This window comes from Musca domestica, unplaced genomic scaffold (genome assembly GCF_030504385.1).
Source record: "Musca domestica strain aabys unplaced genomic scaffold, Musca_domestica.polishedcontigs.V.1.1 148, whole genome shotgun sequence".
NCBI classification, from domain to species: domain Eukaryota; kingdom Metazoa; phylum Arthropoda; class Insecta; order Diptera; family Muscidae; genus Musca; species Musca domestica.
The window spans coordinates 38974-111062 of NW_026712204.1; the positions used below are offsets into that span (position 1 = coordinate 38974).

General features: G+C 34.8%; 4 protein-coding genes across 4 annotated transcripts; 1 reads left to right on the forward strand and 3 right to left on the reverse strand.

Moving 5' to 3' along the window:
- Positions 1 to 19382: 19382 nt before the first annotated feature.
- On the reverse strand, positions 19383 to 26963 carry LOC131801195 (membrane-bound alkaline phosphatase-like). Its single transcript, XM_059119427.1, has 2 exons — positions 25693 to 26963; positions 19383 to 19767 (listed from the first exon to the last, which is right to left on the reverse strand). The coding sequence occupies exons 1-2, from the start codon at positions 26911 to 26913 to the stop codon at positions 19432 to 19434; spliced, it is 1557 nt and encodes a 518-aa protein (XP_058975410.1). The 5' UTR covers positions 26914 to 26963; the 3' UTR covers positions 19383 to 19431.
- A 6286-nt stretch (positions 26964 to 33249) lies between these two features.
- LOC101888868 (membrane-bound alkaline phosphatase) lies at positions 33250 to 34957 on the forward strand. The gene has a single exon (XM_005176649.4). It carries the CDS (start codon positions 33300 to 33302, stop codon positions 34869 to 34871), a length of 1572 nt encoding a protein of 523 aa, XP_005176706.3. The 5' UTR covers positions 33250 to 33299; the 3' UTR covers positions 34872 to 34957.
- A 2253-nt stretch (positions 34958 to 37210) lies between these two features.
- On the reverse strand, positions 37211 to 37761 carry LOC101889396 (complement C1q subcomponent subunit B-like). The gene is made up of 2 exons (XM_005176652.1): positions 37728 to 37761; positions 37211 to 37659 (listed from the first exon to the last, which is right to left on the reverse strand). The coding sequence occupies exons 1-2, from the start codon at positions 37759 to 37761 to the stop codon at positions 37211 to 37213; spliced, it is 483 nt and encodes a 160-aa protein (XP_005176709.1).
- An 8200-nt stretch (positions 37762 to 45961) lies between these two features.
- LOC101889569 (collagen alpha-1(X) chain-like) lies at positions 45962 to 46767 on the reverse strand. Its single transcript, XM_005176653.1, has 2 exons — positions 46761 to 46767; positions 45962 to 46407 (listed from the first exon to the last, which is right to left on the reverse strand). The coding sequence occupies exons 1-2, from the start codon at positions 46765 to 46767 to the stop codon at positions 45962 to 45964; spliced, it is 453 nt and encodes a 150-aa protein (XP_005176710.1).
- Positions 46768 to 72089: the final 25322 nt, after the last annotated feature.

Below are 72089 nucleotides of genomic sequence, written 5' to 3' on the forward strand. Positions count from 1 at the left end.
ACTTAAAAGTGAATTTTCGGAAAAAAATATTTCGAGGTCCTTAAACGTGTATTTTTGGTAAATATTTGAAGGTCCTTAAATGTGGATATTTTATAAATGTTTCAAGGCCTTCAAACGTGGATTTTTTTTAAATAAATATTTAGAGGCCCTTAAACATAGATTTTTTATAAATATTTCGAAGCGTCTTAAAAGTGGATTTTCAAAAAATATTTCGAGGCCGCTTAAACGTGGATTTTCAGACAAATATTTCGGGCCCTTGAACGTTGATTTTCCGACAAATATTTCGGGGCCTTTGAACGTGGTTTCTCTAAAAAAATATTTCGAGGCCCATAAACGTGGATGTTTTACAAAAATATGTCGAGTACCTTAAACATGGATTTTTAATAAATATTCCGAGACCGCTTAAACGTGAATTTTCAAAAAAAAAAAAAAAATATTTCAAGGCTCTTAAACGTGGATATTTTATAAATATTTCGAGGACCTCAAACGTGGATTTTTTTTATAAATGTTTCAAGGCCCTTTAACGTGGATTTTTTTTAAATAAATATTTAGAGGCCTTTAAACATGAAATTTTTTATAAATATTTCGGGCCCTTGAACGTGGATTTTCAGATAAATATTTCGGGCCCTTGAACGTGGATTTTCAGATAAATATTTCGGGAACTTGAACGTGGATTTTCAGACAAATATTTCGGGGCCTTTAAACGTGGATTTTTTACAAAAAATATTTCAAGGCCCTTAAAAATGGATTTTTTATAAAATATTTAAGACCTTTAAATGTGATTTTTTTAATAAATATTTCGAGGCCCTTATACGTGTATTTTGTAAAAAAATATTTCGAGGCCCTTAAACGTGGATATTTCACAAGGATATTTCGAGGACCCTAAACGTGGATTTTTTAAAAAAATATTTCGAGGACTCTAACTTGGATTTTCAAGGCCTTTAAACGTGGATTTTTAATAGATATTCGGAGACGTGAATTGGGATTTTTTACAAATATTTTGAGGCGTCTTAAACGTGGATTTTCAGACAAATATTTCGGGGCCTTTAAACGTGGATTTTTTACAAAAATATTTCCAGGCCCTTAAACATGGATTTTTTATAAAAAATTTAAGACCTTTAAATGTGATTTTTTTTAATAAATATTTCGAGGCCCTTAAACGTGGATATTTTACAAAAATATTTCGAGGACCCTAAACGTGGATTTTTAAAAAAAAATATTTCGAGGACCATAAAAGTGGATTTTTTAAAGAAATATTTCGAGGCCCTTAAACGTGGATATTTTACAAAAATATTTCAAGGACCCTAAACGTGGATTTTTATAAGAATTCCAAGGCCCTTAAATGTGGATTTTTTTTAAGTATTCCAAGGCCCTTAAACGTGGATTTTTTTAAGTATTCCAAGGCCCTTAAACGTGAATTTTTTTTAAGTATTCCAAGGCCCTTAAACGTGGATTTTTTTAAGTATTTCAAGGCCCTTAAACGTGGATTTTTTAAGTATTCCAAGGCCCTTAAACGTGGATTTTCAAAAGAAAAATATTTCGAGGAAATATATTTTTGTAAATATTTCGAGGCGTCTTAAAAATGGATTTTCATCAAATTTTTTGAGGCCGCTTAAACGAGGATTTTCAGACAAATATTTCGTTCCCTTAAACGTGGATTTTTTTGATAAATATTCGAAGATCCCTAAACGAAGACTTCTTAAAAATATTTCTTGAATTTTTTATAAATATTTCAAGGCCCTTAAACGTGGATTTTTTTTTAATTTTTCGTTGATTGCTTATAAATGTTTCGAGACTCTTAAACGTGGATTTTTTAAAAATATTTCTTGAATTTTTATAGATATTTTAAGGCCCTTAAACATGGATGATTTAAAGGATTTTTGGATCCTTAAAAGTGGATTTTTGATAATTATTTCGAGGCTCTTAGACGTAGATTTTTAATAAATACATATCAGGGCCCTTAAGCGTGGATTTTTTTATAAATATATCCACCATAGTATTGAGGTGATATTAAGTTTGTCCTTCCGTTTGTAACACCTCGCAATATAAATTTTGGCCCCACAAAATATATATATTCTTGATCAGCAAGATCATGTTCGTCCATCTATCTGCCTGTCCGTTCGACCGTCGTAGGAAATAACTCTAGCTTTCCAAGGAATTGAAGTAGTTTGATAAAATTGTACTCAAATGTGTGTTGGGTCTGCAGGACTTTTGGTATTGAAAATGGGATATATAGGTCCACTTCTTCGTATAGCCCCCATATAACGATACCTCCCTATATTCGGTATTTTGAGGTTTTTAGGTACATTATCCACCGGAATTCTTTCAAAATTCATATTTGAAGGTTATAATGGATACTACAGCCTGTGACAGAAAATTAACTATGCAGGTCTAAGTCTTCGTATAGCTCCCATATAACGATACCTCCCCATATTCGGTATTTTGAGGTTTTTAGGTACATTATTCATCGGAATTCCTTCAAAATTCGTATTTGAAATTCCTAATGGCTACTACAGTCTGTGACAGAAAATTTCCTATGCAGGTCCACGTCTTCCTATAACCCCCACATAACGGTATCCCCCAAATATTCGGTATTTTAATGATTTTAGCGATATTTTCACCGGAATTGTTTCAAATTTCGTCCATGTCTTCTTATAGGCCCCATGTAACGGTATCTCCCTATCTCTCAAGTTTCGTATTTGAATATCTCTCTCAAGTTTCGTATTTGAATATCGTAATGGCCTAAAACCCAAATGGCCTATGCAGATCCACATTTTTGTATAGACCCCGATACAGCGCTAACTCCCTATATTCGGTCTTTTTAAAATTTTAAAGAGAATTTTTAGCTTTTTTTAATTTTCTAATTTATTCCAAATTTTGGAGGTTTTTTTTATAGACCCTAAGTCTCTTTGGACCAAATCAGTTTCACGGCATTTGAAATTGATCTAGCGATGTCGGCCCATCTGTCTGTCTGGCTGTTTGGTGTACACGATAACTCTCGAATGGTGTATCCCATTTGATCCAAACTTGATACGTCGTAATATTATTATCAAACTTGGATCGAGTTTGGAGATGGGCAATATCGGTGTATTCCTTCTGGTACCTCTCCCACAAAAGAACGACATTTTCAAAGAAAATATTTTACTGCACAGAAAGAGAGAGGATAATCCGATTTTGCTCCAACTTTAAAAATACTAATATTTGCGTCAGTGCTAGGTCAGGTGCGAAAATGGAGAATATCGGTTCACTTCATCAAGTACACCCCCCCCCGCCCCCTCACAAAGAGTCAAAATTTTGAATAATTACAACTCTTATAAAATGTGATTTAAGAATGCGATTATCTTCAAATTTTACACATGCCAATATTTTTATCACCCCAAGGTCTGCTGCCAAGATGGAATTTACCGGTCCACTCCTTCTGGTAACTGCCGGTCGAAATTATCAAAAAAAAAAAAACATTTTCTGCCCAGAAAGAGAAGCAATAATCCGATTTTGCTCCAATTTTGCAATTTCTAATATTTTCATCAGTTCTAGGTCAGGTGCGAAAATGGACAATATCAGTTCACTTCATTAAGTACCTCCCCCACAATAGGTCGAAATTTTGAATATCCATTAAGATCATAATACGCGAAATTTATCTCCAATTTCATTTAAACTTAGCACATCTCAATGTTTCTATCAACACAAAATCTGTTATAAATGTGGTAGGGATCGGACTATTCCTTTGGGTACCTCCACACAATGAGTTAAAGTTTTTAATAACCAAAGCGAATATAAAATCCGAAATAAGCATCCGGTTCTCTTCAAATTTTGCAGATCCCATTATTTATACTAACCCAAGGTCTGGTGTGGAGATGGGATATATCGATCCACTCTTTCTGGTACCTCCCCCCCCCCCTACGCTCGAAATTGTGAATATTCATGAAGTTCATAAAAAGCGAAATTAACATCCGATTCCATTCCAGACATGGGACATCTAAATATTTTCTTCTACACAAGATATTTTTTTAAATGATGGAGATCGCACCATACCTTCTGATACCTCCCCCACATAGGGTTTAAGATTTTGAAAATCAAAACGCTCAAAGAATGCGAAATAATCATCCAACCCTCTTCAAATTTCTCAAATACAAAAACATTTTTGCTAACACAAGATCTATTGGGAAGATGATTTATATCTGCGAACCCCTCTTCTGGTACCTCAGCCACAAAGGGTGACAATTTTCAGTACTATTATCTGTCATAACAAGCGAAACCAGTTCTGCAATTCTTTACAACTTAATATGTCTAAATATATCTCTCTGCGATACGCTTGCTTTCAGATATTAAATTTTTTGAGCCTAGGGCCCTGTTGCTTCCAAGCCTCACGCCCGCCCTGCATCCAATCCAATATATAATACAAACCCAACAAATTGAATTCCAATTGCTCCTATTGAATTACTAATAACAACTGTTTGGTGGTGCTGCTGCTGCGGCTGGGTCTAGTGCTGTTGATGATGCTGATGATTCCGATGCTGGTGGTGATGATACTGCTTCCTGTGCGACCACAGTTCCATGCTGATGAAAATATGTGTTTGTGCGTCCATGTTACTGTCCCTTCCTTTACTACCCTACGGTTTACTGTTCATCAATGGAAAGTGGTCAAATGGTGATGTTTTGTGTTTGTCTATGCATGTGTATGTGTCTGTGTGTGTGTTCGGTGCGAACAACAAATACAAAGTAAAGTGAAGTGGAGTGAATGCTTGGTTGGTTGGTTGGAGTATTTTCCATGGCCGGTAAGTGAGTGTTACTGGCTACTAAAAGAAAACAGGATTACTGCATGGAATTGGGTGATAGATAAAGTGGTAGTGGGAGGGGGGGCCAGATGAAACCACTCAGACACACCAAGTTGATTATAAAGCCACCAAAACAATTGGAAAACTATATTTGTTTATGGACGATGGGGCACGACGGTGTGGGATGATAGTTGGCATACTGATGTTATACACACATACACACATATGTATGTAAATATGTGTCCTATATAGGTAAATACCACAAGTACATGTGTACTTTGTATCTGGGTGAATGTAACGTGGACATTGGGTGCCTGAGGGTTGTAGGGGGGTGTGAAGTGAAGAAGTGTGTTGGGTTATTGAAATTTAACACTGTTTTACAAATGTTTCAGGGCTTTGCGGGAAAAATGGAAAATTGCATCGAGAGACCTTTCACCTTTACTTTCCAAATTCCAAATTGGAAAGGCAACGGAAAAGGGTAAGATGCGACCTTCAAAATACCAAAAATTTCGAATTTTGTTTTTTGGTGATAGTCCAAAAACGGTACCTTTTTCAAGGATATTCAGAGGTTCTTAGACGTTAATTTAAAAAAAATATATTTCAACGATATTCAGAGACCCTTAAATGTGAATTTCTAATAGATTATCGAAACCCTTAACCGTGAATTTTTAATAGATATTTTGAGGAACTTAACCGTGGATTTCTGACAAATATTAAGCGAGGATTTGTGACAATTATTTCGAAGAAGTTAAACGTGGATTTTTAAAAGTTTTCTTTTTTTTAGGCCTTTAAACATGGATTTTTAAGTGATATTCTGAAATCCTTTATGATAAATTTTTAACCAATATTTTAGGGATATTTAGAAGCCCCAAGACGTGGATTTTAACAGATGTATATTTAGAGCCCCTACAGCTCTTTTTAACTGACATTTCAGGACACTTAAATATACATTTTTGGACATGTATTTCGAAGTTCTTGGGTTTGAATTACTAACACTAAATTTTAAGGATCAGTGTTGAATTTTGTGAAAATAAAGATCTTCAAAATGTCTTAATTTTTCCTATTTTTTTTAATTGGCGCTCTGAGGCCTATAAAAGTTATTCAAAAATCAAAATTTAGACCACCAAAAAAGCCATGAGATATTCTCCCAATATTTGATAAAAATTCACATTTTATGTCTCAGAGTGACTTTAAAATATCCTCCGATATTTGTTGAGAATTCAACGCTTTAAGCCTCAATATAGACCCTGGAACACCCTACAAAACCTAAACATCAGCCCTCTAAGTGGTCATTGAAATACATTCTTTTTTAATTTTTTTAAGTCAACATTTTAGGGCGCTAAGCAGACCTTCTGAATATTTGTAGAAGAAATACTCCCTTTTAGCCTCTAAATATATCTTAAAATATCCTCCTAATATTTGTTTTAAAGTCCAGCTTTAAGGTAAGGTAAACATTCAAAATATTTCTTTAAAAATTGTCTGCTTATGCATTAGACCCTGGAATACAGTTCAATTATTTTTTAAAAAATCCTCGTTTTTTATCCAATGCAATCCCCACCCCCTAATGTCTCCAATTAGTATTTGAAACCCCCTCCAATATTACTTAAAAAAATCACGTTTTAGACCTCCACGTAGACCTTGTTATTGAAAATTCAGTTTTAGTCCTTCAAATATATCTCGAAATATTTCATATTCATTTTCATAGGTTTCCGTGAGGATATGTGGACATTCTAATTTTTTTTTTTTAAATTTACAGTAATTTTTAACATGTCCTCTAATATTTGTTGAAGAATTTACATAGGACTTCAAGTAGACCTTAAAATACTCCCAAAATAATTGTTAAATCTCTGAAGTACCCTCCAAATATTCGTTGGGAATCAACGTTTAAGGTTTAAATATTTATTAAAAAATCCTCTTTAATATGTCTACAGATATTGATTGAAAAAATCATGTTAATAAGTCTCCAATTGTTGGATAGAAAATCTCCAAATATTTGTTGAAAAATCCAAGATTGTAAGTCTCCAAACATTGATTGAAAAACCCACATTTATAAGTCTCCAAATATTATTTGAAAAATCCACGTTTATAAATCTCCAAATATTGACTGAAAAATCCCCAAACATTTGTTGAATGATCTAAGTTTGGGATTCCCCAAATATTGGTTGAAAAGTCCACATTTATAAGTCTACAAAAATTGACGAAAATCCACATTTATAGATCTCCAAATATTGGCTGACAAATCTCCAAACATTTGTTGAAAAATTTAGGTTTGTAAGTCTTTAAATATTGATTGAAGATCCACGTTCATAGGTCTCCAAATATTGACTGATAAATCTCCAAATATATGTTGAAAGATCTAAGTTTGGTTGAAAAATCCCATCCCCCAGCTCCAAAAGAAAAATCACGTTTGTAGGTCTCCATATATTGATTGGAAGTAAATGCATTGTAAGTCTCCAAATATTTGCTGAATCTATCACCTTGTAAAGTCTCCAGATATAGGTCTCACATACCCTCTGCTCCAAATATTTTCTGAAAAATCCATGTCTGTAGGTCTCCAAATATTGATCCAAAAATCCACATTTGAAAGTCTCCAAATATTTACTGAAAATATCAAATTGTAAGGTCTCCAGATATTTGTTGAAAAACCCATGTTAAATATTGGTTGAATGTCTCCATATGTTTGCTGAAATCTAAATCTCTAAATATGTATAGAAAAAATCCAAGTTTGTAGGTCTCTAGATATTTGTAGAAAAATCCACGTTTTTAGGTCTCCAAATATTGGCTAAAAAATCCCCAAATATTTACGGAAAAACCATGATTACGGGTTAACAAATATCTGTGGAAAAAATCCATATTTATAGGTCTCCAAATATTGATTGAAAAAATCCATTTTTATAAGTCTCCGAATACATAAGTTTGTAAGACTCCACTCCACTTTTGTAGACTTCCAAATGTTAATTAAAAACTCCACATTTAAAAGTCTCCAAATATTTGCTGAATATATCAACTTGTAAAGTCTCCACATATTTGTTGAAAATCCACATTTTCAAGTCTCCAACTCTCAACTTGTAAGGTCTCCAGATACTTGTTGAAAAAAAATCCACGCTTAGAAGTCTTCAAATATTAAATGAAAAATCTACAAATGTTTGCTCAAAAATCCATGATATCTGGAGACCTAATATATGTGGAAAAATCTATATTTATGGGTTCCCAAATAATGATTGAAAAATCCACATTTATAAGTCTCCAAATATTTTCTGAATATATAAACTTGCACGGTCTCCAGTTATTTGTAGAAAATTCCACATATATAAGTCTTGAAGTATTTGCTAAATATATTAACTTGTAAGGTCTCCAGATATTTGTTGAAAAATTCAAGTTTTAAAGTCTCCAAATATTTACCTAAAATTCACGATTGTTAATCTCCAAATATCTGTAGAAAAATTCTCTTCTGAAGGTCCCCAAATATTGATTGAAAAATCCGTATTTAAAAGTCTCCAAAAGTGTGCTGCATATTTCATCTTGTGAGGTCTCCAAATATTTGTTGATATTTCTAGAAACATCCACATTTAAAAGTCTCCAAAAATATGCTGAAAATATCAACGCATATTTTATAAATAAATCCAAACTTATATGTCTCCAAATATTGGTTGAAAAAACTCTAAATATTTGAAGAAAAATTCAAATATTCGAAAATCCAAATATTTGAAAATAATTTTTAAGGTCTCCAAATTTTTAATGAAAAAAATCACATTTATAAGTCTCCAAAGATTTACTGAAAAATCCATGTTTGCAGATCTCCAAATATTGATTGAAAAAATCACATTTATAAGTCTCCAAATATTTGCTGTGACGTTTTCACATAAGGTCTTCAAATATTGCTGCAAGAAAAATTTGCTGAAAAATTCACCAAATATTAGTTAACATTTAATGTTTGAAAGTCTCCCAATATTTGTGGGAAAAACCACGCTTATAGGTCTCCAAATATTTACTAAAAAATCCAAGTTTGTAGATCTCCAAAAATTTATGGGAAAAATACACGTTGCAGATCTCCAAATATTGATTGAAAAAATCACATTTATAAGTCTCCAAATATTTGCTGTGAAGTTTTCAGATATGTTTAGAGGACTTCCAATATTGCTTTAAAACTTTCCATTCATTTGCCGAAAAATTCTCCAAATATAAGTTAACATGTAATGTTTGAATGTCTCCAAATATTTGTGGGAAAAACCACGCTTATAGGTCTCCAAATATTTACTGAAAAATCCAAGTTTGTAGATCTCCAAAAATTTATGGGAAAAATACACGTTGCAGATCTCCAAATATTGATTGAAAAAAAAAACACATTTATAAGTCTCCAAATATTTGCTGTGAAGTTTTCAGATATGTTTAGCGGCCTTCCAATATTGCTTCAAAACTTACCATACATTTGCTGAAAATTCATCAAATATATGTTAAAATTCAATGTTTGAATGTCTCCAAATATTTGTGAAAAAACACGCTTATAGGTCTCCAAATATTGGTTGATATTGGATACGAAATCTACATTGATAATACTCCGATTTTTTGTTGAAAAATCAATGTTTGTACGAATCCGAATGCTTTTGAAAAAATCGCTTTTATTAGTCTCCAAATATTGGTTAAATAATCCACGGGGATAGATCTCCATAAAATAATCGAAAAATCTACTTCTTAAGGTTTTTAAATAATAGTCGTATATCCACTTTTATAGGCCTCCAAATACTTTCTAATATATTCCTCAAATATCTGTTGGCAAATCGCAATTTATAAGTCTCCAAATATTTGTTGCAACTTCCGCGCCAGATATTGGTTGCAAAATATACATTAATAACTCTCCAATTTCTTGAAGGAAAAATCAATTATTAAAAGAATCTTAATTTTTGAAAAATCCCATTAATAAGTCTCCAAATATTAGATAGTTTCTGATATATTCCTCGAATATCTCTTGGAAAATCGCCGTTTATAAGTCTCCAAACAATACTTGACAAAATCCGTTTCTATAGGTCTCCAAAAATATATCAAAAAATCCAATTTTGTAGACTTCCAATGTCCTCCACAACTACAGCGATGTAAAGTGTAACATTTATCTCCTCCTAATCCCATGTCAAACATCATGGACATTCCTATCAGTTTATCAAGCCTCTGGCGGAAAAAATTGGATGGGGTCACACCCAACCCCACCCACTACAAATAATAACCAAAAATTTCCAACCAGAAACTTGTCAATCTTCGCCGTTTGTACCTCTATCAGTTTGTAACCGCACTAAGCGGATGACAACTGCGTTCATTCCCTGCCTGGCTAGGTTCCACGCTTGTGGTTTATTGGGTAAATTGCTAGCACTTTCTGACTGTGTGTGTGTTCACCAGATGCCAATTGTATTTTTCGAGAGGGGGGTGGGGGGTGCGGTGTTAATCCAAACAAACAATAAATGAAATTTTTGGGAATAGTATCAAGTGTAAATATTATGAGGCAAATATGTAGACAATTTAGTTGTAGTGGTTCGTTACTAGCACTTGTTCAGAGCACACACACACACTCCCTCACATGAGCAAAAAATCCTGATAGACAAGCATGGCATTGGAACAATTGTGAATCCAACAAACCCTTTATGTCTTACAGGGAGACACATTGTCACACGAATTGTCTTCATGGTTGTATGCACACACACACACACACCTTTTGAGGTGGGTTATAACAAAGTGACAATGTGGTATTATTTCGAGTGACATGGGAACACAACCATGCCTCGCCTCCCCCCACCACCTTCCTTACAGTATGTAAGGAAAAAAAGCCATGCAACAGTTAGCTGAGAAATGGAAATAACAAAATGGAGAAGATATTTCAAATATGTTGGTAATTTCTCCAACCTGCCATACCATCCTCGTAAACTACCTACACAAATAGCTTAAAGGTATTTACCAGCATCCTCCTCGCACACACACAAAGGTATTCACAACATGGCACTATACACATGTAAGGCCATAAGAGTTGATTTTTTGTTCTTTCAGCAAAAAAAAAAAGAAACGAACTTCAAAAATAAGTGTCACTTGCAGATGATATCGTGCGCACACACACGGACACACTGAGGAGACACGCACACACACATATGTAACTATTGTATGCATATATGTAGATATTGGGAGAGAATAAAAATTAAGTTTTTATCAGTGAAGGAAAATCTTCGACAGTGGGGTTATTCAAATATAATTCGGAAAAAAGACTAATTAAGAAGGTGTTATGGGGTAAACAATTCGATCGATATATAATATCGTGGGTCTGTGATCAAAATTTTGCTGTGTTACAAACATTTTGGGCCGATCAAACTTATAAATCACCATTGTATTAAAGATATTCTCCAAAAAAATTATTGACCTGACACTGACCCATAAAAGATTCATTAAAAAATTTACGCTTCTATGTTTCCAAATATCCTCAAAAAATTTCCAAAAAAAATTCTTTCTTTCTGTTGTTTCTAAAAAGTCCACTTTTGTAGACTTCCTTAAATGCCTTAAAATTTTCAAAAAAAAAAACACATTTCCACATCCACACATTCTCCGAAAAAAATTCTTAGAAAAACATTTCTCTGGACCAAAAAATTTCTAACAACATTTTCCTAAGAAATCCGTATTTCCGACCCGCAACTGTCCTCTCAAAATTTCTTAAAAAAATCACGATTCTAGAGTTCCAACGAGCTTCGAATATTAAATATTGATTGAAAAATCCCATTCCCTCTGCACCAAATGTATTATGTACGTTTGTAGGTCTCCAATTATTGATTGAAAAATACACTTTTATAAGGCTTCAAATATTTTCTGAATATATCAACTTGAAATATCTCCAAAATTTGTTAAAAAATCCATGTTTATAGGTCTTTAAAAATTGGTTGAAAAATCTCTAAATATTTGCTGAAAGTTCCACATTTGTAAATATGTATAAAAAAATACACTGTTATTGGTCTCCAAATATTGATTGAAAAAATCCACATTTGAATATCTCCAAATATTTGCTAAATATTTTAATCTCTAGCATCACCAGATATTTGTAGAAAAATCCACATTTTAAAGTCTCTTTCGACATTTTTTCAAATACCGTTCTCAGGTCTCCAAAATTTTGGAAACATCCAAGTTTCTAGACCTTCAAATATCAAACCGACATTTCTGAAAAAATCATATTTCTAGACTTCCAAAATCCTCTACCCATTTTTTGACCTCTAATTGTGCTCTAAATTTTCAATAAATCTGTAAAAAAAACCCTTCAAATTTGAAGTATAAATAGCCTCCAAATATTTATCACCAAACCCACTTTTGAAAGCCTAAAAATATGATCGAAATATTGGATGTAAAAATCCAAGCTTGTAAGCCTAGAAATGCTCTTCAAAAATTTATTGAGATATCCACGCTTTCGAACTTGATATACTGACCAAAAATCCTTTTTTGAAGCCACATTTGGTGGCATTGATATTCTCTCAAAAATTGCTTAAGAAATACACGCTTGAGTGCCTTGGAGTACTCTTAGAGAATTTATAGAGTTCAAGCTTGGATAAAAAAGACTTCACGATTGAAAAAAAGACTTCACGATAAAAAATTTAAAAAATCCACGTTTGACTATTCTATGAAAAAATATTTTTTATTTTTTAAAAAATCCACGTTTAACTATTCTATGAAAAAATATTTTTTATTTTTTAAAAAATCCACGTTTGACTATTCTATGAAAAAATATTTTTTATTTTTTAAAAAATCCACGTTTGACTATTCTATGAAAAAATATTTTTTATTTTTTAAAAAATCCACATTTGACTATTCTATGAAAAAATATTTTTTATTTTTTAAAAAATCCACGTTTAACTATTCTATGAAAAAATATTTTTTATTTTTTAAAAAATCCACATTTGACTATTCTATGAAAAAATATTTTTTATTTTTGAAAAAATCCACGTTTGACTATTCTATGAAAAAATATTTTTTATTTTTTAAAAAATCCTCGTTTGACTATTCTATGAAAAAATATTTTTTATTTTTTAAAAATCCAAGTTTGACTATTCTATGAAAAAATATTTTTTATTTTTTAAAAAATCCACGTTTGACTATTCTATGAAAAAATATTTTTTATTTTTTAAAAAATCCACGTTTGACTATTCTATGAAAAAATATTTTTTAAAAAAACCACGTTTGATTATTCTATGAAAAAATATTTTTTAAAAAATCCACGTTTGATTATTCTATGAAAAAATATTTTTTAAAAAATCCACGTTTGATAATTCTATGAAAAAATATTTTTTAAAAAATTCACGTTTGATTATTCTATGAAAAAATATTTTTTAAAAAATCCACGTTTGATTATTTTATGAAAAAATATTTTTTAAAAAATCCACGTTTGATTATTCTATGAAAACATATTTTTAAAAAATCCACGTTTGATTATTCTATGAAAAAATATTTTTTTTTAAAAATCCACGTTTGATTATTCTATGAAAAAATATTTTTTAAAAAATCCACGTTTGATTATTCTATGAAAAAATATTTTTTAAAAAATCCACGTTTAATTATTCTATAAAAAATATATATATTTTTTAAAAAATCCACGTTTAATTTTTAAAAAAATCAACCTTTGTATATATTATTAAAAAATATTTTCTTTTAAAAAATCCACGTCTGGATATTTTTTTTTATAAAAAAATATTTTGTAAAAAATCCACGTCTAGTTATTCTAGAAAAATATTTTTTAAAATACCCACCCCACTTCTCGGTGGAAATTTTTATAAAATTTAATTTTTTTAAACCGCATCTAATTTGCCTTCAAAAGATAATTCTACAAAATCCAAATTTGGGTCCTTAAAAAAGTATTTTCAAAAAATCCACGTCTATTTAATTTATGCAAAAAAATATTTTTTTAAAAAATGCCGGTCTGGCTGATCTTTAAAAAAATATTTTTACCAAAATTCATTGAGAACTGAAAACTAAATTTTTTAAAAGTTTACTTATGGAGGCCTCGAAATTTAAATTTTTAGATTGACTCTCAAAAATTTGTAGAAAAAACACATTTAAAATGCTCCAAAAATTGTTGAAAACTTTCAAATATGCGTGAAAGTCACCTCTTTGTGAAATTCCCAAATTTTCTACATTAGGTCTTCAAATATTTATATATTTTTGAATCCACATTTTAAAAAGGTTCCCCAAAATAATTTTCAATATTTAATTCGACGATAACACATATCCTTCAATCTCGCCCAGATTTGATTGACTTCGAAAATAAACATTTGTTGGACGGACGACAAGTGCCACATTAAAATCTAGCCATTGGGTTTTATGTTTAAAGGCCTCATAAAGAATTTAGATTAGATTAGTTTGCCGAACAATGCCAACGGATTTGAATAGAAAAGGCAACAACTACAACAACAACAATGGTAGGCCAATGAAATGCCAAGAAAGTAACAATAATAATGTCCCAATGTGAATAGAAGAGTGTGTGTGTGTGGGAGGGGGGTGTGAGTGCTCCCTCTCAACTCATCTTCCCATGGGCTCACACGCCAGTTAATTTTCGTAACCGGAAAAATCCTTCCTTTTCCTGTGTGTTTTTTTCTTTTATTTTTTCCGAACAGAGACAACCTGACAAAGAAACCATCGCTTCCACTTCCAATTCAAGCCGCTTTAAATGACTGAAGAATAACTTAACCAACCAACCGACCGGACTGCCTGACTAAATGCATGAATGGCCAAAATGAACGAACGAACGAAAGGCTGTCTGAATGGGCGAATGAATCAAACCATTGATTGCCCATTTACCGAAAAGAGAGAATCAAACCACAAAATTTAATTTATCTTCCATCACACGCATGGGTCTGGTGTCGAGGTACCACCAACGCTGGGAGCATGACAAAAGGTAGGGGGTAGTGTCATGCGGGGATATGGTGTCATGTGAAAGGCTTTAGTGCGATGTGTGAAATCCTGGCGAGGGCTTGGATGACTGCCTCTACAACGATGTGTGGTTTTGTTGTTGTTGTTATTGCTGAAGTAACATCAAACTACAACAACAACAAGACATTAAGACCTTAAAGTTTCGTTAGGTTAGCCGAACATTTTGCTTTATTTCGGCAAACGGAATAAAGCGAGTGTAGTCTTTACAATCGGAGCAAATGGGCTGGGAGGACCTCAAAAGGCAATAAGATCTCTACAATCTTTCGTTAAGTTTCGATAAATAAATTAAAAAGTATTGGTATAGCCCCCATATAACGGTACCTCCCGATATTCGGTAATTTGATGATTTTAGCGACATTATTTCCCGGAATTCTTTCAACTTTGGTACTTGAAGTTCAAAATCGATGCTACAGCCTAGGACAGAAAATTGTCTGTGTAGGTCCAAGTCTTCGTATAGCCCCCATATAACGGTTCCTCCCGATATTCGGTATTTTGATGATTTTGGTGACATTATTTAGCGGAATTTTTTCAAATTTGGTGTTTGAAGTTCGTAATGGATACTACAGCCTAGGAGAGAAAATTGTCTGTGCAGGTCCACGTCTTCGTATAGCCCCCATATAATGGAACTTCCGGATATTCGTTATTTGGATAATTTTAGCGACAATATTCATCGGAATTGTTTCATATTTGCTATTTGAAGTTCGCAATGGATACTACAGCCTAAGACAGAAAATGAGCCATGTAGGTCCACGTCTTCGTATAGCCTCCATATAACGGCACCTCCCGAAATTCGTTATTTTGATGATCTTAGCGACATTATTCAACGGAATTGTTTCAAATTTCGCATTTGAAGTTCGTAATGGATACTACAGTCTAGGACAGAAAATTGTCTTAACAGGTCCACGTCTTCGTATAGCCTCCATATAATGGTACCTCCAGGTATTTGGTATTTTGATTATTTTAGCGACATTATTTACCGGAATTCTTTCAAATTTGGTATTTGAAGTTCGTAATGTACACTACAGCTTATGACAGAAAATTGTCTATGCAGGTCCAGGTCTTCGTATAGCCCCCATATATCGGTATGTCCCGATATTGGGTATTTTGATGATTTTAGCGACATTATTTACCGGAACCGTTTCAAATTTGCTATTTGAAGTTCGTAATGGGAACTACAGCTTATGACAAAAAATTGTCTGGGCAGGTCCACGTCTGCGTATAACGGTACCTCCCGATATTCGGTTTATTGATGATTTTAGCTACATTATTCACCGATGTTTTTTAAGTTTCGAATTTGAATATTGTAATGGCTTATGACAAAAGTTACCTATGCAGGTCCATGTCGTCGTATAGACCCTAATTTAACAGCTACATTCGGTATTTTTAAGATTTTAACAGAATTTTTAACGGATTTTTATTGTTTTTGAGAATTGCCAAATTCGTTCCAAATGGTGGAGGGTATTCAAAGTTCGGCCCGGCGGAACTTACAGCTTTTTTTCTTGTTTTTTTTTTTATACCCTACACCACAAGGTGGTCAGGGTATTATGTCTTTGTGCATTTGTTTGTAACAGACAAAAGAAAACGAAATAGATCCGGTAAAAATTTAGATATAGCTTCCATATATATCTTCGTCCGATTTGCCTGTTATTGTGCACCAAACGTCTAATATCAGCCCGAATAGTATGGAATTTTGCACATTAGGCCTGAAAATAAGTATGTCAAAATTGATCGAAATCGGTTCAGATATAGCTATAGCTCCCATATATATTGTTCATCCGATTTGTTATTTTTGTCCTCCGCAGCCGTAATATGCACTCTGTAACAACAAGATTTGGGGAAATATATCAAATACAGCTCAGAAATACATTTGCCAAATTGTATCGAGATCGGTTCAGATTTGGATATAGCTCCCATATATAACTTCGTCCGATTTGCCGTTTATTGTGCACCAAACCTGTAATATCAACCCGAATAGTATGGAATTTTGCACATACAACCAAATTTGACTTGAAAATAAGTATCCCAGATTTGATCGAAATCGGTTCAGATATAGCTATAGATCCCACATATATATTGTTCATCCGATTTGTTATTTTTGTCCTCCGCAGCCGTAATATGCACTCTGTAACAACAATATTTGGGGGGGAAATATATCAAATACAGCTCAAAAATACATTCGCCAAATTTCATGGAGATCGGTTCCGATTTGTATATAGCTCCCATATATAACTTCGTCCGAATTACCTTTTATTGTACACCAAACGTCTAATATTTGTCCAAATGGGATGGAATTTGGCACTTACGACCGAATAGAGTTTAGAAGCTAGTATGTCAAATTTGGTGAAGATCGGTTCAGATATAGCTATAGCTCCCACATATATATTGTTCATCCGATTTGTTATATTTATCCTCCGCAGCCGTAATATGCACTCCGTAACAACAATATTTGGGGAAATATATCAAATAGAGCTCAGAAATATATTTGCCAAATTTTATTGGAGATCGGTTCATATTTGGATATAGCTCTCATATATAACTTCGTCCGATTTACCTTTTATGGTGCACCAAACGTCTAATATTTGCCCAAATGGGATGGAATTTGGCACTTACAACCGAATTGAGTCTAGAAGCTAGTATGTCAAATTTGGTGAAGATCGGTTCAGATATAGCTATCGCTCCCACACATATATGGTTCATCCGATTTGTTATTTTTGTCCTCCGCAGCCGTAATATGCTCTCTGTAACAACAATATTTGGGGAAATATATTAACTGCAGCTCAGAAATATCTCTGCCAAATTTTATGGAGATCGGTTCCGATTTGGATATAGCTACCATATATAACTTCGTCCGATTTACCTTTTTATGGTGCACCAAACGTCTAATATTTGTCCAAATGAGATGGAATTTGGCACTTAGGATCGAATTGAGTCTAGAAGCTAGTGTGTCAAATTTGGTGAAGATCGCTTCAGATATAGCTATAGCTCCCACATATATATTGTTCATCCGATTTGTTATATTTGTTACCCACAGCCGTAATATGCACTCTGTAACAACAATATTTGGGTAAATATATCAAATACAGCTCAGAAATATCTTTGCCAATTTTTATTGGAGATCGCTTCCGATTTGGATATAGCTCCCATATATATCTTCGTCCGATTTACCTTTTTATGGTGCACCAAACGTCTAATATTTGTCCAAATGGGATGGAATTTGGCACTTACGACCGAATTGAGTCTAGAAGCTAGTATGTCAAATTTGGTGAAGATCGGTTCAGATATAGCTATATCTCCCTCATATATATTGTTCATCCGATTTGTTATATTTGTCCTCCGCAGCCGTAATATGCACTCTGTAACAACAATATTTGGGGGGGGAAATATATCAAATACAGCTCAAAAATACATTCGCCAATTTTCATGGAGATCGGTTCCGATTTGTATATAGCTCCCATATATAACTTCGTCCGAATTACCTTTTATTGTACACCAAACGTCTAATATTTGTCCAAATGGGATGGAGTTTGGCACTTACGACCGAATAGAGTTTAGAAGCTAGTATGTCAAATTTGGTGAAGATCGGTTCAGATATAGCTATATCTACCATATATACTGTTGATCCGATTTGTTACTTTTGTCCTCCGCAGCCGTAATATGCACTTTGTAACAACAATATTTGGGGAAATATATCAAATGCAGCTTAGAAATACATTTGCCAAATTTTATCGAGATCGGTTCCGATTTGGATATAGCTCCCATATATATCTTTATCTGATTTCAAATTAATTTTGCACCAAATGGGCAATACAAGTCCGAATTTAAAAGATACATATGCTTCGGCATATTTAGTCCTTTGAACTTTAAATTATATTTATAATCATGGCGTGTATGAAGTCGGCCCCGCCCAACATAAAGACCGACATTTTTCGTTAAGATTATTTTTCTAGGAGAACCTCTCTTTCTCTGGGAGAACCTCTCTTTCCCTATAAAATTTTCGTTTTGGAGCCTTGCATGGAAATTTTATTTTTTTTTTTTTTTTTTTTTCAAAAAATCTGCTGATGATATTTTTTTAATTTTTTACCCATTTTTAATTTCCCCCCTTTCACCTGTTCCAGAAAATCAAATAAAATTTAATTACATCTCCCCTTCCCCCAATGTCTGGAGCGAGTGTTTCTGGCATGTGTGTTTTGATACAACTTAACCTTTGACTTTCTCATTTCTCATCGAAATTCCAATATTTACCTAGGTAAGGTGAGATGTTGATGTTCCAACTGATATTGAAATGTCTGGGAACACGCCTCCAGCAGCAAAATCCTGTATTATCCTCGTATAACATGCCATTGACTTGACTTGTGAACGTATCACAAAACCGAAAAAGGTAAATATAATTCTGACACATTTTCAAATACACTAGCAACAACAACAACAATAATAATAACAACAATAAAACAAAAAAAAAACAAACAATGATAAGAAAATATGCACACACACACTCAGACAGAAGCCGCCCGCAAAAACAAATAAAACCACAAAGGATTCCAAGCCATCCTCCCCCACCCCTTTTCGTAGTTTTTCACCATCAAGTAGTAGTGCCAGTCATCAAGTCCTTGGTAAATAAAATATTCCATGCTAAACACTTCTCTCTAACGGCATTTATTTGTTTAGGATCATTTGTAGTGACTCAGGGTGAGATTAAAAGGTTAGACAATGAAAAGATGGATTAAAGTTTATCATCGGCAAAGGGACCAATATTGGCAATGTGGGCCATAACAGCGGGTATATTGCTCTGCTCATAGTTGCCACTAAAATAATGGGCCATGGGCCCAGACGCGAAGACACCCACATCTTCGGCACCATGCGTCTCCGAACCCATGGGAACTGTGGCCATAAAACGATATTCTGCATCCTGGGTATCATATTGTCGCAGATCGCGTCGTCCCGTCTTCGAGGAAAAGGTTTTCGAGTAACCCGGTCCATTGGCATAGGAGAGTATGGTGTAGGGCAGTTTGTCTGCGGCTAAGCTGGGAGCAAAATCGAAAATGTTTTGGCGGCGATACTGAAAAGAGAAAGAGCAAAGAACAAAAAAAATGAGGATCAGATTTTTTTCATCAAAGAAATGTTTGAGATTTTGGACTGTAGGCCTTTTAAATAATAAATTATAATTATTCAAAATTTTGACCACTGTGTGAGGGAGGTACCAGAAGGAGTGGGCCGATATCTACCATTTTCACAAGAGACCTTTTGTTAGTAGAAATAAGGAGATGTGTGAAATGTTAAGAGAACCGGATGCTTATTTTGGATTTTATAAGCATTTCGGTTATTCAAAACTTTGACCCTTTGTGGGGGAGGTACCACAAGGAGTGGATCGATATATCCAATTTTCATAACAGATCTTGTGTTTATAATAATATGGAGATGTGCCTATTTTGAAGAGAATCGCATGCTTATATCGCATTTTATGAGCGTTTCGGTTGTTCAAAATTTTGACCCTTTGTGGGGGAGGTACCAGGAGGAATGGTCCGATCCCTACCATCATTATAACTGATCTTTTGTTGACGGATATATTGAGATGTAACAAGTCTGAATGGAATGGGATATTAATTTCGCGTTTTATGAGCATTTCGGTTATTCAAAATTTTGACCCTTTGTGGGGGAGGTACCAGAAGGAGTGGTCCGATATATTCCATCTTTATAAAATATCTGTCGTTGATGGAAATATTGATATGTGCTGAGTTTGAAAGGTATCGGATACTTATCTCGCATTTTATGAGCGTTTCGGTTATTCAAAATTTTGACCCTTTCTGGGGGAGGTACCAGAAGGAATGGTCCGATCTCTCCCATATTTATAGCAGATCTTGTGTTGATAGAAATATTGAGAGATGCCGAGTTTGAAAGCAATCGGATGCTTATATCGGATTTTATGAGCGTTTCGGTTATTCAAAATATTGACCCTTTGTGGGGGAGGTGCCAGAAGTAGTGGTCCGATCTCCACCATCTTTATAGGATATCTTGTGCTGGTAGACATATTGCGATGTGCCGAGTTTGAAGGGAATCGGATTATTATGTCGCATTTTATGAGCGTTTCGGTTATTCAAAATTTTGACCCTTTGTGGGGGAGTTACGAGAAGTAGTGGTCCGATCTCCACCATCGTTATAGAAGATCTTGTGTTGATGGATATAATGAGATGTGCCGAGTTAGAAAGCAATCGGATTATTATGTCGCATTTTATGAGCGTTTCGGTTATTCAAAATTTTGACCCTTTGTAGGGGAGATACCAGAAGTAGGGGTCCGATCTCCACCATCTTTATAACAAATCTTGTGCTGATAGAAATATTGATATGTGCGTTACGTTTGAAAGGAATCGGGGACATATTTCGCATTTTATGAGCGTTTCGGTTATTCAAAATTTTGACCCTTTGTGGGGTAGGTACCAGAAGGAGTGGTCCGATCCCTACCATATTTTTGTAGCAGGTCTGGCGTTGATAGAAATATTGAGATGTGCCGAATTTGAAAGGAGTCGGATGCTTATATCGCATTTTATCAGAGTTTCGGTTCTGCAAAATTTTGACCCTTTGTGGGGGAAGTACCAGAAGGAGTAGTCCGATCCCCACCATCTTTATATCAGATCTTGTGTTTATAGAAATATTGATATGTGCAGAGTTTGAAAAGAATCGGATACTTATCTCGTAATTTATGAGCGTTTCGGATATTCAAAAATTTGACCCTCTGTGGGGGAGGTACCAGAAGGAGTGGTCCGATCTCCACCATCTTTATAACAAATCTTGTGCTGATAGAAATATTGATATGTGCCGAGTTTGATAGGAGTCGGATACTTATCTCGCATTTTTTGAGCGTTTCGGTTATTCAAAATTTTGACCCTTTGTGGGGGAGGTACCAGAAGGAGGGGTCCGATCTCCACCATCTTTATAACAGGTCTTTAGTTGAAGAAAATATTGAGATCTGCCAAGTTTAAAAAGAATCGGATACATATCTCGCATTTTATGACCGTTTCTGTTATTCAAAATTTTGACCCTTTGTGGGGTAGGTACCAGAAGGAGTGGTCCGATCCCTACCATATTTTTGTAGCAGGTCTGGCGTTGATAGAAATATTGAGATGTGCCGAATTTGAAAGGAGTCGGATGCTTATATCGCATTTTATCAGAGTTTCGGTTCTGCAAAATTTTGACCCTTTGTGGGGGAAGTACCAGAAGGAGTCGTCCGATCCCCACCATCTTTATATCAGATCTTGTGTTTATAGAAATATTGATATGTGCAGAGTTTGAAGAGAATCGGATACTTATCTCGTAATTTATGAGCGTTTCGGATATTCAAAAATTTGACCCTCTGTAGGGGAGGTACCAGAAGGAGTGGTCCGATCTCCACCATCTTTATAACAAATCTTGTGCTGATAGAAATATTGATATGTGCCGAGTTTGATAGGAGTCGGATACTTATCTCGCATTTTTTGAGCGTTTCGGTTATTCAAAATTTTGACCCTTTGTGGGGGAGGTACCAGAAGGAGGGGTCCGATCTCCACCATCTTTATAACAGGTCTTTAGTTGAAGAAAATATTGAGATCTGCCAAGTTTAAAAAGAATCGGATACATATCTCGCATTTTATGACCGTTTCTGTTATTCAAAATTTTGACCCTTTGTGGGGGAGGTACCAGAAGGAGTGGACCGATATCTACCATTTTTACAAGAGATCTTGCGTTGATAAAAATATTGATATGGGCCGAGTTTGATAGGTATCGGATACTTATCTCGCAATTTATGATCGTTTCGGTTATTCAAAATGTTGACCCTTTGTGGGGGAGGTACCAGAAGAAATGGTCCGATTCCTACCATATTTATAGCAGGTCTTGTGTTGATAGAAAAAATGAGATGTGCCGAGTTTGAAAGGGATCGGATGCTTATATCGCATTTAATGACCGTTTCGGTTATTCAAAATTTTGACCCTTTTTTGGGGAGGTACCAGAAGGAGTGGTCCGATATATCCCATACTTATAAAATATATTTCAATAATGGAAATTTTGATATGTGCCGAGTTTGGGTGGAATCGGATATTAATTTCGCGTTTTATGAGTTTCATGGATATTCAAAATTTTGACCCTTTGAGGGGTAGGTACCAGAAGGAGTGGTCCGATCCCAACCATCTTTATAGCAGATCTAGTGTTGATGGAAATATTGATATGTGCCAAGTTTGAAAGGAATCGGATATTTATGACGGATTTTATTAGCGTTTCCGTTATTTAAAATATTGACCCTTTGTGGGGGAGGTACCAGAAGGAGTGGTCCGATCTCCACCATCTTTATAACAATTCATGTGCAGATAGAAATATTGGTATGTGCCGAGTTTAAAAGGAATCGAACTCTCTTCTCGCATTTTATGAACTATTCGCTTATTCAAAATTTTGACCCTTTGTGGGGGAGGTACCAGAAGGAGTGGTCCGATCTCCGCCATCTTTATAGTTGATCTTGTGTTGTTGAAAATATTGAGACGTGCCGAGTTTAAAAGGTATCGGATGCTTATGTCACATTTTATGAGCGTTTCGGTTATTCAAAATTTTGACCCTTTGTGAGGGAGGTACCAGAAGGAGTGGTCCGATCTCCGCCATCTTTATAGTTGATCTTGTGTTGTTGAAAATATTGAGACGTGCCGAGTTTAAAAGGTATCGGATGCTTATGTCACATTTTATGAGCGTTTCGGTTATTCAAAATTTTGACCCTCTGTGGGGGAGGTACCAGAAGGAATGGTCCGATATATCCCATCTTTATAGCAGATATTGTGTTGATAGATACATTGATATTTGCTTCACATTTTATAAATATAATAATTAATCAAAATTTTGACCCTTTGTGGGGGAGGTACTTGATGGAGTGGACCGATATTTTCCATTTTTGCACCTGACTCTGCATAGACAGAAATATTAAGATTTGTAAAATCTGAACCAAATTGGATCATTCTTTCTAATTCTGTGAAGTATTTTTTTTTTTTTTTTTTGAATTTTGAACCATTTGTGGGGGAGGTACCAGAAGGAGTGGACCGATGTTGCCCATCTCCGACTTCGATCTAAGTTTGAAAAATATATTACAAAATACCAAGTTTGGATCAAATCGCAAACTACCTTCTAGAGTTATCGGCTCACCATTAAAGACAGACAGGCGGACGGTTGGACACCCCTAGATCGACTCCAAACGTCCTAATTCGGATTTGGTCCAAAGAGACCTAAAGTCTAAAACCTTTTTTTGGATGAGGCACATTTTGGCCGTATCAAATGATATATACCCTCTCTAGGCATATGGCTGAGGGCATAAAAAACCCCTGTAGCTAAAAATCTCCAAAATCATGGATCATTCTTTCTAATTCTGTGAAGTATTTTTTTTTTTTTTTTTTTTTTGAATTTTGAACCATTTGTGGGGGAGGTACCAGAAGGAGTGGACCGATGTTGCCCATCTCCGACTTCGATCTAAGTTTGAAAAATATATTACAAAATACCAAGTTTGGATCAAATCGCAAACTACCTTCTAGAGTTATCGGCTCACCATTAAAGACAGACAGGCGGACGGTTGGACACCCCTAGATCGACTCCAAACGTCCTAATTCGGATTTGGTCCAAAGAGACCTAAAGTCTAAAACCTTTTTTTTGGATGAGGCACATTTTGGCCGTATCAAATGATATATACCCTCTCTAGGCATATGGCTGAGGGCATAAAAATCCCCTGTAGCTAAAAATCTCCAAAATCATGGATCATTCTTTCTAATTCTGTGAAGTATTTTTTTTTTTTTTTTTTTTTTTGAATTTTGAACCATTTGTGGGGGAGGTACCAGAAGGAGTGGACCGATGTTGCCCATCTCCGACTTCGATCTAAGTTTGAAAAATATATTACAAAATACCAAGTTTGGATCAAATCGCAAACTACCTTCTAGAGTTATCGGCTCACCATTAAAGACAGACAGGCGGACGGTTGGACACCCCTAGATCGACTCCAAACGTCCTAATTCGGATTTGGTCCAAAGAGACCTAAAGTCTAAAACCTTTTTTTTGGATGAGGCACATTTTGGCCGTATCAAATGATATATACCCTCTCTAGGCATATGGCTGAGGGCATAAAAAACCCCTGTAGCTAAAAATCTCCAAAATCATGGATCATTCTTTCTAATTCTGTGAAGTATTTTTTTTTTTTTTTTTTTTTTTTTGAATTTTGAACCATTTGTGGGGGAGGTACCAGAAGGAGTGGACCGATGTTGCCCATCTCCGACTTCGATCTAAGTTTGAAAAATATATTACAAAATACCAAGTTTGGATCAAATCGCAAACTACCTTCTAGAGTTATCGGCTCACCATTAAAGACAGACAGGCGGACGGTTGGACACCCCTAGATCGACTCCAAACGTCCTAATTCGGATTTGGTCCAAAGAGACCTAAAGTCTAAAACCTTTTTTTTGGATGAGGCACATTTTGGCCGTATCAAATGATATATACCCTCTCTAGGCATATGGCTGAGGGCATAAAAATCCCCTGTAGCTAAAAATCTCCAAAATCATGGATCATTCTTTCTAATTCTGTGAAGTATTTTTTTTTTTTTTTTTTTTTTTTTGAATTTTGAACCATTTGTGGGGGAGGTACCAGAAGGAGTGGACCGATGTTGCCCATCTCCGACTTCGATCTAAGTTTGAAAAATATATTACAAAATACCAAGTTTGGATCAAATCGCAAACTACCTTCTAGAGTTATCGGCTCACCATTAAAGACAGACAGGCGGACGGTTGGACACCCCTAGATCGACTCCAAACGTCCTAATTCGGATTTGGTCCAAAGAGACCTAAAGTCTAAAACCTTTTTTTTGGATGAGGCACATTTTGGCCGTATCAAATGATATATACCCTCTCTAGGCATATGGCTGAGGGCATAAAAAACCCCTGTAGCTAAAAATCTCCAAAATCATAAGAAATTCGAAAAAAAAAACTCAACTTACCGGATATCCATTCAATGACATGGTATGCGAATGATCCGATGTCACCACAATCAGAGTATCCTCCTCACTGGTCATATTGCGTGCCAGCTCAATGGCCCTCGAAAATTCCTCAGTATCCTCCAGAGACTTATGGGCCTTAGAACTATGATGGGCCATATCAATGCGGGCACCCTCCACAAACAGAAAATAGCCCTTGTCATTTTTCCTCAACAGCTCAATGGCCTTTTGGGTCATAAGGCTAAGCGATGGATCACTGTTCTCCAAACGATCTCTCTTCAAATCCCCATGATAGGGGCAATGCGAATCACTAAACAAACCCAAAAGATATTCGGTTTTGCTAATGTCCACCATTTCCAAACCCTTTTTCGACCAGACATATTGCGCCGACTTATTTTCGCTCCGCTTGTTGTCCAACCATTCCCGGATCAGATCACGTTTGTCGCTGCGATAACCCTTTATGCCTTCCTCATCATTCATGGTCTTGTCACGGAAATTGCGACGACCACCACCCATCACCACACGTAACTCCTTGCCCACAGGCCATTCGACCAATTGACGGGCAATGTCCACATTGATTTCAGGACTGCATTTATCCTTAACAATTTCTCCATCATATTCCCAGCTACGGGAAGCAGTGTGGGCATAAACTCCGGCTGGAGAGGCATGGGTCACACGGGCCGTTGTAACCAGACCAGCCCATTTGCCAGCATCCTGTGCCCACTTGGCCAAACTTTCGGTGTGAGTCGAGGTATCGTTGGCCTTGAAACAATCATATTTTGGAACCTGGGCATTGACACCTATGGTGCCATAATTCCCCTTGACACCACTCAAATAGGCCGTGGCGGTAGTGGCCGAATCTGGGGTACGTTTGTTCACCGCATAGGTTTTCGACAAGCCGGTGAAGGGGAACTTCTCAAACGACACCTGCATGCTGCTGTCTCCCATAAAATCTCTGGTGGCCGTCACCGTGTGAATGGACATGCCATCACCCAGAAAGAGAATAATATTTTTGGCTCTCTTCGTATTCAGCTGATTATAGGTCTGCAGTTTATGGGCCAAAATATTCTGGGCCTTGTCCACCCAAAATTGGGTATCTGCCTCCTCGGTGGCCATGGTGTAAGTTCTTGGCGCCGGAAAGTTGGGATGATCCGGATCCTTGATGGCCCCGGTCCCGGCCACAGCAAGGAGCAGGGATACAAGTACCACTGCTGTCCTCTTCATATTATCCTCTGAGCTCTATGCCAGCTATTTAATCGAAATTTGACACTCAACTAAATGGGTTTTATTTAATTGCTTAACATTTTATACCATTCCCATTAAGCGGCCGGCCTATCTTATCTTGGCCTCTCTCGCTTAGTGGCTGATGCTTGAAATTTTCGTTTTTTTTTTTTTTTTGGCTTATCTGTGGTCAGTTCGTTTTCGAAAATGTTAGCTTCACTTAATGATTATTTGTGTCAAGTTTGTGACAATGAAATTGGTGGTAGATTTCAAAATGGTAGTGACGTAGGTCAAAAATTCCAAGAAAGGGGACACATGACCTTATCCGCAAAGGAATCTTAGAGTTGGGTATAAAAAAGAACTACCAATCGGATAAAGATAATTCAAAAAATAATTTTCCTAACAGCATTACCTAAAACTCACCACACACGTCACATCGGACATTTGGTATTCAAAAGTCTAAAAGTCGGAGAAGAAGGCGAAGTCGACTTCCTTCAAAATAAAAATAGCAAAATTGAATTTTCATCGTAACTTTTGCGATTATTTACCATACCCACATATCAGTCGTTCACTTTAGAACTGCTCCTCAAAGTATGCATTGCATTTGAATGAAGGTTCATCTAGGGATAGATACTAAAAAAAATCGCTCGAATTTCTTCTAAGAGTGAAATTTACTCCAATTCGAGCATGTTCTCTCCTGGGAGCAGAATCGAAAAATCGAGAAAACTTAATTTTTCGAAGTCGCTCGAATATGAGTGAGCATATTTTTCTCGAATGCGAATGAGCATGTTATCCTCTTTTTGGAGTGGGAGCAAAATGCGCTCAAAATCGAGCCGATTCTGCTCCGGCCGAGCACTCTCTTAGTTTTCTTTTGTTATGCCGTTGTTGTACTTCAATGTATGTGTATGTGTCAAAGTATGCCTTGCATTTGAATAAAAGTTGTACTTAACTAGAAATGTGTACTAATTAAAAGAGCTCTTCGAAAAACTTGATCGATTTTTTTCAAAGAGTGAAATTTATTCGAATTCAAGTAAGTTTTCTGATGGGAGCAGAAAAAAAAATCGAGCAAACTCAATATTTCGATGTCGCTCGAATATGTGGGGGCATATTTTCCTCGAAGTATGCCTTGAATTTGAATAAAAGTTTTACTTAACTAGAAATCAAAAAAATCCGATCGAATTTTTTCAAAGAATGAAATGTACTCGAATTCGAGAGGAGCAGAAAAAAAATCGTGCAAACTCAATAACTCGACGTCGCTTGAATATGAGTGGGCACATTTTCCTCGAATATAAAAATGACATATTTTCCTTAGCTTAGAATCGAGAAAACTCAATTTTTGGATGTCGCTCGAATATGAGTGAGCATATATCCCTCGTTTTAGACAGCGAGCAAATTTCGTCCAAATTCGAGCAGATTGTACTCCTGCCGATCTCTATTTTAATTTTTTTTTTTTTTTTTTTTGTTATACCGTGGCTATATTTCTTTGTATGTGTCAGAAAAAGTACAATATCACCTCCCCTTTCCCCACTTCCCCCCTGACCTACCCCTCAAAGTATGCCTTGAATTTTTAATAAAAATTTTTCTTAACTGGGGATAAGTACTCATTAACCCAGGCCTTCAAAATATTCACTCGATTTTTTTCAAAGAGTGAAACTAAGACGAATTCGAGCGAGTGCGCTCCAGGGAGCAGAAGAAAATCGAGCTAATATTTTAATGTCGCTGGAATGTGAGTTTCAAAGAGGAGCAAAATTCGATCAAAAGCGAGCAAACTCAGTTATTCGATGTTGCTCGAATATGAGTGAGCATATGTTCCTCGAATATGAATGAGTAAATTTGCCTCGTTTTGGAGTGGGAGCAAAATTCGCTCAAACATCGAGCCGAGACTACTCCCGCCGAGCACCCTTTTAGTTTTTTTGTTATACCGTTGTTGTATTTCTATGTATGTGTATTTTTCTTATTTCTTTCACCTCTTCTCCCCTCCTTCGAACAAATACAAAATATTTGTATAACCTCCACTATACAATGGAAGATATATTAAATTTCCGATTCTGTTTGCAATACCTTAAAATATTTGTCGGTGACAACAAAAAGTAAACATATTCCTGATCAGCATAACATTATGAGGGTATAAACATAGAAGAATGCATAGAAGGCTGCTCGACTTAGCAAAATTCGCTTAAAATCGAGAGGTACTGCCGAGCACTCTTTTAGTTTTTTATACCCTCTGCCATGTGGCTACAGAGGGTACAGATCATTTGATACGGCTAAAACGTGCTTCATCGAATTTTCAGTAGAGTTGGTTACAACCCTAGGCCTCTTTGTACCAAATCGGTTTAAAGACATTTGGAGTTCGATCTAGGGGTGTCCAACTGTCTGCCCGACTGTCTGTCCGTCTGTCTGTCTGTCTGTCTTTCGATGGGAGTATCCAATATGATCCAAACTTACTACATAGTAATATTATTGTCAAACTTAAATCGAGTTGGGAGATCCGCAATATCGAGCCACTCCTTCTGGTACCTACCCCACAAAAGAAAAATATCTAAGAAAATAATTTACAGCGCATGGATCAAGAAAGGATCATTCAATTTTCCTCAAATTTTACAAATCTTAATATTTTTGCCTCTGCAGGGTTAGGTGGGAAAATGGGCAATATAGGCTCACTCCATCAAGTATCTCTGCCACAAAAGATACAAATTTGGAATAATTATAACCCCTATAAAATGTGAAATAATGTCAGATTATCTTCGAATTTCTCACATCCAAATATGTCTATCAGACCACTCCTTCCGGTACCTCCCCCACAACGGGTCAAAAATTTGAAGAATCAAGAAGATCAAAAATTGCGAAATAAGCATTTAATTCTCTTCAAATTTAAAAAATCCCAATATTTTTACTAACAAAAGGTCTGCTGTAAAGGTGGGATATATCGGCTTACTTCTGGAACCTACACCAAAAAAGGGGTCAACAGGGCAAAGCCCTCTTAGAATGCAAGAAAATCCTCCAAATCTGGCAAGTTGTAGTATTTCAATTGGACTAAGCTCAGATACGAAATGGGCAATATTGTCCTACTCTTTCGGAACCTTCCCCATAGAGACTCAACATTTTTGCTCTGTTCCAGAACCTGCTAGAATCTACTAATTTTGGAGTTTTTTTTTCGATATCATAAATGGAAAGTCGGTTATCGTACTAAAAACTTATACATTCTTTCAGTTCTGGAACAAACCATTTGAATAATAAGCCTCTCCCTCTTTCTGATCGGCTCCTGAAAGTATGCCTTACATTTGCCACATTTACAACACTACTTTCAATTCATTGACATTTGGTATTCAATTGTTTAGGAGTCGAAGACGAAGTCTAAATTCCCTAAATTATATTTCCTCTTTTGATTTTGCTGTTATTTATTAGGCCACATATCAATCCTGTGCCTTAAATGATGCCTTGCATTTGAATTCATTTTCTCCCTAACAAGGGAAGTGTAACTCGACTCCATTTTTTATTCAAATGTCTGCAAGTCGAAGCCAATGTCGATTTTCTGTTATAGTCACAGTATACAGTCACAAAAAATAATTTTTATATTCGATTTTGCGATTTTTATTGGAAACTTCGCTCGACTTTTAATATCGAATTCGACTTTTACTTGTAGTAAAGATCCCAAAGACGTTTTTTCGTAATTGATTTTCGATTTTGTTTTTTTTTCACGATTTTAATCGTATTTCTGTTAAAATTTCAAAACATCTTCAAATCCGTTCTTTACGTTCGATCTGCTCCACTTTCAATTATTTCAAAAATCGGAATATAATTCGACTTTTACTTGCAGTAAAGATCCCGACAACGTTTTTTGGTAATCGATTTTCGTTTTCGATTTTTTTCCATCGATATGATGTAATATTTCGTTTAGAAGTTTAAAACAGCTTCAAATCCGTCCTTTACTTTTGACCTGCTCCACTTACAATTATTCGACAATTTGGTATTTCAAAATCTGTAAATCGAATTCGACTTTTGCTTGCACGATTTTTACTTACGATCGATCGATCGATCGATCGATTCTCGATTCTCTTTTTTTCCACAATTTACATCATACTTCGGTTGGGAAGTTTAAAACAGCTTCAACTCCATCCTTTACTTTTGACCTGCTCCACTTCCAATTATTTAAAAATCAGGTTCGAATTCGACTTTTACTTGCAGTAAATATCGATTTTCGATATTGTTTTGTTCAAAATTCGACTTTTACTTGAACTAAAGATCGCCAAGACGTATTTTCAATTTTCAATTATTTAAAAAATCGGTATCGAATTCGACTTTTACTTGCAGTAAAGAATCCGAAAACGTTTTTTGATAATCGAATTTCGTTTTTTTTTTCACGATTTACATCAAATTTCGTTTAGAAGTTTAAAACAGCTTCAAATTTCTCCTTTACTTTTGACCTGCTTCACATTCAATTATTCGACAATTTGGTATATACAAATCTGGAAATCGAATTCGACTTTTACTTGCAGTAGACATTCTAAAGACGTTTTTCTGGTAATTCATTTTCGATGTCTTTTTTTCACGATTTTAATCGTATATGGGTTAGAATTTCAAAAAATCTGCAAATCCGTTCTTTACTTTTGATCTGCTCCACTTTCAATTATTTCAAAAATTGGGATAGAATTCGACTTTTACTTGCAGTAAAGATCCCGAAAACGTTTTCTGATAGTTGATCTCCTATTATTTTTTTTTTTTTTTTCATGATTTACATCATATTTCGGTTAGAAGTTTAAAATAGCTTCACTTCCGCCCTTTACTTGTGACCTGCTCCACTTTCAATTATTCGACAATTTGGTATATACAAATCTGGAAATCGAATTCGTCTTTTTTGGTAATCTAATTCGTTTTTGTTTTTTTTTTCACGATTTACATCATACTTCGGTTAGATGTTAAAAACAGCTTCAAATCCGTCCTTTACTTTTGACCTGCTCCACTTTCAACTATTCGACAATTTGGTATATACAAATCTGGAAATCGAATTCGACTTTTACTCGCACGACTTTTACTTACTTATCGATTTTCGTTTTCTTTTTTCCACGATTTACATCATACATCGGTTGGGAAGTTTAAAACAACTTCAAATCCGTCCTTTACTTTTGACCTGCTCCACTTCCAATTATGTTCCACTTCCAATTTTTTAAAAAATCAGGTTCGAATTCGACTTTTACTTGCAGTAAAGATTCCGAAAAAGTTTTTTGGTAATCGATTTTCGTTTTGGCTTTTTTCGCGATTTACATTTTATTTTGTTTAAAAGTTTAAAACAGCTTCAAATCCGTCCTTTACTTTTGACCTGCTCCACTTTCAGTTATTCGACAATTTGGTATTTAAAAATGTGGAAATCGAATTCGACTTTTCTGGTAATCGAACTCGATTTTGTTTTTTTTTTCACGATTTACATCATACTTCGGTTAGAAGTTAAAAAACAGCTTCAAATCAGACCTTTTGTCCTGCTCCACTTTCAATTATTTGAAAGTCAGAGTCGAATTCGACTTTTACTTGCAGTAAAGATCCCAAAGACGTTTTTCTGGTAATCGAATTTTGTTTTTTGTTTTTTTTTTTCGCGATTTACATTATGTTTCGGTTAGGATTTTAAAACAGCTTCAAATTCGTTCTTTACTTTCGATCTGCTCCACTTTCAATTATTTAAAATGTCGGGATAGAATTCGACTTTTACTTGCAGTAAAGATCCCGATTTACTTCATATTTCGTTTAGAAGTTTAAAACAACTTCAAATCTGTCCTTTACTTTTGACCTGATCCACTTTTAATTATGCTCCACTTCCAATTATTTAAAAATCGGTATCAAAATCGACTTTTATTTATTTAAAAATCGGTATCGAATTCGACTTTTACTTGCAGTAAAAATTCCAAAGACGTTTTTTGGTAATCGATGTTGTTTTTTTATTTTACTTTTGTCCTGCTCCTCAAAGTATGCTTTGCATTTGAGTTAATCTTCTCTTCCCTTGAACGACTCCTTCCCAAAAACGACTTTTTGTAAAAAATAGTAACTCTTAAGGAACCTTGCCCCAAGTGGGGGCACCTATACCCAGCCCCCCATTTTTCCCACGCCAATTGCCAACGGCCAACGTCACCGTGTCCTCTCTTATCTTTCAAGTGGCGAATATTAAAAAGTAAATGTTTTCCAAAAAAACGTTGAGATAATCTGTTAGCCCCGAAAAACAATTATCGCCCGACCATTGAGGGAAATTGAGAGTTAATTGACAGCGATCATTATGAATGACAGTTGGCGAATGGCGATAACAACAATATTAACAACACAGAGCCTACTTAAGGCACGCGTTGAGTCCACATGGATTTAGTTGAACGGAAAATTTCAGTCGAAGTGGTTGCGTTTGCGGAAACATGGAGTTTTCCTTTAAAGCTGTAATATTCCTCATCCTGCTCGTGCAGACGGCTCGAGGCACTTTACGCCAGGATGAAGAGGATTTGGAAGATCGATTAATGCATCCTGAGTTCCGTAATGAGATACACGATGCGCGAACTTTGAGGAGAGTGGGAGAGGAGACACAAGAATTTTGGCTAAATCAAGGCAAGGAGTTTATCAGGCAACAGCAAAAACAACAACAAAATACCAAGGTGGCCAAGAATGTCATAATGTTTTTGGGCGATGGCATGGGTCTGACGACCCTGGTGGCAGCACGAAATTACATTGAGGGGGAGCACACCAAGCTGTCGTTTGAGGAGTTTCCCTACACCGGGCTCTCCAAAACCTATAGTGTGGACAAAATCACCCCCGATTCGGCCACCACGGCCACAGCCTATTTGTGCGGAGTCAAGGCCAATTATGGCACAATCGGGGTGAATGCCCATGTCAATCGCGACAACTGTGAGGCAATGCGTGATAGCTCCAATCATGTTTACTCCATTGCCAAATGGGCCATGGATGCGGGTAAATCAGCCGGTTTTGTGACCACCACCAGAATAACCCATGCCTCACCGGCTGGGGTGTATGCCCACACGGCGGATCGTGAATGGGAGAACAATGATGATCTGGAGTCATATTGTGGTGTCGACAGTGGCCTCGACGATATTGCCGTGCAATTGATACATGGAGAGGTGGGTTCACGCCTCAAGGTCATGATGGGTGGTGGCAAGCGCAACTTCCTTGACAAGTCCGTCTACAGCAAGGGTTTGCGCACAGATGGCCGTAATCTCATCGAAGAGTTCCTGGAAATGTCCCCCCGCAATGCCTACGTGGAGACCAGAGAGGAATTGGAAAATTTGGATTTGACAAAAATTGATCGCCTGCTGGGTACCTTTAGCAGTAACCACATGGACTACCATCTGGATGCCATTGCCAATCCGAGCAACACTCAACCCACCTTGGAGGAGATGACCAAAAAAGCCATTGAATTCATGCAGCAGGATAATGACAAGGGTTTCTTCCTCTTTGTGGAGGGGGGTAAAATTGATTTGGGCCACCACTCCAACAAGGCCCGCATGGCCTTGGATGAAACCAAGGAATTTTCACAGGCCATTGCCTTGGCACGACAAATGACCAGTGAGGAGGACACACTTATTGTGGTGACCTCAGATCACTCGCACACCTTTAGCGTGGCTGGTTATCAGGATCGTGGTACGGATATTTTCAGTCTACGCACCTCGGACAGCGATGGTATGGCCTATTCGCCCCTTAGCTATGCCAATGGCCAGGGTTATTATTCCTATTTCAATGACAAGGCCACCAAACGTATTGACCCCAATTTGGTGTTGACCGGTGATGCCAATGACCTATTCCCCGCCACCGCTCCCCTCTCTACCGAAACCCATGGAGGTGAAGATGTGGGCGTTTTTGCCGTGGGGCCTTGGTCACATCTCTTTACCGGGGTCTATGAACAAAATACCATACCCCATATGATGGCCTATGCGGCGTGCATTGGAGATGGCCTCAAGGCCTGCGATACCTTATCGTAAAACGTGACTTCGATTATTGTAGGTTGTAAATTTTGATTTTTGAAAAAAAAAATGTATAAACAAATAAAGATATGAGTGAAATGAGAGCTAGTTACAGGTGATTTGAAATTCGGGGGAAATTTGTTTGGCCATTATAAATGGGTTGTCGGGTCATAAACCGAAACTGGTACCGTTTTCAAAGAGGCGTTGCTATGAATAACCTCAAAATAATTTGAAAAATTTTTCAAGAGAAAAATATTAAAATCCGTTGGTAATTTTTTTTTTTTTTTGTAATTTTTATACCCTCCGCCATAGCATGGAGGGTGTATTAAGTTAAGTCAGTGGAAGTCACTCTAGCTTGCGAACGAAATGAAGTAGATTGATAAAATTTTACTCAAATGTATATTATGCCTACAGGACTTTTGGTATTGAAAATAGGCCATGTAGGTTCACGTCTTCGCCCCCATATAACGGTACCTCCCGATATTCGATATTTTGATGATTTCAGCGACATTATTCACCGGAATTGTTTCAAATTTGGTATTTGAAGTTCGTAATGAATACTTTAGCCTATGGCATAAAATTGTCTGAACAGGTCCAAGTCTTCATATAGCCCCCATATAACAGTACCTCCCGATATTCGGTATTTTGATGATTTCAGCAACATTAATCCCCGGAATTGTTTCAAATTTGGTATTAGAAGTTCGTAATGGATACTACAGCCTTAGGCAGAAAATTGTCTGTGCAGGAACACGTCTTCGTATAGACCCCATATAACGGTACCTCCCGATATTCGGTATTTTGATGATTTTGGCGACATTATTCACCGGAATTGTTTCAAATTTGGTATTTAAAGTTCGCAATAGATGCTACAGGCTTAGGCAGAAAATTGTCTGTGCAGGTACACGTCTTCGTATAGCCCCCATATAACAGTACCTCCCGATCTTCGGTATTTTAATGATTTTAGGACATCATTCATCGGAATTGTTTCAAATTTGGTATTTGAAGTTCGCAATAGATACTACAGCCTATGGCAGAAAATTGTCTGTACAGGTCCACGACTTCGTATAGCCCCTATATAACGGTACCTCCGATATTCGGTATTTTCATTATTTTTGCGACACTATTCACAGGAATTGTTTCAAATTTGGTATTTGAAGTTCGTAATAGATACTACAGCCTAAGACAGAAAATTATGTGTGCAGGTCCACGTCTTCGTATATCCCCCATATAACGGTACCTCCCAATATTCGATATTTTGATGATTTTGGCGACATTATTCGCCGGAATTGTTTCAAATTTGGTATTTGAAGTTCGTAATGGATACTACAGCCTAGGACAGAAAATTGTCTTTGCAGGTCTACGTCTTCGTATAGCCCCCATATAACGGTACCTCCTGATATTCGGTATTTCGATGATTTCAGCACCATTTTTCAGCGGAATCATTTCAAATTTGGTATATGAAGTTCGAAATGGATACTACAGTCAAAAACAGAAAATTGTCTGTGCAGGTCTATGTCTTCGTATAGCCCCCATATAACGGTACCTCCCGATATTCGGTATTTTCATTATATTTGCGACATTATTTACCGGAATTGTTTCAAATTACGTATTTAGAGTTCGTAATAGATACTACGGACTGAGACAGAAAATTGTCTGTAAGGGTCCACGACTTCGTATAGCCCCCATATAACGGTACCTCCCGATATTCGGTATTTTGACGATTTTACCGACATTATTCACCGGAATTGTTTCAAATTTGGTATTTGAAGTTCGCAAAGGATACTACAGCCTAAGACAGAAAATTGTCTGAGCAGATCCACGTCTTCGTATAGCCCCCCATATAACGGAACCCCCCGATATTCGGTATTTTGATGATTTTAGCAACATTATTCATCGGAATTGTTTCAAATTTGGTATTCAAAGTTCGCAAGGGATACTACAGCCTAAGACGGAAAATTGTCTGTGCAGGTCCACGTTTTCATATAGCCCCCATATAACGGAACCTCCCGATATTCGGTATTTTGATGATTTTAGCGACATTTTTCACCGGAATCGTTTCAAATTTGGTATTGGAAGATCTTAATGGGTAATTCAACCTATGGCAAAAAATTTCGTATGCAGGTCTAAGGCTTCGTGAGCCTCGTTTCAAATTTAAAAACCTAGCTCTATTGCTTCCTCATATACAAAGGGTACCACATTAAGTACCTTTTAATATTTTTCGTACCGTTCTACTACTAATTTCCAAAAACTCAGCCTTATCTGACCCCCTCGGACCATGAGTGACCCTCACCAAAAATTTTAATTTTTTGTTTATTTTTCAAATAGAAAAGATTTTTTGTTTTGTCTCATTAAAATTTTTATTCTGTTCTCTCATCATAGCCACCCTCCTCTTGTCTCAGGGAACGCATGTGTTCCTTTAAAAGAGATCTCACCGCAGGGGAGGGATTTACTTTTCGCACAGCAGCCAAATCACCTGTTTCTGTTACCCGATATATGGTGTTGGGTTCCAGCGTGGGTTCCTCTTCCATTGTAGATCTGGGTACACGACATACTGGACAGACACCGGTTAATCCAACCGGCCCAGGTGGGCCACGTGGACCTACACGAGAACCAGGTTCACCTTTCTGACCCCGATCACCTTTTTGGCCAATTGGTCCGGTCGGTCCTTGAACACCCGGTGCACCAGTTACACCCCTATTGCCTTTGTCACCTTTTTGGCCAGGCGGACCTTGGTGGCCGGGCACACCATTTGGACCGGCCTCACAGATACATGACTTCAAAATGGCATGGGCAAAGGAGCTCAAACCTGGGGAGGTGATGGAAATAAAATTTAGAAAATTTGGAATTTTTTTGGAAATTCTTATTTGAACTCACCCAAAATTAATAGCAAAGGGAGTAGTGTTTTCATAGCTTCAAGAGATTTTTGTAAAATGTTGTGAGCTCTACAAAGTCTTCAATTTGACTGGCTGTCAAAGCCATCATCAGTTCGTTTTATACCTTTTGACAAAATTTACTCTTAAGTTCTTCTAATTAGGTATTTTCCCATTCATAATTCTCCAGCCATTGTCATAAACTCCTCCATGGAAATAGATTTTCTTCATTTCCCCCATTCAGTGTGTCAAAATTAGTGGCTTAAAATTTATGATCTGTTCATTGTTTTGTTTAAGATGTTGCCTTTGTATTGTTTTGTATTGAAAAGTAAGTTTGACCTAACCTTTGTTGCACCTGATCCGTATGGATGATAATTGACGAAATGAAAATAGCCGTGGCAGCTATGTTCACTCTGAATAGGTAATAGCTATAACTGTAAACAGAACTGGCCATAGAACAATAGAAACCACAATATCCGGAGAGAATTTGTTGTTCAATCTTTCTAGAAAACCTTCAGTAAGAATTCATCAAAGCATTTCATTTAAAATATAACAATTATAAAGAGGTCATCTTCCATGGAAGATTTTTATTTCATATAAAGGTAATTTTCCATGGAAACTTTTGACATGCAATATTTTTCCATAGAAAATCTCTAGTGAGATCCTCTTTCACAGAATATATCATAAAGAATAATTCTTCTCATGAAATCCTCTTGAAGCGATTTTCTCCAAAGAGAGACCCTAAAAGATTCCCTCTTCCAAAACATTAGAGGTCTTCTTAACTCGTAGCAATGAAAACCTCGTGAAGAGATCTTCTGACATGGAAGGAATCGTGAAAATTTTATCCACCGATAGATGATTTTATCTCAACGCTTCTTTTATTGACTAAAAAGAATTCTTCCGAAGAAAATCGATCGAAGGAGTTTCACTCGTAAGAAGATCTAGTGCATCGTTCTGCTTCCATTGAAAATTAAATTCAAAATTTTTCCTCATATAAAAAAAAAATAATTCAGAATAATTTACAAAAAAAAAAAAAAAACAGTAAAGAAAGACTTAAATTCGGGCGGAGCCGACTTTATGATACCCTACACCACTTTGCTAATTAAGTAGAGCTCCGCATAACAATTAAAAGTTTTTATGGAAGAATTCAATCATACCTGCTTTGATTATAATTATAATTTAAGGTTCAAAGAAGTTCGGACTTGTATTGCCCATTTGGTGCACAATTAATTTGAAATCGGATAAAGATATATATGGGAGTTATATCCAAATCGGAACCGAACTCGATAAAATTTGGCAAAGATATTTCTGAGCTGTATTTCAGATATTTCCCTGAATATCGTTGTTACGGAGTGCATATTACGGCTGTGGGTAACAAATATAACAAATCGGATGAACAGTATATATATGGGAGCTATAGCTATATCTGAACCGATCTTCATCAAATTTGACATACTAGCTTCTAGACTCAATTCGGTCGTAAGTGCCAAATTCCATCCCATTTGGACAAATATTAGGCGTTTGGTGCACCGTAAAAAGGTAAATCGGACGAAGTTATATATGGGAGCTATATCCAAATCTGAACCGATCTCGATAAAATTTGGCAAATGTATTTCTGAGCTGTATTTGATATATTTCCCCAAATATTGTTGTTACAGAGTGCATATTACGGCTGTGGGTAACAAATATAACAAATCGGATGAACAGTATATATATGGGAGCTATAGCTATATCTGAACCGATTTTCACCAAATTTGACACACTAGCTTTTAGACTCAATTTCGGTCGTAAGTGTCAAATTTCATCCCATTTGGACAAATATTAGACGTTTGGTGTACAATAAAAGGTAAATCGGACGAAGTTATATATATGGGAGCTATATCCAAATCTGAACCGATCTCGATAAAATTTGGCAAATGTATTTCTGAGCTGTATTTGATATATTTCCCCAAATATTGTTGTTACAGAGTGCATATTACGGCTGTGGGTAACTAATATAACAAGTCGGATGAACAGTATATATATGGGAGCTATAGCTATATCTGAACCGATTTTCACCAAATTTGACACACTAGCTTTTAGACTCAATTTCGGTCGTAAGTGTCAAATTTCATCCCATTTGGACAAATATTAGACGTTTGGTGTACAATAAAAGGTAAATCGGACGAAGTTATATATATGGGAGCTATATCCAAATCTGAACCGATCTCGATAAAATTTAGCAAATGTATTTCTGAGCTGTTTTTGATATATTTCTCCAAATATTGTTGTTACACAGTGCATATTACGGCTGCGGAGGACAAAAATAACAAATAGGTTGTTGTTTTTATAAAAACAACAATAATGGGATTAAGGCTGACTACTTTGCAACAACAAAATACTACGGTATCCCCAACAAATATGTCAACACTTTTCTATAAATATTATTTATTTTAAAAATTATGAAAAATATTTTCCCAAAAAACAAAAAAAAAACAGAGAAGAAAGATCTACTTTCGTAGAAGACTTCATTAGCTGGATTCCTTCAAAGAAGATCTCACCAATGGACCTCCTTCAATAGAAAACTTAATAAGGACGACTTTTTCTATAAAGTCAAACCTCATAAAGAAAAATTTAATTAGACCCTCCACCTTGGGTAGGAGGGTATATTAACTTTGTCATTCCGTTTGTAACATCCATAAATATTCCTCAAATTCTAATTCGATTTAACGGTGTCCGTCGGTCTGTCTGTTGAGATCACGATACAGCCCACATTATTTGACGTATAGCGCCAAAATTTAGCAGAGCGATTTGTATTGTGTCTAGGATGCTTGGTATTGAAAATGAATGAAATATATCGGTCCACGTTTTGGTATAGCCCCCATATAAAGGTACCTCCCGATATTCGGTATTTTCATTAATTTTGCCACATTTTTTCACGGATTAGTTTAAAAATTGGTATTTGTTGGCCATAATGGGTTCCCGCTCCGGTGGCGAAAAATTGTATGTATAGGTCCACGTTTTGGTATAGTCCCCATATAACGGTACCTCCCGATATTCGGTTTTTTTGAAGATTTTTGACACATTTTTTCACGAATTTGTCTGAAAATTGGTATTTGTTGGTCATAATGGATTCTAGCTCCTTTGGCAAAACATTGCATGTATAGGTCCACGATTGGTATAGTCCCCATATAACGGTACCTCCTGATATTCGGCATTTTAATGGTTTTTGCCACATTTCGCAGAGTTGTTGGTATTTGTTGGTCTTAATGGGCTCTAGCTCTTTTGGCGCAACACTGTATGTATATGTCCACGTTTTTGTATGGCCCCATATAGCCCGATATTCGGTATTTTGATGTTTTGTGGCACATTTTTCCATGAATATGTCTAAAAATTGGTATATGTGGGTAATAATGGGCTCTAATGTTTCCTTTACCCTAAGGTAGAGGGTATTAAAAGTTTTGCCCGGCCGAACTTAATGTTTTTCACTTGTTTTTCTATAATTTCTTCTGTGAAGGAACTCATGGAGAAGTTTTCTCCTATCAAGGAGCTCATATAGAAGAGCTCTCATGAATAGGGCTTCTTCTATAAAAGAGCTCCGATGAAGAGTTTCTTCCATGGAAGGGCTCTCATGAAGATCACAGGAGGTCTTCTTATGTAGAGAACCTGACGAAAAGGTATTTTTCATGAATCACTTCTATAGCAAAGCTATTTTCGAAGGTGTTTTTCTATTGAATAGCTAATCGTGAAGGGGTTTTCTTCTATAGAAAAGATCTCCGTGAAGAGGTCTTATTCTATGGATGAACACTTCGTGAGGTCTTCTCGTTTCATAAGAGATTTTTTCTGTAGAAGGCCTCACAACAGATACTATTTTATAGAACAACTCAAAAATAGATTCTTCCATAGAAAACAAGAGCAGAGGAGGTCTTCTTATGTGTCATGTCCTCTACATAAGAAGACCTCCTCTGCTCTTGTTTTCTGTGGAAGAATCTATTTTTGTGTTGTTCTATAAAATAGTATCTGTAGTGAGGCCTTCTACAGAAAAAATCTCTTATGAAACGAGAAGAGGTATTTTTCATGAAGCTTTTCTATAGAAAAGCTATTTTCGAAGGAGTTTTTTCTATAGAATAGCTCATCGTGAAGGGGTTTTTTCTATAGAAGAATTCTTCTTCTGAAGAAGTCTTCTTCTATGAATGGTCTCTTAGTGAAGAGGTATCTCTCTAGAGAATAGCTCTTTGTGTAGAGGGGTTCTCTTTTATAAGAGCTCTTCGTGAAGAGGTCTTCTCATTTCATGAGAGTTTTTTTTATGTACATACTATTTTATAGAAAACATCAAAAATAGATTCTTCCATAGAAAACAACACGACTAGAAACCGTCTTTGTAGAGAACCTCTATACCTGGCCTGACGAAGAGGTATTTTTCTTAAGAGAAATAAATCGTTTTCTGTAGAAGTTCATATGAGAAGGTTCCATTCTATGGAAGACATCATGAGATTATTTCCCACTAAAGATCTGCAGAAGAACTCCCCAAAAAGCTTTCTCTTCTGTTTACGAACGGATCTTTTATATAAGTGATCTAGGGAAGATCTTCTTCCATAGAAAAACTAATGAATTTCTCTCAATTTAGACGATTTCTTCTTCTAGAGAAGACCTTCCAATCTCATTTTTCGCATGGAATACCTGATCTTCCATAAAATACCCCATTTAGTCCAGTACTTCTGTAAAGGTCCTTATAAAAAGTAATTTTTTCGTATGGAAACAGCGGTTTCCATTGAAATTCTCATGGCAAGAGCTCCTTTCATAGAAAACTTAGCAAAGAAGTTGTATTCCCATAAACGAGAAGACTCCATTGAAGACCTTCCTCATAAGACCACATTGAGTGGTATGTTGTAGGAGACCTAATCATCAAATTGAGGCAATCAGGCAGAAGGCCAAAAAGCAATTTCGAATGAAGCAAGTTTCGTTTTCCTTAGAAGGCGACTTTGAGAGGTCCTTATAAGACTGCATTGAGAGATCTGCTATGGTAGAATAAGATCTACCACAACAGATCTCTCAATGCAGTCTTATAAGGACATCTCAAAGTGGCCTTCTAAGAGAGTCTTTTCTTCAGAAGATGACCACCTCATCTGTGAAATATTTCATAAAGGTCAAAGGTTCTATAGAAGATCTCATAGATAACCCATAGAGATCTTCTTATTGCGAAGCCTTCACCACATCTTTCACATAAGGACTTATTAAAAGCTCGTCTTCCACAGAAGGCAAATAAGAAGTCTCGATTGAAGATAGGATCGTCTTATTTACAAGGCGACATTGAGAGGTAGCTTTTATGGGATTCTTTTTTTTTTTTTTCTTAGAGGTCAGTCATCTTCATATGTGTAATATTTCATAAACAGGACTTAATGGAAATAACCTATGAGAACTTCCCATGACGAAGACCTCATACAGTGGCTACCTTCCACATAAGACCTTAATAAAAGTTCGAAATGGTCCTCTTTATTAGAAGGCCACATTAAGAGGTACTTATAAAACCGCATTGAGATGTCCCTTGTTGGAGACATCGTTATGGGATTTTTTCTTAGAGGTCGGTACCCTTCTTCCACGAAATATTTCATGAAGGCTAAGATCCTTAGATGACTTTATGGAGATAACCTAAGAGAACTTTCCATGATGAAGTCCATATACATTGGCTATCTTCAACAGAAATCTTATTGAAAGTTTGTCTTCTAAACAAGACAAAAAAAGAAAACTCGATTGAAAAAAGGTTCGTCTAGAAGGCTACATATAGAGGTCCTTACAAGACCGCAATGAGAGTTTCTATGTAGGATACCTCATTATGAGATTGTTTTTCTTAGAGGTCGGTCCCCTTTTTCCACGAAATATTTCGTGAAGGCAAAGAGTCTATAGAAGACCTCATAAAAAACTTCCTAAGGCGAAGACCTGACACAGTGGCTGTCTTCCACATAAGGCCTTATTGAAAGTTCGTCCACCACAGAAGGCAAGAAAGCAGACGAGATTAAAAAAGGGCCATCTTCCTTAAAAGGTCACACCTCTTTATGAGATTGTTTTTCTTGGAGGTCGGCTCCCTTCTTCTATGAAATATTTAATAAAGGTCAAGGACCTTTAGAAGACCTCATGAAAAAAACCTGAGATAACTTTCCATGACAAAGACCTCACCCCCGGAAGATGAAAAAGAAGTTTCGAATAAAGAATGGATCGTCTTCCATGAAAGGCCACATTGAAAGGTACTCTGTAGAAACCCCCGTAAAAAGACAGTTTATTTTAGAGGTCGACTCTTTCTTTTTGAGAAAAATTAATCGTTTGAAGGCCACATGGAAAGGCCTTTTACCAATATCTAATCTATATACCTTTCTCTAGAAGTCTCCATGTGAAGTTCTATGCAAACCTCTTCAAGAAGTCTATGTGGATATTTTTTTCTGTTTGAAAGCCGTATTTTATAGTCTATAGAAGACCTTAGAGAACCCTTGTGAGAGACCTCGAAATGAAACAGTTTTTAAAGGTCGGTCCCCTTCTTCCATAAAATATTTCATGAAGACAAAGAGTCTTTAGAAGGCCTCATGAAAATAACCTGAGATAACTTCCCATGACGAAGACCTCACACCCAGAAGGTGAAAAAGAATTTTCGATTAAAGAATGAATCGGCTTCCATGAAAGGCCACATTGAGAGACACTTTGTAGAGACCCCGTGAAAAGACAGTTTTTCAGTGGACGCCTGTTTCTTTTTGAGAAAAATTAATCGGTTGAAGACCTCAATGAAAGGTCCATATCTAATCTATATACCTCGAAAACAACTTTTTTTCCCTAGAAGTCTCTATTGGAAGTCCTATACAAGACCTCATTCAGAATGTGTTGGATAACTTTTTTTCTATTTGAAAGCCATATTCAATTCCGAGGCTTTGCTGAGAATAAAGTCTCGGTTAGGTAACATTTTAGCAGGCTGCCCCAATTCGTTTATACGTTATATAAAATGGTCATAAGAGCGCTGGTATATTGCTATTTCTTTATAAAAACTCAGACTTGTAATTTAGAATTCTACAATAAAATAAATAAGTTCGGCTGGGCCCAACTTTTATTACCCTCCACCATTTGAAAAGAACTTAAAATTTAAATTAAAAATAAACAATCCGTCGAGAAATCCCATTTTTATGTGGGGGCTGTACGAAAACGTGGAGCTGCATACGATTTTTTGTCATAGGCTGCAGTACCGATTCCGAACTTCAAATATGAAATTTGAGACAATTCTGGTGAATATTAGAAGGCACCGTTATATTTGGGCTACACGAAAACGTGGACGAACATGGCCCATTTACGAACTTAACCTGTCTACTGGCAAAATACACATGTGTGTAAAATTTTAGCCTTCTATCTCAATTCGTTCGAAAGACTTAGTGTCAGGATATATATACCTTGTGGGGTCTATAATGATTATTTCGTGGAGATACAAACGGAATGACAAAGTTAACATACCCTCCATCAAATGGTGGAGGTATAAAAATCGGAGAGTTCAAAGGCTTAAGCCCATAAATCCACATCCAATCCATCAATCAGACAGTTAATCATACAGCGAACATAACACACGAAATGTTTCGTTTCTACAGAGATTTCGGATGGTATCTCAATCAGTCCACTAGTAACTCAATCGGTCATTCAAACAATTGGCTAGCCTTTGTTTTCTATCTCTGAGAGGCTTGGGGAAGACCTCTATTAGATGTTCAGCTCATAATCGATATTCAGGATCATTTATTAATGTAATTCCATCTATGGAAGACCTCCAAGAAGTCTTCTAGCTATTGTTCTTAATATAGCTTTATGTTCATAGAAGATTTTTCGGAATATATGACCTCTTGACCTTTTGGAAGGCATTCTATCTGTGAAAAACAAAAAAACATATTTTATGGAAGACCCTCAGGAAGTCCCCTGTGTCTAGGTTACATTTGGGAGGTCTCAAATTGCCTCCATGGTGTACATCGGCCATTTAATCACTTAACGATATTTACTTATCAGGTTACTAATTCCTTTCGAACCCGTATTTATTTATTTATTTATTTATTTATTTTTTTTTTTTTTTTGAACTAAACATATCGGGGAGTTCTAATAAATTCACTGCCACCTGACACATATTTAAAATTCATTTTTTTTTTTTTTTTTCAAAATAAAACTCTATTTCAAAAGTTCGGATTTTTTTAATTTTAATTCTTTATTTTATTGTTTCTTATCGTAAATATCTTATTAAACATACATTTATTTTTTATTTTCTTCTTCCCCCTCATCGTCGAGTGACCTCTGATATTTCTCAATCAACGATCGCTGCTCTGGTGTTGGTTGAATTTTTCGCACCGGTACCAAATCTCCATCTTCGGTTAGCATATAAATGCTATCGTCTTCTGGTTCGGCTTCAATGGTAGTAAACGCGGAACGACGTCTTGCACATGGGGGGCAGACACCCGTAGGACCGCGTGGCCCAACAGCGCCGACTATATTACTACCACGACCAGGAACGCCTTTTGGTCCTACTGTACCTTTGAATCCTGGCGCACCAATTGGTCCTTGGGCACCCGGCAGTCCGGGATAGCCTCGATTGCCTTTTTCACCCTTTGGACCGGGATTACCATTGGGCCCCGGTGCACCCTCCAATCCGGGCTCACAAACGCAGGACTTTAACACAGCATGGCCCAGGGAGGTTAGACCTGGAAATATTTTGTGGAATTAGAAAAAAAATTAGTTTTTATTTTTTTTAAGTATCCTGGAAATTATTTATTTTCAATATCCTGTGATAATGGACATACCCAAGAGCAGTAAAAAAGAGAGAATTTTTTTCATAATTGGAGCAGATGGTTTGTCTCTATTGAAATTCAAAATATGACTATTAAATAAAATCTACTTCAGTTTATTTTATATCAAACCTTAACCAATATTTTGAAAGAAATAAGAATAGATGCCCCTCATTTAGGTATTTTTCTATTCATAATCCGCTCATTGGTGTCAATAAGATTCTCAGTGGTCTCTCTTCCCTAATAGATCCTCTCATGTAGGCACTTACAATTCATAATCAGCTCATTGGTGTTAATAACATTCTCATTGGTCTCTCTTACTCTAAAAGTCTGTTATGTTCTCAATTTGTCGATGGTAATTTATGGCCCATTGACCGGTTAATGGCACACGCCCATCATTGCTTCTAAGCCATGTTTTATTGACGCTTAAATGCAGCCAATGCTGCACACCAAAAATCTATTCATCGACTAACTGTTTGCAGCATTTTATCAGTGTGGAAGATGATTCAGTTCCCATTTGATGACTGTTGACGAAATGGGAAGTGGCCTCTTTTGTACCGTTTTTTATTGTTCTGGGTTATATTTCTCCAGAGTTTTCGTTAATATCCAAATGGAAAATTTGATACTATTTGATTATGAAATAATTTTTTATTGTTATAACAGTTAAATAGCCAGAGGTCATTGACCAATAACATATCCAGAGATCTATTTGTTTTTAAAAAATAGAACTCGGGAAAAGATCTTCATTTGTGATAATGACTTTCTCTTCCCCAGAAGACATAAGAGGTCTTTTCCATGGAATTGCTTGGAAACAGTCATTCTTTTATAGAAAATTTTGTAAGGAGATCTTCCTCTATAGAAGTAAATAAGAAATCTTCTGCAAAGGGAAAATTGTGCTAAGGCGGAAGTCTCACGAAGCAGTTTTTTGTCCTTCTTTTAAGGGGATTTTTTTTTCACAGAAGATTTTTTAGAAAAATTTTTTTTCCCATAAGAGATCATTTCCAGAGATCTTCTGTCACATAAACCTCTATGTATAGAAGTGTTTTTACCGAAAATCTCAGCAAGTGGTCTTTCAAAACCCGACTTTTAGAAGCCTTTTCTTGGGAGCCCTTCAGCTAGTCTTCTATCTAGAGGATACCTTTAGCAAGACTTCCATACATATATTCTTTCTAAGCAAATAGTCTTCCCGAAACAGACTTTTAGAAGTAATTCAATCTACAGAAGAAAGCCTTCTGGTGATCTTCTATGTAGAGGATATATATAAGAGGAGGTCTATCTCCCATTGCAAACCTTCAAAGGGCCTTCTTCCCATAAAAGATCTGCTTGAAAAGCTATTCTTTCTCAGGAGGTAGTTTTCAGACTTTTAGAAGTTTTTCAATTTACAGAAGATTTTCAGGAGGTATTTTTTATTGAAAGCCTCCAGGTCGTATTCTATCTATAAGATACATTTAGAAAGACTGATATCTATCAGTGGGTCTAAAAATTGACTCATAAAGGGGTCTTTTTCATAGAAGAATCCATAATGGGGTCTTCTTTCGAGGAAGACCCCGTTATAGGCATTCTTCCATAAAAGACCTCCGTAAGAAGCCTTCTTCCATGGAAGATTCGAAAAAACGACCTTCTTCTATAAATAACCTCAAGAAAAAATTTTGTTTAATTGAAGACCTCGGAAAAAGTTGTTCTCCCCTGGAGATCTTAGGATAAGTCTTCAACCATAGAAGAACTCTAAAGGAGATATTTTCCAAGAAGAAACCTTCTTCCAAAAAAAAAGTTGGACCATCCACAATTATACATACAAAGTCGAAATGAATGACTACATAAACAATTTTTTTCTAGGACGATTCCGTTGAAAATTTTCGGAAAAGCCATCAACATATCAAATATAGAGTTATTATATGGTAGATATACCAAAATGTGTACCTATGTTAGCTGTTTTTGTAGGGTGGTTAGGAACCCATAACAACCTTCAAATACCAAATTCCAGATAACTCCGTTCAAAAATATGTAGCGTCTGGGACTATACCACAATGTGGACCAATTTTAACAGTTTTTTTCAAGGTGGCTAGGAACCCAAAACAACCTTTAAATGCCAAATTCCAGACAGTTCCAATAAAAAAAGGTCGAAGACCGCAAAAATGCTTAAAAATATGGGAGTCCATACCACAATGCGGACCTATATTAAGTGTTTTTGTAAGGTACTTAGGAACCCGTAACAATCTTCAAATACCCAATGACAGACAATTCCATTGAAAAATGTGCCAAAAATCGTCGAAAGTCTTCAAATGAGGTAGTACCGTCATATAGGTGATATACGAATAAGTTGGCTGATGGACGACATCTTTGAAATTGATCTAAGTTCAGATCGAAAACCCAAGTGTACCAAATTTCAGAACTTTATCTCAATTACTTTGGATGATAGCTTGATTACAACAGACGGACGGACACGGACACACAATATCAGATTTGAGAATTCCAACCCTGTGCCTTTACCCAATACCAAATTTGTTACCATTCAGTATTTTTCATACACTTATAGAACATATTTCCAAAACCAACTCCAAAATTCATTCCCACATACCAACTGAGAGCTCATTCCAAATTTAGTACTAATTAGTATTTTTCATACAATTATAGTTCACATATTCGAAATCCAACTCCATATCTCAATTACAGATGTCGATAATATATTTGAGGTTTCCAGGTCTATCCCTTCACCCAGTACCAAATTAAGTACCATTCAATACTTATCGTACAATTTGGTACCATTTAGTATTTTTTACAATTAAAATACATACTTCCCAATACAATCTACAAATCTTAATCCCAGATACTAACAAAGACCTCAATATCAAATTCCAGACCTATACCTTAACCCAATAACAAATTTAGTACCATTTAGTATTGTTCGTATAAATTTAGGACGAATTTCCAAGACAACGCAAACTCCCAAATACAAACACTATCAGTAATCTAAATATAAATTTTATCTCTATCCCTTCACCCAATAGCAGATATAGTACCATTGAGTACTTTTTCATAGTTGCATTCGGTACTTCTAATAGTACCATTCGGTACTTTTCATAGTACCATTCGGTACTTTTCATAGTACCATTCAGTACTTTTCAGTCTGTCTGCCTGTCCGTCCGTCCATCCGTCTGTAAAAATTACTCTAGCCTCGGAACAAATTGAAATTATTTTTTTTTTAATCACATGATCAAATGTGTGTTGCGACTGCAGGACTTTTGGTATTGAAAATCGGCTATATAGATCCACGTTTTGTTATAGCCCCCTATATAACTCTACCTCCATATATCCGGTATTTTAATGTCTTTAGTGACATTATTCATCGAAATTGTTTGAAATTTCGTGTTTGAAGTTCCTAATGAGTACTACAGCCTGTGACAGAAAATTGTCTTTGGAGATCCAGGTCTTCGTATAGCCCCCATGTAACGGCACCTCCCGATATTCGGTATTTGATGATTTTAGCGACATTATTCACCGGAATTATTTCAAATTTGGTATTTGAAGTTCCCAATGAGTACTACAGCCTGTGACAGAAAATTGTCTATGAAGATCCATGTCTTCGTATAGCCCCAAAATAACAGCACCGGCCTATATTCGGTATTTTGATGCTTTTAGCGACACTATTTACCGGAATTGTTTAAAATTTGGTATTTGAAGTTCGTAATGGATACTACAACCTAAGACAGAAAATTGTCTGTACAGGTCCATGTCTTCGTATAGCTCCCATAGAACGGAATCTGACGATATTCGGTATTTTGATGACTTTAGCGACATTATTTACCGGAACTGTTTCAAATTTCGTATTTGAAGTTCGTAGGCTGTAGTATCTATGACAGAAAATTGTTTATGGAGGTCCAGGTCTTCGTATAGCCCCCATTATCGGTACCTTCCTATATTCGATATTTTGATGATTTAACTACATTATTCACCGATTTTTTTTCAAGTTTCGCATTTGAATATTCTAATACTGGCTTATGACAAAAGTTGCCTATGGAGGTCCACGTCGTAGTATAGACCCTAAAATAATGGCTACATTCGGCATTTTTAATGTTGTAACAGAATTTTTAACGGATTTTGTTTTTTTTTTTTTTTTTTTTTGAAAATTGCCAAATTCGTTCCAAATGCTGGAGGGTATTCAAAGGTCGGCCTGCATCAGATTTTACAATTTGATTTGTACATTTTGTAATATTTTTTCACCTTAAAACAATTTTCCCATTGGGTAGGGTTATGGTCAGGGGGTTCAAATTTACAAAAAAAAAAATAGAAATTTTCTTATTTTTTTCGAAGTTTAAGAAATTTACTTATGCCCTAAAGGGTAACAATTAAAAACCAATCGACACGGAATTTTACATGAGGTCGGAGATGAGGTCAGGGCAGAACTTTTCAAATTCGGATAACGATTAGATTCTATTTAGTGGGCAAAATAGACCACAATTTCGTAAGAAATTGTTTGGAATACCTATCAGCAGAGACAGAGAGAGAGGGAGAGAGAGAGGGAGGAGAGCGTAAATTCAAGGCAAATGGCCGCGGTCAAAAATCAAAAGAAATATTTGTGCCGGGCTGGATTGGGACATAAGGGGGCTTCCAACATATGATAGTGTTGTAGGGTATCACATGGTCAGGCCAGCACGACTATAGCCTTTGCATATTTGTGTCTCAATCAATTTCTCCATCTATCTGTCGGCCAATTTATGTATATATTTAGATTTTCGGTATTTTTAAGTTATTGACACATTCTTCTTGAATATTTCACTCAATTTTGTCCCTTATATTTTTCCGCCATAATTTTAGCTACTTTATGTTATTAAATTACAAAAACTTCTTGTAGCTAAATTTTTTTCAGGTTCAAGATCGCCATAAATTTCAAAAACCCAACAATTTAAGGAAACTAACTAGCCGAAATGAAGAAATTCTTCGTAGGGGATTTAAGTTTTCTTGCCCAACTAAGCATACAAGCAGTCTAAACAATCAGAATTTACGATGTTGGGATTGGGTCATTAAATATGTGGACAAGCCGAGGAAAAGACACCAAGGAGGAGGAAGCATACGAAAACTAAGGTCTCACTTACAAATTATGTTAATGAAGTTACAACAAAGGCCGTTATCCATGATAATGAGTGGTGGATCGAGGGTGGGGGGGAATTTGTGTTGAAAAATCTCCACAGAACACAAACGCATTTTCAAATGTGGACGTATTTAAATTTTTCTAACGGGAAACTAGAGGCCACCACAAGAAAAATAGAGGAGAACAAGATTTTGTTTTTTTCATACGACATGACTGCATCCAGCTTCAGTGGAGGTTGGGGGGGGATATTGAAAAATGTTTCAATAGTTTGTTGTTGATGATTTCCAGTTGAGGAAGAGGAGCCATTGTTTTAATCAAAAAAAAAAACTAGTTTAGTTTTCAAATCTCGTTCTCGGCCATATAAATACCCAAAACTGGCTGCAAGCCAATTCAGTATTGCCATGAACCTGGAGCGATGAGGCAAATGCATAGAATTTTGAAGTTATTAACAATTTTGGGTAAGATTTCCATTTTGGAATTGGAATAGAAACTCTAACGAATTTCTTCTCTCATTTTCCCAGGAGTTTTCATTCACTCCAGCCATGCCGGCAGCACAAGTTGCGGCTGTGCCCCTGGTCCACCAGGTTATCCAGGAGATAAAGGTCCCCCAGGTTATCAGGGTCCACGCGGTGATGTTGGCTCTATGGGCAATCGGGGACCCACTGGACCGCAAGGTCCCCAGGGACCCAGAGGCGAAACGGGTGATCGAGGAGTACAGGGTGATTCGGTGCCCGTCGCACAATACGAACCAGGTTTACCAGGTCTCCCAGGACCACGGGGACGTTGTGGTTGTCCCAATAATCGTTTCAATCAATTTGCCAATAGATTTTCACCCTATGACAGCCAACAATCGCCGGATTATGGCGATGGCTATTCGGAATATAATACGGGAGATTATTATCTAACCGATAATAGGGGGTATTTGAATTATTTAGGTCAACGGATACCACCGCAACTTATGCAGCACACTACCACCACAACGACCACGACAACTACGCCACCACCTCCCATATCGGATATAATGTTTCCCCATCGGCTGGCAGGCCTTTCCAGTGGTCTCTATATGTTGGATGCCAATGGTGTTTTGGCACCATTTCAACCTAGCAATCCATATGAGCTTTTTGCCATGGCAGAGCCGAGCACAACCACCACAACGACGACCACAACAACTACACCACGGCCCCATCATGAATCCAGCACCATGGTCAATGATAAAGTTTATATTTTGGGTCCAAAGGGTACGCTAATTCCATTGGAGGTATTCGGCCTTCACAAGCCTAAACAATATCAGCGGAAACCGACTAGAATGGTTAGTAGCTATAACAAGTGGTTACGTGGCATGTTAATGGGTGAAATGTTGCCAGATTATGGGGAAAATGATGGGGAGACGGCCCCTGTTGAGGATGATGATGATACTGAGGGTGGTGATGTCTTCGATTATGGAGATAAATAAAATTTTTTGAGAAATATTTATTTAATAAAAGGAAAAAATTGAAAAAAATATTTATTTGTTTTCATTTAATTTGGGAAATGGTACCAAAACGCCTATTGGGTTTAAAATTCGGGTAAAGGTACTAAATATGGTACCCTTTGTATTTCAGGAATTTTTAATTTGAATTTTAAATTAGGAATGAGGATCACTCATGGAGTGTATACCACTTGTCCCAAAGGGTTTTTGTGGAAATTCGCACCATAAATGTACGAAAAGTACTAAACTGTACTAAATTTGGTACCATTTCGTATCACTTGGACGATTAGAGCTAAAAACTTGATATTTGGAATAGGAATCAAGATTGAGGAGTAGTGTCGATGTAAGGAGGTGGTTTTGGAAGTGTGTACTCATGTATACGAAAAGTACTAAAAGGTAATAAATTTAGTACAATTTAATTTCGAAGGGACGGATGGAGCTGGAATCCTGAAATTTAAAATTAGCATTAATGGCGGAGGATAGGATTGGGATATACAGGAAGTTTTCGAAATTTGTACTTATGTGCAGGAAAAGTACCAAATGGTACTAAATTTGGTACAATTTCGATTTAATGGAACGCATACAGCTGGAATCCTGAAATTAAGAACTACTTTTACGATTTCATGATTTCTAAGAAAATATTTTTTTAAAAAATCCACGTTTAATGATTTCTAAGAAAATATTTTTTTTTAAAAATCCACGTTTCATGATTTCTAAGAAAATATTTTTTTAAAAAATCCACGTTTAATGATTTCTAAGAAAATATTTTTTTTTTAAAATCCACGTTTCATGATTTCTTGAAAAAATATTTTTTTTTTAAAAATCCACGTTTCATGATTTCTAAGAAAATATTTTTTTAAAAAATCCACGTTTAATGATTTCTTGAAAAAATATTTTTTTAAAAAATCTACGTTTGATGATGTCTTAAAAAATATTTTTTTAAAAAATCCACGTTTAATGATTTCTTGAAAAAATATTTTTTTAAAAAATCTACGTTTGATGATGTCTTAAAAAATATTTTTTTTATAAAATCCACGTTTTACGATGTCTTAAAAAATATTTTTTTAAAAAATCTACGTTTGATGATGTCTTAAAAAATATTTTTTTAAAAAATCTACGTTTGATGATGTCTTAAAAAATATTTTTTTAAAAAATCCACGTTTAATGATTTCTTGAAAAAATATTTTTTTAAAAAATCCACATTTCATGATTCCTTGAAAAAATATGTTTTAAAAAATCCACGTTTCATGATTTCTTGAAAAAATATTTTTTTAAAAAGTCCACATTTCATGATTTCTTGAAAAAATATATTTTCCCCAAACAAAAAAATTCTTTAAATAAAAAAGTTACTGAAAATAGCCCACCATTTTCTTCCAAATAAAGAAAAAATTTCCTTCCTTGAAAAATCTTGAAAAAATATTTTTTAAAAAATCCACGTTTCATGATTTCTTGAAAAATATTTTTTAAAAAATCCACATTTCATGATTTCCTGAAAAAATATTTTTTAAAAAATCCACGTTTATTTATTTCTTGAAAAAATATTTTTTAAAAAATCCACGTCTCATGATTTCTTGAAAAAATATTTTTTAAAAAATTCACGTTTCATGATTTCTTGAAAAAAATATTTTTTAAAGAAATCCACGTTTCATGATTTCTTGAAAAAATATTTTTAAAAATAATCCATGTTTCATGATTCTTGAAAAAATATTTTTTTTTAAAAAATCCACGTTTATTTAGTTCTTAAAAAATATTTTAAAAAAAAAATCCACGTTTCGTGATTTCTTGAAAAAAAGTTTTTTTTTAAAAAAATCCACGTTTCTAGATTTCTTTACAAAAATATTTTTAAAAAAATCCACTTTTCATGATGTCTTAAAAATATTTTTTTAAAAAATCCACGTTTGATGATGTCTTAAAAAATATTTTTTTAAAAAATCCACGTTTGATGATGTCTTAAAAAATATTTTTTAAAAAATCCACGTTTGATGATGTCTTAAAAAATATTTTTTTAAAAAATCCACGTTTGATGATGTCTTAAAAAATATTTTTTTAAAAAATCCACGTTTGATGATGTCTTAAAAAATATTTTTTTAAAAAATCCACGTTTGATGATGTCTTAAAAAATATTTTTTTAAAAAATCCACGTTTGATGATGTCTTAAAAAATATTTTTTTTAAAAAATCCACGTTTGATGATGTCTTAAAAAATATTTTTTTAAAAAATCCACGTTTGATGATGTCTTAAAAAATATTTTTTTAAAAAATCCACGTTTGATGATGTCTTAAAAAATATTTTTTTAAAAAATCCACGTTTGATGATGTCTTAAAAAATATTTTTTTAAAAAATCCACGTTTGATGATGTCTTAAAAAATATTTTTTTAAAAAATCCACGTTTGATGATGTCTTAAAAAATATTTTTTTAAAAGATCCGCGTTTGATGATGTCTTAAAAATATTTTTTTTAAAAAATCCACGTTTGATGATGTCTTAAAAAATATTTTTTTAAAAAATCCACGTTTCATGATTACTTAAAGAAGAATTAAAAAAACACGTTTCTAGATTTTTTAAAAAATATTTTTTAAAAACTTGATTGCTTGAAAAAATATTTTATAAAAAAATCCACGTTTCACGATTTCTGGAAATTTTTTTTTTTAAAAATTCCACGTTTCATGATTTCTTGAAAAAATATTTTTTTTAAAAGGTCAACGTTTCATGATTTCTTGAAAAAAATATTTCTTAAAAAATCCACGTCTCATGATTTCTTGAAAAATATTTTTTTTAAATCCAATTTTCTTGATTAATTGAAAAAATATTTTTTAAAAAATCCAATTTTATTGATTTATTGAAAAAATATTTTTTAAAAAAATCCGCGTTTCATGATTTCTTGAAAAAATATTTTTTTTTCCCAAACAAAAAAAAATCCTTTAAATAAAAGAGATACTGAAAATTGTCCACCATTTTCTCGCAAATAAAGACAAAATTTCCCAGAATCTCAAATTAAATTCCCACGATCATTTAACTCCAGTAATCCGCTTCATTCATTCTTATTCATTCACTCAGCAACAACAAAAAAATTTACTTTGACTTCTCATGGAAAAGTTTTCCTTCAGCAGCAGCAGCAGAGAAAACAACTCAGTTTTCTTTTCAGCTACTAATTAACCATTCTTGTCGGACGACATTCTAATTTCGATCTTGGCTCGGCGAAACTACTTTCAATTGCTTGGCTTGGCTTGACTTGGCTCTGGCGTTTACAGTTTATTAATTGTTGTCATTTTCTATTGCTCGTGATGATGTTGTTGCTGTTGTTGGGGTATTTGTTGTAGTTGCACTTGTTCAATATTTACTGACATTTTCCATTTCCGAACTATAACTGGAGGCCAGTGAAGGAGATGACTGGGTGAATGGTGGCCTAGTTTTTACTTTTTTTTTTTTTTTTGAGTTGCTTTTGATTTATGTCTTCATCCATCTCCCTCCTCCTTTTTGGGGGTCTAGGTGGGAGTTTATGTTTTTCTAAAAACCATATTTTTGTGTTTTTACTAATGGCTGTTTTGCCTTAGCTTCCTTTCATAATAATCAACAATAAACATAATAACAACAACTACAGCAACAACAACTTCCAACACCACTTCCACCAAAACATCGACATCTTTATCGCCATTAAGACAAGTAAACAAATCCATAGACTTCGTTTGCTAGTGAGTTCTGAGAGCAGAATTCAGAACAGTTGTCAACTTTCATTAAATGGTGACTATTTACAAAAACAAAAAAGAGGTTCCATTCACAAGGCTCCACTGGGTTGGGAATGGGTGAGTGGCACTGCTGCCTCCTCAGCAGCAGTTTCTATTTAGATTTGACGATGAAAGGATTTCTTTATCAGCAGATGTAAGACTCGAATATTTATTTAAGCCCAAACGATTTATGATAGAGTTTTTTTCCAACAGCATTTTCTAGAAAGTCTCTTCGTCCTTCTCCTCCTCCACCTCCTGCTACTTGGGCCACCCATTTATTTATTTAAGAATTTTGTATTTGCCTGACTTTAGAAACGAATAAAATTCTAATAATAATGATGATGAGGATGATGAGGATACTGATGATGATTATGTGAGAAACGAACATTGAATGCTGTCAGTAGTAGTTGTTGGCTTTTTGTTTCCATTCTGGCATGGCACAGAAGGAAATTCTAGTTCCAAAGCAAAGCCTAACAATAATGGCAAAGGACATCAATAAAGTTGCATAAAATGTGGAAAGGGCAAAAGGGGAGAGCAAGTTTCATGTCAAATGAACTATAAATGTGTGGCAATGTGAGAATGTGGGTGAGTGAGTGTGTGAGAATATTTGTGTGTGTGTGCAGGGGAGTTTTGGCATTTTTCCTAAAGTGTTTTAGTTTTCAAAGCCTACAAACTTCAGCAGAATAAAATGTATGCTACATGCGGTTTTCAAGAAGTCATCAAACGAGATTTTTTTTTTAAATATTTTTTTAAGAAATCATCCAACGTGGAATTTTTAGAAAAATATTTTTTCAAGAAACTAACAAACGTGGATTTTTTAAAAAATATTTTTTCAAGAAACCAACAAACGTGGATTTTTTAAAAAATATTTTTTCAAGAAACCAACAAACGTGGATTTTTTAAAAAATATTTTTTCAGGAAACCAACAAACGTGGATTTTTTAAAAAAATATTTTTCAAGAAACCAACAAACGTGGATTTTAAAAAAATATTTTTTCAAGAAACCAACAAACGTGGCTTTTTTTAAAATTATCATTTTTCAAGAATGTGTACAATGTGTATTTTTAAAAAAAATATTTTTTCAATAATGTGTACAACGTGGATTTAAAAAAAAATATTTTTTCAATAATGTGTACAACGTGGTTTTTTTAATAAAATATTTTTTCAAGAATCTATACAAAGTGAATTTTTTAAAAAAATATTTTTTTTCAACATACGTGTTTTTTTTTTAACTATTTTTTCAAGAATCTAACAAACGTGGATTTTTTAAAAAATATTTTTTAAGATGTCGCCAAACGTGAACTTTTAAAAAAATATTTTTTCAAGAATTCACCAAACGTGGACTTCTTAAAAAATATTTTTCCAAGAATTCACCAAACGTGGACTTTTTAAAAAATATTTTTTAAACAAACTAACAAACGTGGATCTTTAAAAAAAAAATTTTTAAGAAACTGATTAACGTGGATTTTTAAAAAATATATTTTTTCAAGAAACCAACAAACGTGGATTTTTAAAAAATATTTTTTTTCAAGAAACTGATTAACGTGGATTTAAAAAAAAAAATATTTTTTCAACAAACTGAAAACGTGGATATTTAAAAAACATATTTTTTAAGAAACTGATAAACGTGGGTTTTAAAAAAATATTTTTTTTCAAGAAACTGATAAACGTGGATTTTTAATAAAATTTTTTTTCAAGAAACTAACAAACGTGGATTTTAAAATAAAATATTTTTCAAGAAGCTGAAAACGTGGATATTTAAAAAACATATTTTTTAAGAATCCACTCAATGTGAATTTTTTAAAAAATATTTTTTTAAGAATCTACTCAGTGTGGATTTTTATACCCTACAACACTATGTGTTGAGGGTATTATAAGTTTGATTGGCCCAAAAATTATGTAACACCTCGAAATATTGGTTTCCCACATAGGAAAGTATATATGGATCATCCTAGCTCGCCGAGCTGAGTCGATCTAGCTATGTATGTCCGTCCGTCCGTCTGTCCGTCTGTCCGTCTGTCCATGTTAATTTGTAATCACTCTACAGGTCGCAATTATGGCCCGATCTTCACGAAATTTGGAATGGAGGTCGGGGTCGGGCCAGAATAGAACCCTATTTCTTTTTGAGATGATCGCCTAATGTTTAGGGGTTGAAATGGACCAAATACTGAAAAAAATTCGGATTTTGCAGTAGCTGTACAGGTCGCAATTATAGACCAATCGACGCGGAATTTCGCACGTAGCTAGAGTTTAGGGCGGGGAAGAAGCCTACCAATTTGGGTGGTCATCGGATAATATTTAGCGGGTAAAATAGACCATATCTTTTGTGTTGAAAAAATTCAAAATTTTTCATTAAACCGCGATTATTTTAATTCCCGGTGAAATCACAAAGCCATGACAAGGTTACGTCTGATCTTTACATTGATATTAACATCCAAGAAATCAGATATATAGCAAAATATGTGCGATATATATGTTTATCAAAGAAGATATGCTTGAAAAATCTCTTATAAGTCGAGAACGGCTGAACTGATTTCGACAGTTCTCATTAATTCAGAATGGCCTCTTGGCAGGAAAGAAAAATCGTCTAAAAAAATCGCATAAAAACATCTCTCTAAGGCTGAAAAAATTGATTTTGTAACATTTTCTCATATTTTTTCAATTTTGTCATATTTTTGGCATATTTTCATTTTGAATTAAACATTTGGTAATATTTCTACAGCTAACAAAACTAAGTAGTTAGGATATCAGGATATCATATACAGATCGCATTTATGGCCTGATCCTTACGAAATTTTGCTTGGGGATAAGATGAGGGTCAGAATAGAAGACTACTCTTTTTGGAGATGATCGCCATATATTTAGGGTTGAAATGGACCAAAAAAACTGCAAAATTGTCGGCAGGTCGTAAGGTCGCAGGTCGCCCGATCCTCACGCACTTTTGAAAGGGGATTACCGGACATTGCAAAAGCCAAGCAGTTTTGGATGGCCATCCAAAAATATTCAATGTGTGAAATAGTTTGCCAACTTTTGTAGACAAAATACGAGACTTTTTGGAGAATTCACAAATACAGGAAAGACGCACTTCTGACTATTTCGTTAACGCTGATTTCGTGGAAGAATATAGTCAAATGTCTGTATCTCATATAGATGCGTTTCAGTCAAAAGCCAATAATAAATGTTAATCTTTTGCCACTTCTGAGAGATTATAGGTCTTTGGGAAATATTGGTTCCAGATCTAGGAAGACCGTTTACGTGCAACATCTTCCAATAAATTAGAAATGAGCAAATTAGTTAAAGTTGCTATTATTCGAAAATTAGAGAACGAAACCTGATGGTTTTCTTTTATTATTTGTCACAATATCTTGGGGAATTCTTTCGAGTATCTCGCCTATATAAACTGTATCATTTATTATAGTGTTGTAGGGTATTCAACGGTCGGCTCCGCTCGACTGTAGCCTTTGCTTACTTGTTAAAATTATATTTTTAAGAATCTACTCAATGTGGATTTTTTAAAAAATATTTGTTTTTAAGAATCTACTCAGTGTGGATTTTTTAAAATTATATTTTTAAGAATTCTTCAAATGTAGATATTAACACAGAACATTTTTTCGAGGAGCGATCAAATATAAATATTTTTTTCAAGAAACTAATAAATTTGGTTTTTTAAAAAATATTTTTTTCAAGAAACTAATAAATTTTTTTTTAAATATTTTTTAAAGAAACTAATAAATGCGGTTTTTAAAAAAAAATATGTTTTCAAGAATCTAGACAACGTGTTTTAAAAAAAAAAAAAAATTTAGAAATCATCAAACGTGGATTTTTAAAATAAAATATATATTTTTTTTTATTAAAAATTTTTTTTTTTTTTTTTTAAATATGTTTTCAAGAAATCACCAAACGTGGATTTTTTAAAAAATATTTTTTCAAGAAACTAACAAACGTGGATTTTTTAAAAAAATATTTTTTTCAAGAAACTAACAAACGTGGATTTTTTAAAAAATATATTTTTTTTCAAGAAACTAACAAACGTGGATTTTTAAAAAAAAATATTTTTTCAAGAAATCAACAAACGTGGATTTTTTAAAAAATATTTTTTCAAAAAATCAACAAACGTGGATTTTTTTAAAAATATATTTTAAGAATCTGGACAAAGTGGATTAAAAAAAATATTTTTAAGTGGATTTTAAAAAATATATATTTTTAAGGACCATTTCGTTAAGGATCAACAGAGCCTTCAAACATTGATTGTTTAAAAAATATTTTAAGGAGAAATTTTTCAAGAATCAACAGTTTAAAAAAAAAACATTTTAAGAACCCCTTTTTCAAGAATCAACAGTGCCCTCAAACGGTGATTTTTAAAAAAAAGACAATTTTGTCAAGGATCAATAGAGCCTTCAAACGTGGATGTAAAAGAATATATTGTTTAAAGGCCATTTGTTCAAGGATCAGCTGAGACTTCAAATGTGGATTGTTTTTTTTAAGTACTTTTTAAAGACATTTTTCCAAGGACCAAAAGAGCCTTCAAATGTGGATTTTTAAAAAAATATTTTAAGGACTACTTTTCAAGGATCAGATTCAAAATATTTTTAAGGACAATTTTTCAAAGATCAAGGGAACCTTCAAACGTGGATTTTTAAAAGATACCTTTTTTCCAGAAGCAACAGAGCCTTCAGACGTGGATTTAAGAAACATAGTTTTAAGTACCATTTGTTCAAGGATTAGCACAGACTTCAAATGAGGATTTTTTTAAAAAGTACTTTTTAAGGACCAATGTGATTTTTTTATATACCATTTTTCCAAAGATAAACATTATTTAAGGATTAAAAAAAGAGGATTTTTAAGGACCATTTTTTTTCAAGGATCAACAGAGCCTTCAAACGTGTATTTTCTAAAAAAAAAATTTAGGATTTTTTTTTAAAGGATCAGATTCAAAATATTTTTAAGGACAATATTTTCAAGGATCAACAATTGAAGTTTCCATTCGTGGATTTCTAAAAAAATATTTTAAGGACCATTTTTCAAGGATCACCAGATCATTCAAAATGGATTTAAAAAATGTTTTTTAAGAACCATGTTTTAAAGATTAGATACAAATTATTTTTATTTTTACAAGGATTACAGAGACTTCAAAAGCGTATTAAAAAAATTTGAAGACCATTTTTTTCAAGGATTAGATTTTTTAGAATATTTTTAGGACTAAAAGATTCATTAAACGTGGATTTTAGACAATATTTTTTAAGGACCAACAGACCCACCTGGATTTTTGAAGAATTTTCGTATGAACTAAGAGAGCCATCAATCTTGAATTTTTAAACAATAATTTTCAAGGACCAACAGAGCCATTGACAGTCGATTTTTGAAAAGCACATTTTTTAGGATCAATACATGCATGAAAATTGGATTTTTGAAAAATATTTTATCAAGAACCAACAGAGGTGACTATTGAATTTTTTTTTAACATCTATCAAACGTGGATTGAAAAAATATATTTTTTAGCAGAGCTATCAAACGTGGATTTTTAAAGATTTTTTTCAAGGACCAATAGAGCTACCTGACATGAATTTTTCAAGGAAACAGGTCCACCTAACATGGATTTTTGAAGAATATTTTTCAAGGACCAACAGACCCACCAAACCTGAATCTTGAAGAATTTTTAAAGACTACAGACCATCAGTCTTGAATTTTCAAATAATAATTTTCAGGGACCAAAAGAACCATCGAAAGTAGATTTTTGAAGAACACCTTTTCATGGTTCAGCATATGCATAAAAATTCGATTTTTGAAGAATACTTTCTCAAGAACCAACAGAGTAGACTTTTAAATAAAATAATTCAATATTTTTAAAAACCAATGAATGAATTTCGGAAGAAGTAATCGTAAAGAGTTTTTGAAAAAAAATTTAAGAGCCATCAAACGTGAAGACAATAACGAATCGGACACAAGTTTGGGCTTGGAAGATTTTTTTTCAAGGACTAAATGAGTTAAAGTCATATATATTTTTTGTCGAACTTCTACCCACCCTTAGGGTATTTTAAATTCGTTGTGCCCCTCCCTAACTCCACATCCACTCCCTTCCATTCGATTCGAATTTAGGAAAAGCATAAGCAAAAAATGGTGTCATTTGAAATTAATGTTAAATTGTTGTAAGTCATAATTTAAACTTCTCTCTATTGCTGTTGGGTAACGGAAGAAACTTCAACTGTCGACTGGAAATGTGTGCGTGTGTGTGTGTGTGAGAAAATGTATGCAAGGCTTTGTGTTGGCTCTTTACTGAAAATCGAGTTCATCATATTTCCAAAATGAAAAAAATGGAAAAACAGGAATGGATAGATGGTGATGGTTGACGATGATTTTTCATTTAATGTATTTATGTGCATATGTATGTACGTATTGTACAGAAAACACTTTCTCCTTAATCGCATTAACTCTAAAAGGATGTTAGAATGGTGGGTTAGAGGGAAATGGAGGCATTTCATAATTTTGCCACAAATATTAGGGGGGATTGTTCTGAGGAAAATGTGAAAGGATAAAGCAAAAAGGGAGGTAAGTCTGGTTGGCACAAAAATATGGAAATAAAATGGAATATGTATTCTAATAGTTAGCTTTATTATCCACTTAAACTCAAAATTTTATTTCCTAAAAAAATTTACTGAAGCCTCGAAATTTATATTTTTTGGGGATATAGGATAAAGCTACAAATTTATTTTATCTTGGAGTTTATAATAAAATTTGATAGGGAATACTTCCTTCATTGACACCATACCCCGAAAATGCCATCTTGGGGGCCATTTTGGGATTCAATTTAGTTGTACTCGGAAATTAAATCCACAAAACTCTATATATGATTTTTTTGTTTATTTAGCCAACTTGATAGTGAAATTACATTGATATGTAATATAGATACAGGTTTTCTCTGTTCGAGGACCACTACTGAAATTTAGTTTAGAGTAATTTTTCCTTTGGATGTCTTTATCTAAAGTCGGGAATTGTAGGTCAATTTGATCCAGGATTGAAAGTCTAACAGTTTTATCCCTAGGAAGGATATTCGATATTGGTTTTAAATTAAACTCACAATTTCTTGATAAATATTATAATTAGAGCTATTCTTGATTTAGGGACTCCTAATGAAATTCGATGCAGAATATTTCCTTCATTAACATAATTTCCCTAAAATAACGATTTGAGTCCCTAATTAGGATCCCATTCAGATAGCTTGCAAAGTTAGCCCACAAAACCTTAACATCAACATGGGTACATATCTACTTTGAAAGGGAAATTCTGATGAGATATGTCATCGCTACAAATTTCTTCTGTTCGGCGACCCATAGTGAAATTTAGTGTAGAATATTTTTTCCTTTGACAATATTTCTCTAAGTTCAAAAATTACGGGTATTTTGGGTCAAGTTTAAAAAGTGGTCAATTTTGCTCGCAAGAAATGCAGCAATTTATATTTGTCTTAGTTGTCGGTACTCATTCGTGATTATATATTATAGCTACAGATTTTGTTTCTTTGGAGACCTATAATGAAATTCGATGTAGAATATTTATTTCATTGACAATATTTACCTAAAATGAAGTTTTGGGGATCAATTTGACACTTTCTCAAACAAGATGCAGAGTTACACAATAAATACTCAATAATAACTTTTGTATGAATATGTCAGTTTTGAAGTATAAATTTTGATGATATAACTTAGAGCTAAAAGTTTTTTTCTATTCAGTGACTAGAGTAGAACATTTTGTCCGTTAGAATTATTTCGCTAAAATGGAGAATTAACGGACAAATTGTTCAAGAATGAAAATCTTCCAAATTAAACCCCTAAAGAATGCAATATTTCATTTTCGCCAGTTTTTGACCATGTATATTCATCGATTTGCATTATAGCTACAGATTTCTTTTGTTTAGGAGTCCATTGTGAAATTTAATAATGAATATTTTTACCTTTGACATAATCCACCTACAATCAGTCCTTTAGGGTCAATTTGGGTCTTATTTAGATCATTTTCAAAATTGTCTCTAAAATATACATTAAAACATTACTTCTGGTTTAGATATCTAAGTTTGATGCCGATATTATCGTGGTCTCTATTAGAGCTACAGATTTCTAATATTAGGAGACTGGTAATGAAATTTGATGTAGAAGATTGTGTCTTTTGACATCATACCTCTAGAATGCGTATCTGAGGAGTAATGAACCTCAATTTGAAAGTATATCAAAATTTACCCCCTCGAAAATGTCTAAAAAATATTTTGAACGAATTGTTTCAGATATTGTTTCGGACAAAGAAAAATTTATTTTCCCCTTTTATTTTAGATACTTTCAAAACTCTCCCTTCACTCCACCTCTATACAAATGCATTTGTCCGCCCTCATCGACTGAAGTTTGACCAAGTTTGAAAATGGGTCAATTTTACTCACAGGAATTACCACAGCTCATTTGGGGGCATGTATTATAGCTACAGATTTCTTTTGTTTGGAGACTCATAGTGAAATTCGATGGAGAACATTTCTTTCATTGGAAATATCCACCTAGAATAAAGATTTGAGGCTCAATTGGGCACTTATTCAGACAAGGTGCTATGTTACTCCAAATATATTCAATAATTATTTTTGTGTATATATCTGTTTTTCAAGTAGAAATTTTGATGATATATATTAAAGCTACAACTTTTTTTTTGTTCAGTGGCTCACAGTAAAATTTAGTGTAGAACAGTTTTTACATTAAAAATATTTTCCTAAATTCAAAAACTGTGGAACTTTTTGGCCAAGTTTGAAAATGGGTCAATTTTACTCATGGGAAATCCCAGCCTTTGCTTTTTATCTGAATTGCCATTACTCATTCAGAGGTAAGTATTATAGCTATAGATTTCTTTTGTTTGAAAACTCATTATAAAATTTAGTGTTAAACATTTTCTCCATTGACAATATTTTCCTAAATTAAAAAATTCTGGGACTTTTCGGCCAAATTTGAAAATGGGTCAATTTTACTCCCAGGAAGTGCAGTCTTTAATTTATGCCTGAATTACAACCACTCTTTCGGGGGTATATATTATAGCTAGAGATATCTTTTGTTTCGAGACTCATAGTGAAATTCGATGTAGAACATTTCTTTCATTAACAATATTCACCTAAAATAAAGTTTTGAGGCTCAATTTGACAATTATTCAGACAAGGTGTAGGGTTACTTCATAAATACTCAATAATAACTTTTGTATATATATGTCAGTTTTGAGGTATACATTTTGATGATATAATTTAGAGCTACAATTTTTTTCTATTCAGTAACTCACAGTGAAATTTATTGTAGAATATTTTGTCCATTAGAATTATTTCTCTAAAATGGAGAAATAACGGACAATTTGCCTAAGAATGAAAATCTTCGGAATTTAACCCCTAAAAAATATAATATTTAATTTCCCCTAATTTTTGACGATGTATATTCATCGATTTGCATTATAGCTACAGATTTATTATATTTAGAAATCTATAGTAAAATTTGATAGGGAATATTTTTTCCTTTGATATGATCCACCTAAAATCAGCCCTTCAGGGTCAATTTGGTTCTTATTTAAATAAGTTTCAAAATTGTCTTTAAAATATTTTAAAATAATTTCTTGTTTAGTTATTCAAGTTTGATACCGATATTATCGCTGTATATATTAGAGCTACAGATTTTTAATACAATGAAATTTGGTGTAGAATATTTTGTTCTTTGATACCAAGCCTCTAAAGTGCTTACCTGAGGAGTAATGAGCCTCAATTTGAAAGTCCATCAAAATTTACCCCTCGAAAATGTATAAAAAAATATTTTGAATGAATTGTTTCCGAAAAAGAAAAATTTATTTTCCCTATTATTTTAGAAACTTTTCAAACTCTCCCTTCACTCCACCCCAATACAAATGCATCTGTAAACAGCCCCTCCCTCCCCTCGACTCAAAATATTTTACCAACCATCAACAACAATTTTGTTTAACAATATTATGATTGTAACTTGAAGAAGTCTAGCGCAGAGATATCAAATAGCAAATGCCACAAAAGCCAACAAGAGCAGACATCACTTAAAATTTACGGGTTTACACATCAATATTGACAGCGTTCGAAATCATCAGCATCATCACAGACAGCAGGTTGCCTGGAGGTAGCGGTGGTGGGAGGGGTGGAAATAATGTCGATGATGATGCTGCTCTGTTGTGGCCAAAAAAAAACGTTATGTGATTCCTTGGTGATAAAGTCGTCAACCTGGCACATTTGAGAAAATCGAATTTTCGGTGAAAATTGAACTCAAATTCAATCATAACCAAATTTGTAATTCTAGTGGTCGGTGTGTGTGTTGGAGTGTTTTTGAAAATACTACCACAACACTTAAGAGTTATATGGAGCTAGCCCTCCATGCATATTTCTGGCAGTCATAAACCTATGCAATACCCCCATAGACACAGACATCTAATTTGAATGCACTTAATGGTACTACACACGGCTCAGAGCCACACAGAAAAAATAGAAACCAAATATACCACAAGCACACACACAGAGATACTCACACACACACACACATACATACCCCGAGTAATAGCATGGATGTCAACTTGCAAGGCAACGACGTTTGCCATGCACTGTTCATACGTTTTACATATGCCACAGAGAGAATCCTTTTTCCTCTACACACTTTCTTCCTTCATTCTGTCTCTGTATTAGTGTCTGAGTAAATTTTACGCTTGCCGAACAAACAATCAATAAAATTTTATGGCACTTAAGTCATAAATGCCACATAAAAATTTACAAAGACACGAAACGGAAAGCTCCGTAGCCAAAAGCAACTTAATTTACTTCGAACAACAACAAAAACCACTATTAGTACTAGGAAGCAACAGTTTCAAGCAGCATAAAGATCCTGTAATTGTCCATGTAATGAACGTGGTTACGATAAAAACAAACCGACATTTTTACGATGCACAAATCTGTGGTGAAGATTTTTAGTTTTTTTGGGATGCAGGAGAAGAGAGGGAAGAAAGAGAAGAAATAATTGTGAATTGGAGACAGTATCAATAATTTGTTTGGCATGGAGAAGAGAGAGAGAAGAGAGGGAATTTTGTGAGAGATAAATATGATAGAGCTAGAGGAAGTAATTGGAGCTTTAGGACGAGGGTATCCCTCCTGATGAGAAGGAGAGCGAAGAGGTTGGATTTTGGGAAATTCGTACTGTAAGGGTAAGAAAAGTAAGTAAGGGAACTAAATATGGTGTCTTCAGAGAAATGTTTTTCGAAAAAATTTCGTGGGGGGAACAACTGGTAAAAATATTAAATTTTAAAGTCATTTACTGACTGACTTAAAGGTTCATCAACGCCCAGACGTTTTGGCTGAAGCTAGAATCTTGAAATTTAGCGTGAGTGTCCATCTTGGTCCGAAAGGGTCAGATAAGCCTGGGTTTCTGGAAACTCGTAATATAAGGATAAGAAAAATTAACCAGTAAAAAAACTGTAAGTTCGGCCGGGCCGAACTTTGAATACCCTCCAGCATTTCGTACTAATTTGGCAATTTTCAAAAAAATAAAATCCATTAAAAATTCTGTTCAAATCTTAAAAATGCAGAATGTAGCCGTATATTAGGGTCTATACGACGACGTGGACCTGCATAGGCGACATTTGTCATAAGCTATTACAATATTCAAATGCGAAACTTGAAAAAATCTATGTATAATGTAGCTAAAATCATAAAAATACCGTATATACCGGAGGTACCATGGAGGCTATAAAACGTGGACCTGCACAAACAATTTTCTGGTAGAGCCTGTAGTATCCCTTACGAACTTCAAATACAAAATTTGAAATAATCACGGTAAATACTGTCGCTAAAATCATGATAATGCCGAATGTCGGGAGGTACGGTTATATGGGGGCTATACGAAGACGTGGACCTGCACAAACAATTTTCTGGTAGAGCCTGTAGTATCCCTTACGAACTTCAACTACCAAATTTGAAACAATTCCAATGAATAATGTCGCTGAAATCATCAAAATACCGAATATTGGGAGGTACCGTTATATGGGGGCTATACGAAGACGTTGACCTGCATACGAAATTTTTTGTCATAGGTTGTAGCATCCATTACGAACTTCAAATACCAAATTTGAAACAATTCCGGTGAATAATGTCGCTAAAATCATCAAAATTCCGAATATCGGGAGGTTCCGTTATATGGGGGCTCTACGAACACGTGGAGCTGCACAAACAATTTTCTGCCATAGGTTGCAGTGCCCATTAAGATCTTCCAATACGAAATTTGAAACGATTCCGGGGAATAATGTTGCTGAAATCATCAAAATACGGAATATCGGGAGATACTATTGTATGGGGGCTATACGAAGACGTGGACCTGCACAGACAATTTTCTGTCATAGGCTGTAGTATCCATTACGAACTTCAAATACTAAATTTGAAATAATTCCGGTGAATAATGTCGCTAAAATCATCAAAATACCGAATATCGGGAGGTATCGTTATATGGGGGCTATAAGAAGACATGGATCTACATGGCTCATTTTCTGTGTTAGGATGTAGCATCTATTACGAACTTCAAATACTAAATTTGAAACAATTCCGAAAAATAATGTCAATAAAAACATCAAAATACCGATTATCGGGGGGTACAGTTATATGGGGGCTATACGAAAACTTGGACCTACATGTCTCATTTTCTATGTTAGGATGTAGCATCCATTACGAACTTCAAATACCAAATTTGAAACAATTCCGAAAAAAATGTCGCTAGAATGATCCAAATACCGTATATCGGGAGGTACCGTTATATGGGGGCTATACGAACACGTGGACCTACATGGCTCATTTTCTGTCTTAAGCTGTGGTATCCATTGCGAACTTCAAATACCAAATTTGAAACGATTCCGGTAAATAATGTCGCTAAAATCATCTAAATACCGAATATCAGGAGGTACCTTTATATGGGGGCTATACGAAGACGTGAACCTACATGGACCATTTTCTGTCTTAGGATGTAGCATCCATTACAAACTTCAAATACCAGAACTGAAACAATTCCGGTAAATAATGTCGCTAGAATGATCAAAATACCGCATATCGGGAGGTACCGTTATATAGGGGCAATACGAAGACGTGGACCTACATGGCCCATTTTTTGTCTTAAGCCGTAGCATCTATTACGAACTTTAAATATTCATTTTGAAACAATTCCGGTAAAAAATGTCACTAAAATCATCTAAAGACCGAATATAGGGAGGTACCGTTATATGGGGGCTATACGAAGACGTGTACCTACATGGTCCATTTTCAATACCAAAAGTCCTGCAGACATAGTACACATTTGTATAAAATTTTATCAACCTACTTCATTTCGTTCGGAAGCTAGAGTGATTTCCACAGACGGACAGACGGACCGACGGACGGACATTGATAAATCGACATAGAATTTTATGCTGATCAGGAATATATATATACTTTGTGGGGTGTAAAATTTATATTTCGAGGAGTTACAAACGGAATGACAAAATCATATCATATACCCTCTATAGTATGGTGGAGGGTATAAAAAGGAACTAAGGATGGTGCCTTCAAACAAATACCTTTGAAATCATTTCGTACCGGGGGGACCGACATGTAAAAAAAAATAATTTTGAAGTGGTTGACTGACAGACGATTCGGCTGAAGCTAGAATCTTAAAATCTTGGGTGAGGATCGCTCTTGGTCCGTAAATACTAAAAGTTTCTCAATATGGGACCCCTTTATATTTAACCACCCAGTAGAGGTAGAACTCTTAAATTTGGAAAGAGGGTCACTGATGGAGTGCATGATCTATGTGAAAAGGGGTTTTTGGAAATTCGCACTATAAGTGTACGAAAAGTACTAAAATGTACTGCATTGAGTAACATTTCGTAGCATGCGACCACAGAGAAGACGATATAGATAAACAAAAATATGGAAAGAAACCTCTCATGGTCATTTGATATCGGCCAACTAGACCATCCAGCCAATCATCATCCTTTGAAGGTATATAAAAAAAGTGGTGTAGAGTCTAATAAGCGATTTTGAGAAAGACAGTGGTAAAAATAATTTTTAAAAATAGTTTCAAGGACTACCAGAGCCACAAGCGTGGATGTTTTAAGATTTTTTTAGAGGACTATTTTAGGGCCTTAGTTTTTTTAAAAGATTTTTTTTCAAAGAACTATTAGAGTTTTATGCGTGAATATTTTAAGAAAAAAAAAAAAAGGATTATCAGAGGAAACATTTCAAATGTTCCAAGGACTACCATAGCTTCAAACGTGGATTTTTAAAGAAAAAAACTTTCGAGGAATATCATAGCTTCAAACTTGGGTTTTTAAAGAAAAAAATTTAAAGGACTATCAGAACCCTTTAAACGTGGACTTTTAAAGAAAAAAATTTAAAGACTATCAGAACCTCAAACGTGGACTTTTAAAAGAAAAAAAATTTAAAGGACTATCAGAACCTCAAACGTGGACTTTTAAAGAAAAAAATTTAAAGGACTATCAGAACCACAAACGTGGATTTTTAAAGAAAAAAATTTAAAGGATTATCAGAACCTTAAACGTGGACTTTTAAAGAAAAAAATTTAAAGGACTATCAGAAGCTCAAACGTGGACTTTTAAAGAAAAAAAAATTTAAAGGACTATCAGAACCTTAAACGTGGACTTTTAAAGAAGAAAATTTAAAGGACTATCAGAACCTCAAACGTGGACTTTTAAAGAAAAAAATTTAAAGGACTATCAGAACCTCAAACGTGGACTTTTAAAGAAAAAAATTTAAAGGGCTATCAGTTTTAAAAGGGAAAAAATCAACGACTATCAGAGCTTTAAACGTGGATTTTGGAAGAAAAAAAATGTCAAGGACTATCAGAGCTTCAAACGTAGATTAAAAAAATGTCATGGAATATCAGAGCTTCAAACGTGGATTTTTAAAGAATTTTTTTTTCAGAAGTTTTTCAAAGGAATACCGGAGCCACACACGTGAATTTTTAAAGAAGTTTTTCAAAGGAATACCGGAGCCACAAATGTGGACTTTTAAAGAAAAAAATTTAAAGGACTATCAGAACCTCAAACGTGGACTTTTAAAGAAAAAAATTTAAGGACTATCAGTTTTAAAAGAAAAAAAATCAAGGACTATCAGAGTTTTAAACGTGGATTTTGGAAGAAAAAAAATGTCAAGGACTATCAGAGCTTCAAACGTGGATTTTTAAAGAATTTTTTTCAGAAGTTTTTCAAAGGACTATCAGAGCCACAAACGTGAATTTTTAATGAAGTTTTTCAAAGGAATACCGGAGCCAC

What these genes read in the sequence shown, in the direction of transcription:
- LOC131801195 (XM_059119427.1), bottom strand. Translation starts at nt 26,913, where the DNA reads ATGAAGAGGACAGCAGTGGTACTTGTATCCCTGCTCCTTGCTGTGGCC. An exon ending in TGTCATTGAATGGATATCCG is followed by an intron (nt 19,768 to 25,692) that starts GTAAGTTGAGTT and finishes TTCTCTTTTCAG; the next exon opens with TATCGCCGCCAAAACATTTT.
- LOC101888868 (XM_005176649.4), top strand. Translation starts at nt 33,300, where the DNA reads ATGGAGTTTTCCTTTAAAGCTGTAATATTCCTCATCCTGCTCGTGCAG.
- LOC101889396 (XM_005176652.1), bottom strand. Translation starts at nt 37,761, where the DNA reads ATGAAAACACTACTCCCTTTGCTATTAATTTTGG. An exon ending in CCCTTTGCTATTAATTTTGG is followed by an intron (nt 37,660 to 37,727) that starts GTGAGTTCAAAT and finishes TCACCTCCCCAG; the next exon opens with GTTTGAGCTCCTTTGCCCAT.